Genomic DNA, 72,089 nt, shown 5'->3' with positions numbered 1-72,089 from the left:
TAATTTGTAGGTAAGCATAATGAAATAAAAAACAGTGTTATCATTTCCAGAACTATATCTTATTTACTATTAAAACATGTATTTGTAATACGTTAATTTTGAGTCTGTTAGTTCTGAATTAAACTATACATTAAAACATCCTGAGTTATGTGATCTTTAACATAATTTTAGTTATGTGATTTTTAACATAGTTTTATTCACATACCATACTTTATTTCACTTACATTACTATTACCCGCTTCCTAGTTGTTTGTTCTGATATATTCGTATACTTTGGAATCATATAATAAGGTGAAAAATGTCATTATTTTGATGAGATTCAAAATTAAAAAAAATATATATGGTTTATTCAACGACGCTAGCAACTGCAGAGGTTATACCAGCGTCGCCGGTGTGCCGGAATTTTGTCCTGCATGAGTTCTTTTACATGCCAGTAAATCTACTGGCACTACTGGCATGAGCCTGTCGCATTTAAACACACTTAAATGCCATCGACTTCAGCCGAGATCGAACTCGCAACCTCAAGCATAGAAGGCCAGCGCTATACCAAGTACACTACCCAGGCCGTTTAGTCACTTGATGACACAGTGAATCTTACGAGCAAAGATTCTGATGGGGGCAGAAAAAAAAGTTTTTTTTTTTTTTTCTTTCACCAAGTTAATAATGACAAAAAGTGCTTATACAAATTTTGGCCACTCGACCGCAATTACTAGGGCCGTAAAAAATAAGTTCGCCAGGGGCCGTTAACAGAAAGAAAACACAATTTCATTGAGGAAATTTATTGCAATAGACACAGCAATTGTTGAGCTATTTTTCAACATATTCCCCACCAGAACTGTGACATTTGCCATTTCATGGGATCGACAGAGATATGCAGACGGCTGTTAAACGCTGGTTCCGAACCCAGGCGGCTGACTTCTAGGACACAAGGATACAAAAACTGATCCCATGGTATGACGTCTCAATTCTAGAGAGGGATATGTTGACAAATAGCTCAACAATTATTGCTATATCTGTTTCAATAAATCTTTCCATGCAATTGTACTGTTTTTGTGTATACGTCCCCATGACATTATTGAGTGTAATTAGTTACCACTGCCACCGGATATTTACCCATTTGCAGTGTGGATAAATACATACATACAGGGGAATATCACTTTCTGGACGGCCTCATAATTACGGTCGACTGACCAAAATTTGTATAAGCACTTCTTTTGACATTATTAACATGGTGGAAGAAAATAAACTAACTTTTTTTATCTGCTCCCGTCAGAATGTTTGCTTGTTAGACGTAGCGTAATCGACATGTGTAAGAAAATGCCTAGCTGGAAGTTAGGACAGAAGATCGACTAGGTTTCAGTGTTGAGTTACAATGGACTCCTCTAAAACAACCTCTGCATTTACATTCATTTAAGGATCTTATATACTGTTTGTTATTGCTGCATGTAAAAACTTTTTGTTTTGGTTTGGTTAGTCTGCTGTTTGTGAAGTTCAACTCAGCTGTTAACGTAACATCTCTAAACATTAAACTTCCGCAATAACTTCACTTAAGTCAAATAAAGGTACAAGAACATGTCTTAAAATAAATACGGTCTCCCTAACGATTCATAGCAGTTGATTCGAACGGATATACGAGCAAGTATATGGCTGTAAATAATGCTATGGCTCGGTTAGTTTATAGAGTCCAGTAAACAAATTTATGAAACCGACGAATTCATATGTAGGCTATGTGTTTCTCCCAAAGTCTTGAAGTAATACTGTAGATATGTTATTTTCTAAACAGTTTCAATGTGCTGGAAAGCCACAAACATAGTTTGGGATTTAGCATGTAACAAAGATTTATTTTCCGTTGTTAAAATAATGTCTTGCACTGTCATAGAAGAATGGACACTTTCTAGAGACTACACATCACGACAAAACTGTCGTTTTTATGTCAAGTGAAGCTATAAGCATTCCAAAATGGCAGATTGAGGTAAATTTTACTGGGATATGATAGATTTCGTTGATCGAACAGAGTTGGTCATGGTACCAATGATGCTGTTCCAATCTTAGTTAATCTATATATAAGGAGTTCCGAGGCAAAGATAAAAATCATTAACATGGTTTTATGACATGACTAGAAATCTTTTAACAGTGTTTTATTGAACATGCATGCATGCATACATACATACATACATACATACATATATACATACATACAGCCCACACCTGTGGAGTAACGGTTAGAGAGCCTGATCACGAAACCAGGTGATCCGAGTTCGAATCCCGGTCGGAGCAAGTTACTAGAGATGGGATAAACTGATCTTTTTAAGAAACAGTTTCGACTGTAACTGTTTCATGAACGAAGCTGTTCCAAAATAACAGTTTCAAAGAAACAGTTTCATAAGAATATGTTTACAACATCAGTGTCAACTGTTCCAAGAGTTCCAACTGTTCCAACTTCTCATCTGCTTCGGGAACATGTTTCAAAGCCCTTGAATCGTCTTTAAATCAGCTGTTCAGTGTATTATGACGACGAAAGTTAATTTCATAGGTTACTGTTAAGGGTACAGTAAATAACTATAATTCAAAATAAATCGATTTTAGTAAAAATAACGCATATAAGCCTAGGAGAATTTAATAATGATGACATTAGCCGATGATTTTTTTCGCGGTATATTAATAATTAACACTATGTCAGGGCACCATGAACATATTCTCCATCAATGGACAGCTAATAATTAGGAGACTTATTAGGGAATTTGATTTATACAATTAAATTTCGCGATCCTACATAGGCTACTATTGCACAAAGGCAGTGTGGAACATGGATAATATTATATCTACTTTCGATTGAAGGTCAATGATAGCGCTACATATGCCCTTTGTAGACAACAAAGAAGAGGAAAACTGTTTAGAAATTGAATTGTTTATCTCTTGGAACCATGTGGAAAGTTGAAGTGATCACTGGAGCAGGATAACACTCTTTGGAACAGTTGGAACAGGTTATATCACGAAACTGTTTCGTATCGAAACGGTTACGAAATAGTTTCTATTGTGAAACAGTTTCAAATAAACTGTTCCAGCTTTTTTTACCCTCTCTACAAGTTACCTGGTTGAGGTTTTTTCCCGGGGTTTTCCCTGAACCCAATGTGAGCAAATACTGGCTAACTATCGAAGCTAGACCCCGGACTCATTTCACCAGAATTATCAACTTCATCTCATTCAGACGCTAAATAACCTGAGATGTTGTTACAGCGTCGTAAAATAACCTACTAAAATAAAAAAAATACCTACACACATACATAGAATTTTACATTATACACTACGTACGTATATATTATGTGTCATAAAACATATAGTGTGAGTACGTATGATTCGATCAAAAATGAATATACATAGTTTTAAGGGGTTATTCTTCGAGACATTTCAACAAAAAATTAAATGCAAATTTTGCTAATTATTGTTTCATTTCCGAGACAAAAGTAGTTTTGAATGAAACATTTCATAGCTTGTTTTTGGAAATCTAATGATTGAATTCCCATTATGCTTAGTTAATTTAAGAGAGCAGTCTACTATGGTAAATTATTGTAAGGATTTTGGTTTTGTTCTTTAAATATGCAGAAATTTGATCCGAAAACAAGTTTAACATTTTAAAATTCTTTCTTAGAACGAAAAGTTACATTTCTTCGGAACAAATTTCTACATATTTGGACGAAAGTAAAATTCTTTGAATAATTTATTATCATAATACACTGCTCTCTTAAAGTGACTGAGCATATTGGGAATTCAGTCAGTGGCCTTCCCAAAACACGCCATGAAATTTTTCATATAAAAAGATTATCTAGAAAAAGAAACAAAAAAGAACAAAATTGTATAAACTCTTTTATTTGAAATACAGAGTGATTCAGGACCTCTGAACAAACTCTGGGGATCGATAGATCTCCCAATGAGGATCATTTTTCGTAAAACAACCCATGTTCTCTGATGTCTCGTTTAGGAGCTAAGCGACATCGAAAACAAAAGACAGGTTTTAGTGGCGGTAACAATTTTTATTATGAAATGAATTATTTTTCAAGCATGTTTGCTGACAAGTTACAGCTGTTTGAAGTGTCTACCCTGAACCTGATTACATTCATTACATCGTTGTAGCAGTGATTATCGCTCTGGGGCGAATTTGATCAAAAGCAGCTAATATTCGCATAATCGGTTCCTCTCTGGTGTCAATTCGAGTGGTGTATTACTTTACATGTCCCAAAAGAAAAAAAGGTTATAGCGTGAAGTCGGGACATCGGATTCTAGGGCAAATGCCTATTTTGTTTCTTTAGGAGAAAAGTAAAAATAATTATTAATATTTGTGTTTCATGGAAATTGAAAGGTATTCAAAGAGTTTTATAGTACCCTAAAATGCCCTAAAACGGTTATTAGAGCCTAATTTGTTAATATTCGCCTAAAAATGCCTAACTCACTGTAAAGTTTCGCATTTTGCTCTTACTTTTTATAATTTATACATGCATTCACTGCGAAATTTAAGGCATTTAAAAAGTGGAAAGTTTGCTTCACACCGGCCATGAAACCATTGATAAAGGAAACAAAATGTTTTGAATCTCACGACTCTCGCAATAGATTTCACCGAATTTAACATGTTTGGAGGCATAAATGCCGACAAAGAACCAACCTTAGTTTTGAAGCAGGCAACAATCACAACATGTGCTGCTACCGATTCAGAGATATACTATACTATAAAAATGACTGTTTTCGGTCTGAAACCGATTAGCTGTGCTGCCCTTCAGAGTGTCATAAAATCACAATTTTTGGAGAAAGAGTGTTTTTGAAATATTTATGAAAAGTCGTAAAACTGCGAATTAGTAGGGTAAACCGTTACAAAATATTTAAAAGAATGGCCCTCCTAGTGTTAACACTACCAGGAAATGCAACAATAAGTGGAACTTTGTATTTTTGTCCAATTGAATCTCAATAACAACGGTTCATTTGAATGCTCGTTAACAGTTGCTCTTTCCCTCACCTTATTTGTGTTGAGAAGTTTTGAGCGGTAGGACGTTTTCCTGTGAAGTTTAACGCGATAATGCCGAAAAATATAAGTGCAAAATCTACATTGATCCGGCAATGGCTAACAGAATATTCAGAATTCACATATGATGGAAAAATAATATTCTGCAAGATTTGTAGTAAACAGGTATGTAACAATAGTTGAAATATATAAATTCTATTAATTTTAATGAGTAGGCCTATGATATTTATACATTGACTGAGCTATCCTGAGGTATAATTCTTTTTAAGACCACTACACTTTAACCTTTTAAATTCCGATAGTTAAAGTATTTGCAGGTCATTAAAATTTTGATTGTTCGAACCCACTAACTTTGTGACAGAAATACGGCAATACAACAATTAGGAATTTATTTTAATTCAGTTTACTTTACATTTTTAGATTTCGCAAGAAACGAAGTGCCACCTAAAGCAGCATGTACAAGGAGCGGCTCATAAGGCTAAAACTCAGCAGAAAAATCAACTGCAACAACCTTTACTAACACAGCCTACTTCATCCAATCTCAGCAGCAATTTCTATGCTGATTTAACCAGAGCGTTTGTTGCTGCTAACATTCCCTGGAATGCAATTGAAAATCCGGTTTTAAGACAGTTTTTACAAAAATACTGAAAACATAATATCCCATCTGAGTCGACCCTAAGAAAAAATTACTTAGACAGAATATACAATGAAACTTTAGCTTCCATTCGGGAGGATATAGGTGATTCTTACATATGGATCTCTGTAGATGAAACCTCAGATCCTATGAATAGGTATATAGCAAATATGGTAGTAGGAAAACTGATTCCTGTTGGACCTTCGATTCCACACCTCGTATGTGTTAAGGAACTTTCGAAAGTGAATAGCCAAGCCATTGCTTATTTTGTAAATAAAGGCCTACAGTCTTTATACTCAGGTAATATAGACGATTCTAAAGTTCTGTTGTTTTGTACTGATGCTGCCTCATACATGGTTGCTGCAGCTCCACTTCTTAAAACATTTTATCCTAACCTCACGCATGTAACCTGTCTAGCACATGGCCTTCACAGGGTTTCTGAAACAATCCGGAATGAATTTCCTCTTGTCAATTCGTTTATTTCTAACACAAAAAAAAAGTTTTTGTAAAGCCCCATCTAGGATTTCAATATTCAGAGAGAACTTTCCGGATATCCCACTCCCACCTCAGCCGGTTGTTACACGATGGGGAACCTGGATTCAGTCAGTGGTGTATTATTCTAAGTATTTTAAAGAAGTGGTCACAGTTATTGATAAATTACCTGAAACTGATAGTGCAGCGTGTGTGAAAGCAGTGAAAGATTGTCTGAATGACTCACGAGTGAAAAACGATATTGCCTACCTAACATCAAACTTTTCTTTCATACCTGCAAACATTGAACAATTAGAACGTGAAAAACAATCTCTTTGTAGCCAAATAGCAATAGTAAAGGAAGCTCAAGTGAACATACATTCTGCTTTGGGCGAAACTGGGAAAAAAGTTAAAAATAAGTGGGACAACGTATTAAATAAGAATGTAGGATTTTCATTGTTGGAAAAAGTATCAAGAGTGATATCGGGGGAAAGTGTAAATGTTCCAGTAAGTATTGATGTTTCTATTGTACCTGATTTAAAATTTGCGCCTCTCACATCAGTTTCGGTTGAAAGAAGTTTTTCTGCTTTCAAAATGATTCTCAGTGACAAAAGGCAAAGGTTAACTGTGGAGAATTTAGAAAAAATTCTGGTGGTGTACTGTGCAGATAATTATAATAAAGTCTGAGCATGGAACTGAATTTCAATAACTTAAAATGAGTAATCTTGATATCAATAATCATTATTTCATTATTTTCAATACATTAAATTTGTGCAGCTCTGTTTATAAATGTAATATAGTATTCTTTTTTAATGTTTAAACATACTTTTTGTGCGTATTTTAGTGTATAACTAAAAATTTCAGTGAAAGAAATAAGTATGATACCTTGATGTGCTTAAAATGCCTATTTTCATTAAAATAGAGCCTAATTTTACAAATTTTGAGCTTATTTTAGGCGCCTAAAACTACAATTTTTAGTGCCTAAAATTCCGATGTCTAGTGATTACGCTGGCCTCGCAACAAGTCCCGCTCCTATCCATTGCTCCCCGTAGAAGATGTTCAGATGTGCTCGTACAACTAAGTTGAAGTGCTTTGGGACGTTATGTTGAATCACATGTCCCCTAACATCGTGAAGGGTACATCCTCCAGGAGCAGCGGAAGCGTGTTCCGGAGAGCGCTCCATTCAAACGGAGCAGTAAAAGGACAGGACACTTGTAAACTGTCCGCAAGGATACTTGAAGAAATAAATAAATAATTAATTTCATAATTAACTGTAAATGTCAGTGAAACCTATCTCTTTTTCGATAACTTGTATGAGCACCGGAGAACATGAGTTGTTTTACAAAAAAATGATCCTCATTGTTAGATCTATCGAACCCCAGAGTTTGTTGCAGAGATTCTGAATCACCCTGTATATCAAATAATAACCCCCTGAAATTAATGACATTACTTACGATCACTCTGTGTACTGTACTACACACACTTAAATATTTACTTTTTTCCTTGTATCGTAATGTTTATTGATGTTTTAAATAGCCTAAATCATTTCTTATACAAAGGAATGTGTGTTGTTACTTTTACTGAAGAATGCTGTGAGGTATTCCTACTAACCAGAGTGGGACGTCTTTCCTACAAGTGGAGAAGGCAGATGACAAAAATGCATTATCTTTCAAAAAGTTAAAATTATCTATCTTATGTTATTTATTTTCAAAATAATATTTTTGGGAACAGAATTACAGCTATTGCACAATAACTTTCATCACTTACGTTCTACATGGTTGGTTTCTTTTTTCTTGTGTATAGAAATCTGAGATTCTCGTCATAGTTTTATCGTAGAGCAAAAAGAAAAATGAAGCAATTATTCTTGTGGAAGTTATTACTAAGGCCGGGGGGTTTAGTCAAAATTCCGTCAAGTTAAGCCTGGTTCAGACGGTGCGTGTTTCTGTGATGGATTCCAAGGTGGCTAGCAGGCTGGGTTCCGTGGTGGCTACGGTGCTGGGTTCCGTGGTGGCTGCGGTGATGGTTTTCGTTCACACGGTGCGAGCTGCCTTGCATGCTGGATCTAAAGAGTTTGAAGTATTACAAACTCTTTGGCTGGATCCCAGTTTGGAAGTTGGCGATGCTGGCGCGGTATGATTTGTAAACATCAAATATGGAAGCTGTACGAAGAAGACGTTCAGCAGCCTTTGCTGTTTTGCTAGCTTTGAACGCTGAGAAGACGGATCAAATTAAAAAGAGTAGAATGTGGAGCCGAAAATGGTTACTGCGTAGAAATACGGGCCAAGATGTCTTATCAATGCTGTTTGCATAGCATATAAACATGTTTCTTCTCTGTACGCCTCAATTAAAGTTCTGACTTGATCTTTGGTCCAACCGTAGGAATTCATAATCAAAATTTTCGACTTGCTCTCTTAAGGGGAGAGGATGGTATTTTTCAAAACTTTTTTCCTATTTGTTGTAAATTATTAATTGTTTGTATGTAGAGAGCTCATAGCTGTGGCAACTCAACCAAATAAAAATATTTTGAAAAAAAAAATTATTTGGGGGCCCAGATTTGAAAAAAATATACCCAATGCAGGATTGTACTAAAACCGATATATCTAAACCGTTTTTAAAGATAGATTCAAACAGTTTTTGCAATGTATTTGCAAAAGTATGTTCTACAAACTGTCTGTAACAGAATTTTGATATTAGTCCCTACGTTGGTAAAATAAACAATTAAAATTTAATAACAATTTTCTGATTTGCTTTCTTGCAAACAAACGCACGTATTTTTAAAATGAAATCAATTAACAAAATTCTGTTACAGAGAAAAGTTTCCTAATAGTCTAAAGAATGTGTGCTCTAAATATCATGCATGTAACCTTAATAGTTCAGAAATTATATTCATTTTGTCTGGCAATGTAGCAAAAAAAATGAAGCGGGCGTGTAATTTAAAAATCCATAGCGCAGGAAGTTTAAAAATGACGTCTCAACATCCGATAAGGGCACACATACCCACAAAATGTTATGCAATATATTCCACACATATCAAAGGGTATTTTAAAGAAAAAAAAAACATTTTTTTTAAATTTAATTTACCGGAAACAACAATAAAAGTGGGCGAGTGATTTAAAAATCCATAATGCAGAAAGTTTAAAAATGGCGATCCACACATATCACAGAGTATTTTAATGAATTTTTTCTTTTTTGAAAATTTAGTAATTTTTCATCAAAAATACCATCCTCTCCCCTTAAAATAGTAGCTTCTGCAACCTTCCCGAGGTTGTTCAACACTGTTGTTTTCTCGCTCCCAAGGTCCCATAACGGTCTAGATAACACTCATGATAAATAAGAAACTAACCATAAGTGGAAACAACTAAAATTCTATATTAACAATAGTAAATGTTGCAACAAAGCAATTAAACAAGAAGTTTAAAACAACTAAAGGTCTATATTTGATTATTCTGTCCTTAGAAACTAAGAAATACATTGAAAAAAAAAAAAGATTTAGTTGGAGAACAACTATTTTGGTAACACTGAACCAGCACAGAAGCACGCAGGAAAAATAGCAAGGAACCTACCCTCGAAATCCAGCAAGCTAGCTATCCACGGAGCCACCAGAGCGCATTATTAACGGTGAGTGACCACGCAGGCGACCCATCCGCGCAGCCACCTTGGAATCCATCATAGAAACACGCACCGTCTGAACCGGGCTTTAGTGGTACACAAGGCATAGAATGCCGTCTTGCGCTGCCTGTTGTAGGTCGCGCGGCATTGAGTGCGGTAAGCAGGTAGGCAGGATACACACACAAAGAAAGCATGTAACGCTGGTAACCTGCTCGCTGGCTGCCAGCGCCGATTGCCTAAGCCTGTCGGCGCTGAGTGGTGGACACAGAGAACGCGTGTTAAAGCGGTAAAACCTGCCAGTTGCTTTCACGATGACTAGCTCGTCTGATGAAGATTTTCTTCTATATGTTGATAGTTTTATATAGATGTATTAAAAGAGACAAGAAAAATAATTCATATTCATCAATAAATTGTTGTAAAAAGATGTGGTGAGTAACATCACTTCTTTAATGAGCTGAATGTAGACGAAGATACATTTCTTCAGTATACCAGAATCGCTTTGGAAACATTTTATTACATTTTAACCAAAAACTGGTGTAATTGACATCTATGGTAATAGATTTTTAAGAAGTGTAGATGTTCGTCTCCTCACGTTCTTGACCACGTTTTCTACTTCTTTTCTTTTATAAATATTGAAGCTTCTGCCTTCCAATATGTAGCACAGAATCATTGAATACATCTGTTGGCCTACGTCTTTTTTTCTGTATTAGATACACAAGAGGATTCCAGAGACTCTGACGCAGTAGGCCGTGGGTCATTATTAGACATCGGATTTTTAGGCACTAAAAATTGCAGTTTTAGGCGCCTAAAATAAGCTCAAAATTTGTAAAATTAGGCTCTATTTTAATGAAAATAGGCATTTTAAGCACATCAAGGTATCATACTTATTTCTTTCACTGAATTTTTTAGTTATACACTAAAATACGCACAAAAAGTATGTTTAAACATTAACAAATAATACTATATTATATTTATAAACAGAGCTGCACAAATTTAATGTATTGAAAATAATGAAATAATGATTATTGATATCAAGATTACTCATTTTAAGTTATTGAAATTCAGTTCCATGCTCAGACTTTATTATAATTATCTGCACAGTACACCACCAGAATTTTTTCTAAATTCTCCACAGTTAACATTTGCCTTTTGTCACTGAGAATCATTTTGAAAGCAGAAAAACTTCTTTCAACCGAAACTGATGTGAGAGGCGCAAATTTTAAATCAGGTACAATAGAAACATCAATACTTACTGGAACATTTACACTTTCCCCCGATATCACTCTTGATACTTTTTCCAACAATGAAAATCCTACATTCTTATTTAATACGTTGTCCCACTTATTTTTAACTTTTTTCCCAGTTTCGCCCAAAGCAGAATGTATGTTCACTTGAGCTTCCTTTACTATTGCTATTTGGCTACAAAGAGATTGTTTTTCACGTTCTAATTGTTCAATGTTTGCAGGTATGAAAGAAAAGTTTGATGTTAGGTAGGCAATATCGTTTTTCACTCGTGAGTCATTCAGACAATCTTTCACTGCTTTCACACACGCTGCACTATCAGTTTCAGGTAATTTATCAATAACTGTGACCACTTCTTTAAAATACTTAGAATAATACACCACTGACTGAATCCAGGTTCCCCATCGTGTAACAACCGGCTGAGGTGGGAGTGGGATATCCGGAAAGTTCTCTCTGAATATTGAAATCCTAGATGGGGCTTTACAAAAACTTTTTTTTTGTGTTAGAAATAAACGAATTGACAAGAGGAAATTCATTCCGGATTGTTTCAGAAACCCTGTGAAGGCCATGTGCTAGACAGGTTACATGCGTGAGGTTAGGATAAAATGTTTTAAGAAGTGGAGCTGCAGCAACCATGTATGAGGCAGCATCAGTACAAAACAACAGAACTTTAGAATCGTCTATATTACCTGAGTATAAAGACTGTAGGCCTTTATTTACAAAATAAGCAATGGCTTGGCTATTCACTTTCGAAAGTTCCTTAACACATACGAGGTGTGGAATCGAAGGTCCAACAGGAATCAGTTTTCCTACTACCATATTTGCTATATACCTATTCATAGGATCTGAGGTTTCATCTACAGAGATCCATATGTAAGAATCACCTATATCCTCCCGAATGGAAGCTAAAGTTTCATTGTATATTCTGTCTAAGTAATTTTTTCTTAGGGTCGACTCAGATGGGATATTATGTTTTCAGTATTTTTGTAAAAACTGTCTTAAAACCGGATTTTCAATTGCATTCCAGGGAATGTTAGCAGCAACAAACGCTCTGGTTAAATCAGCATAGAAATTGCTGCTGAGATTGGATGAAGTAGGCTGTGTTAGTAAAGGTTGTTGCAGTTGATTTTTCTGCTGAGTTTTAGCCTTATGAGCCGCTCCTTGTACATGCTGCTTTAGGTGGCACTTCTTTTCTTGCGAAATCTAAAAATCAGTGGCGAAGCTACATTCATGCAACTGGGTATTCTAAAATTCATACCTTATATTTGTTTGTAGATAAACTCCAGTCGGCGTGTTTTTCGCTCTGCAAAGATGTCGATGATGCGTTCTTTGAAGATGTCGTCCCTGGAAAGACTGTTTAACAAACCCTTCTCAATAGCCAGAGTACTCAAATTGGTCAGTCTAGAATCTGACATGGAGTTCCTTAAAAAGTCTTAACTCTCTTCAATGCACTCATACTTCGTTCACTCGACGCAGTAGATACAGGGAAGGTGAGAATCAGTCTTATGAGCCGCTATGTTTCTTGATAGATTTTTTCTAAGCCATTGTTCAAAAAATATTTCAGCAACAAACCTGCAGGCAAATGCTTTGTTTGGTCAGAATAAACGTTTGTGAGTTCATTTTGAAGCTGTTCACTGTCAAAGTATGGATACTTTTTTACCAATGCACTCAACTTAAGTAACGGAAACACTGATCTATAAGCAGGGAACTGTTTTTCATCGAGTAATTCAACAAAATTAAAGTTTTTAAGATCTTCAAATCTCGATTCCATCTGTGTCACTATGGTATCAATTATTTCAAAAGCTAGGACTTGTAGTGTCATAAATGATCCTGATCCTGCCTCATTGTTCAGCACCTTAGCATCTTTGATGCACTCCTCAACAGTTTCCTGATTTCTAAGGGATTTTACATTCGTTATAGCATATTTTACTTCATGATTGCAAATGCTGATATTTGATGTATACTTTATTTGCAACACACTGTATAAGTGGTCAATGTAAACAAATATTTTCTGATAAAAACACAACAAGAAAATGAAGGTTGGATCTTCTAATCTTCTTAACAAACCAACAGCGCCATTATAGGAATCTCCATCCCAGTCTTCATCATTGTCAATAATATGAGACATCGCTCTTCTTAGTTCCTGAAAGTGAGCAGTTATAGTTGCTGTAGCTCTAGAGTGATAATTCCAGCGCGTAGTGCTTGCTTGAGGGAGTTTGAAACCTGCCTCTCTTAAAAGCATAGATCTTTTTGAAGATTTACTGAAAAATGTGTGAAAGGCTGTCAAATCATAAACAAAGAGACGAACTTTCTTAATCGTTTTGGCACCATACAAAAGTACCAGATTAAGTCTGTGGGCGTAACAATGAATGAACATTAAATTAGGGCACTGCTGCATTAACCCCACCACGAGAGCCTGACATCACTGAAGCACCGTCATAAGTTTGACAGATGAGCTTATTTTCAACTTTGCTGTCTTTCATCACATTCAAGATAACAGTTGATAAACCTTCGACGGTTTTGTCTTTTGATACATCAAAGAATCCTAAAAACCGTTCTTGTACTGAATCGTTCACACAATAACGAAATATAACACTCATCTATGATTTACAAGACACATCTAGTGTTTCATCTGCTTGAACTGACACGAATTCCGCCAAGTCTAATTCCTTCTGAATTGTTTCCTTGACTACTAATGTTGCACATTCAATTAATTCATTTTGGATTTCACTTGAAGTCCCTTTAAAGCCCGATATGGATTCCAACTTTTCTCTAACAAATTGCTCTTCTTGCGCAAGCATGTCCAATATTTCTAGGTAATTGCCTTTATTTTCTGACTGATCGCTCTCATCGTGTCCACGAAATGAGAGCTCTTGCTTTCCTAAGAAGCAGATGACTTGAATCAGTCTGCCAAGATATCGTCTATTGCGACTCACCATTTCGTTGTGCTTGAGACTCGAGAGCCGAGCCGCTTCTGATAGAGCATGCTCTATTCTGAGTTGTCCCAGAAGATGATATCGTTCTCAATTAAGAATATGTTTCTTAGAAATTTGATGTTTTCGTGCTCTACGATAGAAGATTTTTCATACATGCAATCCCAGTTTCACTCCATTCTTTATTATCGCTTTCACCACCAAACAGAAGACAAACGTAACAATGCATCATGCCGGTCGTTACACTTGCTGTTAACCATTCATATTGCTCATACCACTGAGACTGAAACTTACGTGACTGATGTTTATCACGCTGTACAATGTTTAGATGAGGTTTTGGTCTTCTCTCTTTCACTGCACATTTCTCTTCATAGGGCAACGAAGAAAATGGTCTTGATTTCAGATACACTATTAGATCACTACACTGATCCATGTTTTTAAACTCACAAACAAACATGAACTGAAATACCGCTCTCACTTCACTTCATCGCGTGGTTATTTAAAGACGCTGCTGCTAACCAATACAGTCATGCTCCTGCGTCGAAAAGTGTCATTAGAAAAAGTTCGTTTTCACGAAGTGTTCTTTACCAACCGTTAAATGTATTTTCAATTTTCACGTTCGTTTCAGTAGCTAATCTAATTCGAATTCTATACTATAAGTGTATTCGTAGTACCGAAATACCGCACCCACAGTTGACTGAATAAAAACGAAAAGTGAATAATGGATGATACACGATAATAATGAACACAACTGCACTTTACGGAAACAGACCGACGAAAAATGAATACTGTCCTCTAGTATAAGTATTGCAGATCTTTTTGTCACTTGTGAGGAAAGAGGACGTTAGCAAGCGAACCTTTATGGTGATGGTCCTGTGCAGGATTGGGTCAAGCAAAGGGACTCGGGTAGACAAGGGAGGAACATTGACACCAAGGAAAGTATACTCACTTGCTTAGAAGAAATCGACCTGTAGGCGAGACGCCTCCATTACTTTAAAACTAAAATACAGTAGGTCTACTAAAAGAGGATGAACAAGAGAGATCGTTCTTAATGTATAAAATTGTATAGTAAAAAATAAGTAGCAGATGCAAACAAGATGTCTAACAAATGTGAAGGCCACACCTGTGGAGTAACGTTAGCGCGTCTGGCCGCGAAACCTGGTGGCCCGGGTTCGATTCCCGGGGCAAATTACTTGGTTGAGGTTTTTTCCGGGGTTTTCCCTCAACCCAATATGAGCAAATGCTGGGTAACTTTCGGTGCTCGACTCTGGACTCATTTCACCGGCATTATCACCATCTCATTCAGACGCTAAATAACCTAAGATGTTGATAAAGCATTGTAAAATAATTTACTTAAAAAATAAGAAAAACAAATGTGAAGAGAATTTTGCCTGAACAAAAATAACATGAAGCTGAAGGATTATCAGGGAAGAAACGTCAATGCAAAAGACCGCTATTGATATTGACAACTTTGACAAATGGAGATCATAATAATAACAAAATACAATGAAAGCAGTAGTGATAGTGTTGTAGAAAAAATTTCTAACAATAACAATAAACTCACAGTCTGTAACGTTTTATTAGATTTGGTTTTCTTAACTTATTGGCATTATATGACTATTTACACGAGTTCTGAGTGTACTTCTACTGTCACGGCGTTTGGCAGGATGGTGTCTGTAGGGGGTTGCAGCTGGTTGGGAGACATACAAATTGGACAGTGACTCGCTTCTTTGTTTAACATTTAAAATTTCAGGGGCCAAAAAGATCTGCGATACTTTTTTTATACCATAATTTCTCACACACTGACAGACTGCAGCTTTGCCAACCATGGCCGAATTCGGCTAAACGTAGCTTTTAGCAGAATGATCGTAGTCGAATGGCAAAGTGTAGCCGAATGAGATTCGATCGAATGACCATTTGTGAATACTCGATTTTATTTGTAAACACGTTCTTCTATCAAATTTTATTTTCTCACATTCTAATAACCATAAGAAGTTTCTCGCTTCCTCAAAAAAATTACGAAAACATAATAGAAAATTTAAGTTAGGACTGAATTCCGGACACTGCGACCATTATTTATGGCAACATGGCAAGGAAAACTTTATTATTTTCAGTTTCCTTTTCCTGTTATGTGAATTGCGCCCATTGTTTAATGGTCAATTCCTGGATTCGTGAATTCGCCGACACCTGACAGTGTCTTTGTTGGGAGTCGACTATGCAACAAAAATGAACTGGCCCTAAATTAATTAATGACATTTCCAACACATCCGCCTTCGAACATTGTAACTATAGCATAGGTCATAGATTCTGGTTATTACTCTGTGAATGTGTGTTGCTTCATTTTGGTATTTGTAGCTGAATTTCGGACCTTTGTAGCAGACTCACTAGTATTAAGGTTGGTAACGCTGAATGACACGTCCGGAGCATGTCCAGAGTCTAGGCTCTTTCCAGACTTCACAGCACACGGTTTAGCATTAGTGACGTATGCAAGCACTCCGCTTGGCGCATGCGCATATGCTTTCTCTATCAGCTGCAGCGAGCCTGATTTGAAGCAGTCTCCTCATTCATTGAGTGTATAACTCATTGGTGAGTAGCCATAATGTAGTTGTGCGCTGGTCCCGCGCCGAGGAGCTGGCGTCAATCCTTCCGTAACTAGAGAGCGTAATACCGAAAACTAGAGATTTCATTTACTTATACCAATGGAAACAGGAAAATGAAAATGCGCTTATTTCTTGAAAATCCCATGGGTATTCTAAGGCTCACAGATTACCCTTCAGCTTCGCCCCTGCTAAAAATGTAAAGTAAACTGAATTAAAATAAATTCCTAATTGTTGTATTGCCGTATTTCTGTCACAAAGTTAGTGGGTTCGAACAATCAAAATTTTAATGACCTGCAAATACTTTAACTATCGGAATTTAAAAGGTTAAAGTGTAGTGGTCTTAAAAATAATTATACCTCAGGATAGCTCAGTCAATGTATAAATATTATAGGCCTACTCATTAAAATTAATAGAATTTATATATTTCAACTATTGTTACATACCTGTTTACTACAAATCTTGCAGAATATTATTTTTCCATCATATGTGAATTCTGAATATTCTGTTAGCCATTGCCGGATCAATGTAGATTTTGCACTTATATTTTTCGGCATTATCGCGTTAAACTTCACAGGAAAACGTCCTACCGCTCAAAACTTCTCAACACAAATAAGGTGAGGGAAAGAGCAACTGTTAACGAGCATTCAAATGAACCGTTGTTATTGAGATTCAATTGGACAAAAATACAAAGTTCCACTTATTGTTGCATTTCCTGGTAGTGTTAACACTAGGAGGGCCATTCTTTTAAATATTTTGTAACGGTTTACCCTACTAATTCGCAGTTTTACGACTTTTCATAAATATTTCAAAAACACTCTTTCTCCAAAAATTGTGATTTTATGACACTCTGAAGGGCAGCACAGCTAATCGGTTTCAGACCGAAAACAGTCATTTTTATAGTATAGTATATCTCTGAATCGGTAGCAGCACATGTTGTGATTGTTGCCTGCTTCAAAACTAAGGTTGGTTCTTTGTCGGCATTTATGCCTCCAAACATGTTAAATTCGGTGAAATCTATTGCGAGAGTCGTGAGATTCAAAACATTTTGTTTCCTTTATCAATGGTTTCATGGCCGGTGTGAAGCAAACTTTCCACTTTTTAAATGCCTTAAATTTCGCAGTGAATGCATGTATAAATTATAAAAAGTAAGAGCAAAATGCGAAACTTTACAGTGAGTTAGGCATTTTTAGGCGAATATTAACAAATTAGGCTCTAATAACCGTTTTAGGGCATTTTAGGGCACTATAAAACTCTTTGAATACCTTTCAATTTCCATGAAACACAAATATTAATAATTATTTTTACTTTTCTCCTAAAGAAACAAAATAGGCATTTGCCCTAGAATCCGATGTCTGGTCATTATTAAACCTCGGATTTTAGGTTAAATGCCTATTTTTATATGTAGAGATAAATTAAAAGTAGTTAAATATCTTCATATTTTATGTAAAATATGAAAGTTTGAAAGTTGTTTAATGGTTCTTAAAAATGCCTGTATTCCCCATTGAGATCTATTTTTAAGGTCTTAGAGCGTAAAATTGCCTATTTCTCTTTGTTACTTATATATTTTTAAATTTTCGTGTAGCATGAAAGAGAAAGTTTTGAATGTCATGGGGTGCGTATGGTTCAAATATCCTGTAACAGTTTGCCTATTTCTCTTTGTTACTTATATATTTTTAAATTTTCGTGTAGTATATGAAAGAGAAAATCTTGAATGTCATGGGGTGCGTATGGTTCAAATATCCTGTAACAGTTTGGTTATAGGAAAGAAGAAATTCGTGGAAGGTGTCTGGTTTTGTTGAGGAATTGAGCAGACTGTAGAAATGTCATGAATCGGTAGGATGCAGTTCTCCCTAAAGAAATCAGCATGGTAAATATTGCTAGATTTAAATATGTATAAATTGCTTCAGTATCATTGGGAAGAATTGTTTTCAATTTTAAAATAGTTCTGTCTAAGAAAAGGCAAAGTTTGATGATAGAAAATTAGAGAAAAACGTAGTTATGTATTGAAATGCCAATTATGAATAATATGTTAACTGTAAATTCATTGGTAAATTAATTAATTTAATTGTAATATAAGCACTTATGTATTAGCAGCCTTAGAACACTGAGGCCGATGCATTCTTTAAAAATTATGTAGGCCTACCGATATTCAGGATATAAGACTTAACAGAAATCAAGTTTCTAACCGTAATATTTTTCTTACTGTTTTGTTACTGTATACCGTAATATTCAATACTCACTAACTAATTGCATTTTTATAGTTACTGTAGTTCGTGTGGCTAGAAATTACATTTTAGCTGCATAAAATAGTAATTTTAGCTACTTGAAATTGTATTTTTAGTGCCTAAATCCATGTTTTTAGTGCCTAATTTGATAAATTCAGGACCAATTTTAGGTGCCTAAAGTCAGTTTTCAATGCCTAAAAATCCAAGGTCTAGTCTGTGGGAAAAATTAGGGCTTAATGTCACTAATATCCTCTCTATCCGCTGAGGGTGAGGATGGTGTTGCACTACGATGGTCGTCGAATTCAGTCGCTGCCGAGAAATGTGTCTCGTCTGGATTACCAGGAGCTACAGACACTTTGCTCAAATTCCTGGGCTTCACTACATGTTGAGGAACTTCATAGCTTCAAAAATGTGATCATTTTACTGTGTGATCGCTGCAAGTACCAGGATCCCCACATCGAGAAGGTGGAATTTTCCCACGTTTGACGGCAAATTGTTTATTGTTTAGTTAAGTGTCCGAAGACAGGTATAAACCTCATTAAGTGACACCAATAAGGTATCACTCATGAGGCAACTAAGCTAGAAGATAAAGGGATAGGGTGGACAGTTCGTTTTCCCATCCTTTGTATACATCGCTGACTAGAAAGATAGTACACTAATGGACTGCAAACTAATCTCTTATAGTAGCCTATACTTCCACATCATCCTCAGCTTTGTTTCTAAAAGAGTACTATAAGTGAGAATTAATTAGCTCTAATGTAGCATTTCGTAAGCAATCAAATCAACAACTGAAGTGTTGGAAGATAAAACTTATCAAATTAATCGATAAGATTTTTCAGAAAACTTTTTAAAAACGTAATCCCATTTACCTATAGAGAAAAGTGTTTGTAAAATATTTTTAAGAAATTCCCCATTTAAAGGTTTCTAACAGTCTGCTTAGTCTAATTTCCCCATTAGAATCATATAAACCTTTTAAAAATACATTTTTGTGACGTGATGTTTAATCTGGAAACCCCTCAATTATTGTAAAACATTTTCTATTCTTATCTTTAGGCCTAGATATTTTACTTACCGTCCTGCTTCATTTCTGCACTTATCCCTTTCCAACAACTTTATTCTTCACTAATCGACGATGTATGTAAAGGAGGGAACTGGCCACCCTACCCCATTATCTCCTGGCCTAGTTGCCTCATAAATGATGCTTTTTGTATCATTTGTGAGGTTCAGACTGTCTTCGGACAGTTGACTAAACAATTACTACATTCCTTTTGCTATGGTACTTGTCTTTTTTATCCCATACCGCAGGATTATTATAAATAGCAGCAATTGATGCATCACTATTCATTTTACTTTCTGCTGTGTACCGATAATACAGAATACAGGCGTCAACAACCAGCGAGCAGGAATTAAAGATTCATTCCGGTAAACTTGTAGGCGCTTGTTGCACGCGTTGACAAGTACGAACCTGTATCCTTTCTGTTCGGACCTCATTAGTTAACATGCAGAACTTCTTGGCGCGAGTAAGCGCGTGTCGGCGCCGGCAACCTGAAACCGAGAAACCAGCGTTCTTTGAGTGCGTACCGTACGATGTAAGTGAAATCAAATCATGCATAAGCGGGGACGTCCGAAAACAGTTACAACAGATACAATTGTAGCAGATTATGGCAGTGAGTATTTTTCCTCTGATGGTCGGAATATTGTTTGTAAGTTATGTGGAACAAAAATAAGAGGGGGCTACCATAATGTTATATAGAACAACATATCACAACTAAGATGCATAAAAAACATATTGCATTACATAAACACAGAGAGAGAGAGGAAAATATGTCTTGAACGTTTAACTTCAGTTCAAACAGACACAATACCTTTTATCCAGAAAAATGTAGGATTTTCAACTCTGTACCATTCGAGATGAACAAGAATGTTCTACAGGAGACCAAAATGTTAACCCACATAAAGGAAACAGTAATACCTCAACTTGGTTTAAATTTGCCCCCGTCACGTCATGCGACGTAGAGAGAGAAATCTTTCCCAACACAAATCATCTTTGGAGGAGAATAGAAGATCTTTTTCAATTAGAAACTTCAAAATGTATATTGTAATTCATTGTAACAAAGCATATGCACATGATGTATAACATAGTCACAATCAACTACCTTTTCATTTACTTGCACATTGCTAATATTAATTAATTAATTATTTATTTAACCAGGTAGAGATAAGGCCATCAGGCCTTCTCTTCCCCTCTACCTGGGGATTACAACTACAATATTAAGAATACAATTACAAATATAATTACAATTAATATTAAATTTACAAATACAATAAAAAACAAAGTACTATAAGATTAACTGATTAATAAATGCTAGACAGTTTATTGTAAAAGTTAAGAAGAGAGAAGCATTTCTTTCATTGATTAAATAAAAATTAAACCTACTCTACGTAGTAAGAAAATGCTTAATAAGCTTGCTTTTGAACGCTACTAAATTCCGACAGTCCATGATGTCACTGGGTAGGGTATTCCACAAGCGCGAGAGCGAGATTGTGTATGATGATGAACACGATGATGTCTTATGTGTTGGTATGGCTAGTATGCGGCTATTTTGCGCGCGTGTGAAGAGATTATGATATGATGACAGGTAACTGAAACGGGAGGCAAGATAGGTAGGTGTAGAAGTGTGAAGGACTTGGAAAAGGAGAACAAGAGAATGAAAATTTCTACGTTCGTTAAGCCGTAGCCAGTTTAGAGTTTGGAAGGATGGGGTAATGTGGTCAGCGCGACGGACATCGCAGACGAAGCGAACACAAGAATTATGAACACGTTGTAATTTTTGCGACTGGTTGACATTGAGGTCAGTCAGTAGAAAATCACAATAATCGAAGTGGGGCATTACTAGTGTTTCCACTAGTATTTTCTTGAATGATAGCGGAAGGAATTTTCGAATGCTGTTTAAGGAATGTAGTATGGAAAGCACTTTTGTGCGAGATCGTGCGTATTCGCTTGGTTTCCGCACAGAACCAATAGACCCTACGCGGTAAGTGTGAAATACCACATTCAGTATTCCCAACGTAACACACATAACAATTTCCCTCTTCTTACCGCTTAAGCGCAACATTCATTTTACTGCTTAAGGCTTTTAACATATTACTTTTAGAGACGTTTAACATAGTAATAATTATAAATTAGAAACTTACCACTGCAATTTCACCTAAATTGCAATGTTAATTATTGTTTTTAAATATTTGCAAAAATTAAGTAAAGTCTACTACTCCACGAAACTTATTGCATTCCTGATACAAGTAACATTAGGGAAGCCGGGGAAAAATCAACAAGATTCCAGATGCCGATGTTATTACGGCAATATGTTATATAAATAATATTGTTAAAATATTAAAATGAAAAATAAATCATTACATAACCTTACCGTTTGTTTTAAGTTCGCATTTATAGACTGCGGGAAAAAAAGACAGACGTATATCACGGCCTGCTGGAGTATAGTAAACACAGAAAACATTTTATAGCAACAATGTTGAAGAAATATATTTTGGTTTTCCGAAGTTGCCGTCATTAAACAAAAACCAACATGGAGATTTCATTGCAACTAATTAGAAATTCGTCTTTCAGGTATGTAATAAACGATCTTCGCACAAAATAATGTACGATACACGAGCGGGTATGTTTGTTTTCATGTTCTCGGAAATTAAAAAAGCTCAACTAAGTTTCGCTTTTTCAATCTTTTCCTCGACCATGAAAACGTCAACATACCGCTCTTGTAACGCATATTACTATTTTGGAAGTATGGGTTACTTGGTTATTCTAGTTTAAATGCTTATCAAAGTAAACTCCAAGGTTTTTAACACAGGAAGCAAAATGGATTATTGTGTCGTTTAACTTGACTGGAAGAGCAGGAGTAATATTGCATAATAGACGTTCATGTCCCACTAGGATTGCTTGTGATTTTCTTTCATTGAGTGTCAAACCAAACTTTCTGGCCCATGCAGATATAGATTCAAGGTCCTCGTTATGATTGTGTATTGCGTCATTGTGTGAATCAGGGATTGCATGGATATAGATTTGTAAATGTCTGCGTAGAGGTGATGCTTACAGTGCTGTAGAGTCGAGGGGTATGCATATGTTGTGTATAGTTACGTTCATATTACTGGAAAAGATATTTGGTTTGTATAATTTACGATTAAATGTGCAATTTATTCTACAACGCTGTGTCCGTCATTTCACTACGTTAGCTAGGCTGCCCTTGACCTTGGTTGTACGTATTACGTGAGCGACTGAAAGCGAGTCTACTAGTCAACCCCCTCCTTCATGTTTACGAGATACAGATGGGTATAACCCCGTCACCATTAACCTGTTGTAATATTATTGTAGCTAAACCCCCGGGCCTTAGTTATTACAATTAGTTATTTTCCTATAGCATAAACGTTTTACAATTTGTATACTACTGTGCACTAAATACTTGCCAATAAAATTAAGCTTGCAGCATTATAAAGCAACATGCGAATTACAAATTCGAATAGAAATGTTCAACCTTCCCCCCCCCCACACACACACACACATACACACACATATAAATACTAATTGATTTCCGCGTTATACAATTTAGTTACTAAATCCTTAATATACATATATCACACTATGAATATAAATCTGGAAAGCTTAGAGCTGTACATGGCCTACAATATGTATATTGCAGTTGTAATCCTCTGGCCCCAACTGATAAATGGGGTCATAAGCGTTATTCCATGTAATTTAATGCTATGAAACAGAGTTTGTTCATAATTTCTACTTATTAAGCATTATAGTAATACAAATCAGTGGAAATTAAAAACGTGTGAAATAAGTGATTTGTTTTAGTAACCACGCAGTCAAAATTCAAGATCAATAGAAGCGAAATGAAGCAGTTTTCCCCGTGATATTTGTATCTGAAATTGACATCGATCCTCCAAAGGAGACTGAAAGAAAGAAAGAGAGAAAGAAAGAAAGAAAGAAAGGAAGAAAGAAAGAAAGAAACAAAGAAAGAAAGAAAGAAAGAAAGAAAGGGCGAAAATATAGTTATTACTAAAATTATAAACTCAAAATAAAGCAAAAATAGAGTTAAAATTAACAACAAAGAAAAAAACACATACATAATAATATTAATAATAAAGGAGTAAAAAAATTGACAATGTAAGTTTGATTCCAAAGAGTTTAGCATAACTATGTCTAATAAAAATTACATTTTATTCCATGTAATACATTTTTAGACTGCTTTAAGTTACTAGATGTCGGAGGAGGCCAATAGGCCTAATCCATTATGTAGATGATGATGATGTAATATATTGTCACAATTGGCATTTAATGAATTTTTTCTTTCCCACTACGTTCTTCACGTTCTAGCCTAGTTTTTTACTTTTTATTTTTTTGGTGGGGATTGCCTATTAATGTCAGCTGTTTCCGGTCTTTTTCATTTTCTGTAGGTTTACTGTCTCTTTTACACTGTAATTAAAGTTTTATAGTTATTACTAGGGACGACACTTTGTCCCAGTTCGCCACGAGGTTCACTGGTACTGGTGTATAGAGTACCTGTGTTTACTAGTTGATACGAGCAGTCCAGCGACAACACGCGACTGTTTGCTGGTACAGATCGGCGGAACAAAAATGCAACGTTTCTACAGGTTACCACTGCCATATAATATGTATGCGCGTAGCATGTGCCTTGATTAGTTACATGTTTACAATATTTCTTACACACATTTACAACACCGTATGCAACAACGACGAGTTAGTCAAATTACATACAAGTATTGCAATCGAGGTACGTACATTATTCTGATATAAACTGTAGTCCGTTATATTATATAACAATGTGCATTTTTAAGTGTGAAAAAAATTAAATTGCTTCTGTTTTCACTAAAAATATGCTTGTACTGCGAGGAGGTTCGCTCAACATCGCACAATGTTATAGGTGCATATTTAAAGTAAACAGTATTGTCTACGTTATTGACACCAAGCTGTATGCTTGTTGATTTACACACTTCTGAACAGTCAGGATTATTTTTGAGGACATGCTGCAGTCTTACTTTAATTCTGTCTGTAGCCGGTCCATCGGGAACCTTTTTAATCGTCTCTGAAATATTTCGCATCGAATGGCACAACTGTCCTCACTGTCGAAGCTTCGCAACACTTCAGCTACTTTTTCATAATATTGTGCGTAATAGATGCCACCCTATGGAGTGCATGGGCTGCGTAAGTGAGGGGAATTTTGTTGGGGTATATGGTTTTTAATTCATTTCCTGCTTTGATCATATATGCAGTACCGTCTGTCATAAATAGTATCACATTGTGCCGTTTAATGTCCTCAGGCCATAAAAGGGTCATAGATGTCTCAAAAAGATTAACAGTAGTTGCACTGTTTACTTTTTCTAGTATTTCCGATGACAACAAAAATTTCACTGGAGGACATCACTCCTACAACAAAATGAACTACATATCGTCCCACAGCATCCGATGTCTCATCTATTGCAAAGATTTTGTTTCTACCTACCTATTTGTTTCGTATGCAGACGATAAATACTCGCCTTCTACACTGAAATACTCACTTTCAAACGCAGTTGCAATTGCATTCAGTTTAGAGCTCTTGTCTGACTGCATTGTATTATGTTTACATTTCTGCACACAGAGTCACGATCACAACCACCTTGCCATTAAATGACAACAGATAAGGAACTGTAGGTAAGCCACTATAATGCGGAACAAGCAGGCAGCGGCAGAGAACAGCATAGGTTCGAATCCTAAACAAATCAAACGTACTTTCGTTTTCCGGCGCAGCACACACAGGTTGCCCTTTCTTGTCACAATGCAGTACCTTCGAACCCATGGCCTCCGTGACGTGAATATAGACAAGCAACAACCAACTTAAAATCCATCCATGCTGGGACAAAGTGTTGTCCCTGGTTATTACTAAGCTAAGGGCACTTAGGCATTAAAAATCCGCTTTAGGCAGTCTAACTTGTATTAACTATCTATTAATATGATAAAAATTCGTTCTGACACCGGGAATCGAAACCGGGACCTCTCAGCTCTGCGTGCTGAAGAGCACTCAGCGCGTAGAGATGAGAGGTCCCGGGTTCGATTCCCGGTGCCGGAATGAAATTTTCTCAAATTAATAGATATTTAGAGAATGGCTACTTATAGGCATTGGTTATTATAGTCAATAATATTAATGAGGATGGCGAGGCCTCATATAAATGAATATTTGTATTAACTACTTAACTATTTAAAATTTAAATTATTTTCTGGTCCATGAGTCCTGAATAGCGTGAAATAGGAGTTTCACTGCATTGGAAGTACTAGTTTGTTACTTATTTACCAATGGCTTTTAACGAAACATTTCTATGCATTCATTTTATGAAATATCTCATTTATTCACTTAAAAGTTGAAATCTTGAATATGTTATTTTTCCTGTAATTCATGAAATAATATTAATAAAATAAAGTAGCAGTATTTCTTACAAAATAAATGCATAAAAACATGCAACTACCTCATACATACTTAAAGTAAAAATTTCATCCAGATTCATTAATATTAATGTTTGTCATTAAAATGTTGGTATTGAATCAATAAAAATAAACTTACGGAAAAGCAGATTTAAAAGTAAAATGAATACATATGTAACACATAACTTATTAAAATTCTCCTCCGCTACGTTCATCTCGTAACTTCAGAGAACCAACTATTGAAAAAAAAAAGTTACTAGATTTGTAAAAGAAAATATTTTAAGAATAAATAATTTTGACATATCTTTAAAAATGCATGCCTCCTTATAGACTTAATTTAAAAACATTTTTAAACATATTTCTAATCGGAATTGAACTAAATCTATTTAGGACTAGCCGTACCCGTTCGCTCCGCTGCACTCGTTAGAAATAAATATAAAGTAATTACATAATTAAAATAGGACATTTGATCCAGGGAACATTCGTGTTTCATAGAAGGATAAATCGTTTAATATGTTACTTAATTTAAATTACATCCAAATAATTAAAATGCTATCATTTTGGTCCAGAGACCACTCATTGGTGCAATGACAATTCCTTTAACATGTTTCTAATTTTTATTACATGCAACCATAGTTTAATGAACATTGACATTATTTAGATTTAACCCAGATTTTCCCACCGTCCTTTTTCAAGGACAGTTGCAGTGCTTTAGGATATTATGTCATTGTTGGTGTTAGGGACATTTTATAAGTTGTGCGATAATGTTGGTAGTATGTTAGCTTTAGAAAATATACGTTCCTTGTTTCAGTTTATTTCAACATCATTTAACCGATTTTTGAGAGTAACTAATGTGCTACTGTATTTTTATCACAAAAAATTTTTGGGCTTATCTGGGTTAATGTGTATACTTTATTTTACTTGTTATAGGTTTACATTGAATTATGGTAATAACTAAATTTTAACCCTTGTTTTCTACGTATTCAGTAAATGGCGTTTGGCCCACTATGGTTCTGAACCCTTCAAATAACTTAAATTATACAGGGACATCATTTTATTTTTACTTCAATTTTTATTGTACCTGAGTTTTTTAATGTACTTCACTCCCACCCCTTCTACTAGTAAACTTCCAACACAACCAAGGCCGCGTAAGCAGTACTGAGTATAGTACGTTCCAGAAATATGTTCGCGTTTTCTAGTGACGAAACAGCTTTCAATATTGAATCATATTTTCGCACAGGTGCTGTCGTCCGTTTGCCTACGTCGCATCCCGATTTTCCCCACCTGCTTCTGCTCACGCCGCTGAAAAGGCTAGTGGATTGGCTGTCTTAGTCTTTTCTGAAAACATTAATTTCTGTTAGGAATTGGACGTCTACGTAATATTATGCAACTGTTTAAAATAACTTAAATAAAAGGGCCTCGTTAAATAATTAATTGTCACGTGATTTCCCCCTTTTCTACGATCCTTCGACATAACTACTTGGACGGACAGTAGATAGCATGTCTGAGTAATTTAATTTTTTCGGATCAGACAGAAGTGAAGATTGAATTTACAGTACGTAAGGTACGTTTTTACAGAGTAGGTACAGAATTATTTCAACATGAGTTATTAGTACGAAGGACGAAACTGGTAATTGGAATTAGGTACAATAGTCTATAGTGCGATAATATGCACAAAAGGACTGAACCCTGTATCGAAATGAACGGTCACTATTTTCAAAAATGTGTTTAAATATCCATATTATGATTATTTTACAATTTCGTTTCATTCTCTATATTGTACGCTAATGTGCTGTAGACAGTATAATATACAGTACACTGCATAATGAATACGTTCGCATGGTTAACTCAGTTCGTGAGTAAAAACACTTATTGTTAAAACTGTGCTGTATTTTGATTACACAAAAACTTAATGAAAATTTATCAAACTCGAAATTGCGATATTTCCTAGTTTACGTAAATGGATGAACTACTTTTCTTCCCTCCTATACCTAGTAAAGTGATTTGTTTTTATTTTACGCAGTATCATCGAAATCCAGTAGTGGGAAGGGGTAGCAAATGGTATAGCCAGGTTAATATTAAAAATGTTAGTAAAAATAAAATGATGTCCCTGTATTATATTATATTATATTATATATTATATTATATTATATTACATTACATTATATCAGAAGTTACTGTAATAACATTATAGCATTATATCCATCTAAAGAAGCTACACTTCCCAATGGTGAAATAATAATTAATTATACAAATCGGTTAATTTAGCTTCCGATATTACGTCATACAAACACAGAAACATTCTCTGTAGGCTATCTTTCATAGCTTTCGATTGTTGCTGTCCAAGGCCCCTTATAGACGAAGTCATTTGTTTTTTATTTCATTGTACTGCCTTAGATGGCAGTTATTTTAATTTTAAAACTCATTTATCTCATTAAATATCAGTCCTATCAAAATTTTTCGAGGAATAAAACTTATCGCAAATGCGTTTTAAAGAAATGTTTGTTATGTAACATTTTTCACAAAAATCAATAATAAGCAAGATATTTCGATTTATTTAATTCAGACCCCCTTATAACCCCCATTTTAAATAATGTATTTTGAATGCCATATAGCCTAAAATCTAAGCTTCAACAAACTTAATTTATATTCCAATTTTCATCGAAATCGGTTCAGCCATTATCGCGTGAAAAGGTAACAAACATACAGACAGACAGACAGACATACATACATACAAACAAAAATTCCAAAAAAGCGATTTTCGGTTTCAGGGTGATTAATTATATATGTTAGGACCAATTATTTTTGGAAAATCGAAAATTACCAGAAAAATTTCGGCTACAGATTTATTATTAGTATAGATATGAAAATAAAGGCCTACATTCTAAAGACGTAAAATAGCAAATACAAATATTAGGAAAATTTTCTTGATTTTCAGTGAAGTTTCGTTTAAAGCAATATTATAATACGGATACTTTTATATTCTAAAGATGCAGATCTGGAAGAACGATATAATCCATGGCGAAGAAAATGAAATAAACATAAAAATAAACACAAATTTAAAAAGTCAGTTAAAAATAAAACACAGTAATGAATAAAATCCTATTCTGGGTAAGATGGAAATGAAAAGGCAGAAATATTGATAAAAATGTACCAATATTAAAGAAAATCTCTGTTACAGCATTTTTCAATTAATAAATGGATGATACTGGAGAATGTCAGTGCTATTATTGCTTTGAAATACTGCGACGAGAGAATGGAGACTCTCAACAGAATGTCATTATCCACAATCATAAATTAATATTCCTCTACCACGTAAAGGAGCTCTTCCAACTTCCAACTAGCTACGGTACACGACGGAAATGAAATCATGCCGGAGGATTCAGAGAGTTGCTTTGCTGTCATCACCAAATCGTCTGTTATGTCCAGAGGTATAGAAAACGGCCGTGAGAAACGTCAGTGTGCGTGAAGCTTTGAAGAAGCAATCAAATATCTTGATTAATTATTGGAAAAGGAGAAAGATGAAATTTTAGTGTGAAGTCAAACAAATTGTTATACTGGCAGACAGGATTCAGTCAACAATATTATATTGGGAAAAAATTCGCCACGATGATCCAGTTATATCGCGCTCGGCTTAGAAGTCAAGGGAGCAGAGTTCAAATCCGGTTTTAATCCATTACTCTCTCGTTTGATTACCGACTAAGAACCATACCCATCTTCCTTCCGTTATAGCCACTTCTAATTCTTAACGCTCTCGTTATAACAGATTAGAGAGTTTTCGCACTCTCCTGGTAGGATAAACCGTTAATGCTATGTTGACGTAAGTAGTGACGTATGTTACCGTTCGTAAAACTTGGGAAAGAATTATTATACGATACTTCCCGCTCCTTTATCATTTATCATGTCGTAGTTTCTATGAAGTCAATCAATCGCGTTTTAACTTTTTTTGGGATAGCTCAATGTCTAAGGAAAGTATAGAAAAAATTCGAAGTTGAAATCGTTTTTAACAAGTAAGAAAAAATACTAACTTCAATGCCATATGTTCAGAATAGACAATTACATCTTCAAAAGTTGATAAGCGGTAATTTTTATTGTTTTCGACGTTAGATGGGGGACCAAACGATATAAATGTTTAGAGAGGAAGGAAATTATTTTTAAAAGTTGTCGCTACTCAAAATATTTACTGGTTACTGAGTTACGACGTGTTGAACAAAGGAGCATTTTCGTTTGGCGGAGTACTCACGAATCAATCTTCTTATGTGTTGGAATTTCAACAAAAATACTTTCCTGATCCTTCTTGTACTTCGGCCTGAATAATTTATCCATCTTGAATTGTTCTCAGTAGATGAGTATCATCCACAGTGGTAAATCTCAAACGAAATGCCATCTTTTAACACCGGATTAGGCATAGGGTAAACTTCATTCACGTCCACGTTATCCGGCTAGAGATAGCGGGTTCCGTATTGAAATAACGAGAGGTGAATGGTTCTGATTGACTATTTCATCAGTGACGTCAACATGGCATTAAACGTCTAGCATACCAGGAGGGTGCGAAAACTCTCTATTAAAAAAATTCAGTTATCCTTCTTCCGCTATAGCTGCTTTCAATCTTTCATTATCTCATTAAATAGCAGACTAAAAACCATTAATCCATTTTTCTTCTGTTATAGCTACTTTTAATCCATCGCTCTCCGTTTAATACTTACTTACTGGCTTTTAAGGAACCCGGAGGTTCATTGCCGCCCTCACATAAGCCCGCCATTGGTCCCTATCCTGAGCAAGATTAATCCAGTCTCTCTCATCATATCCCACCTCCCTCAAATCCATTTTAATATGATATTCCCATCTACGTCTCGGCCTCCCTAAAGGTCTTTTTCCCTCCGGCCTCCCAACTAACACTGTATATACATTTCTGAATTCGCCCATACGTGCTACATGCCCTGCCCATCTCAAACGTCTGGATTTAATGTTCCTAATTATGTCCGGTGAAGAATACAATGAGTGCAGTTCTATGTTGTGTACCTTTCTCCATTCTCCTGTAACTTCATCCCTCTTAGCCCTAAATATTTTCCTAAGAACCTTATTTTCAAACACCCTTAACCTGTGTTCCTCTCTCAAAGTGAGAGTCCAAGTTTCACAACCATAAAGTACAACCGGTAACATAACTGTTTTATAAATTCTAACTTCCAGATTTTTTGACAGCAGACTGGATGATAAAAGCTTCTCAACTGAATAATAACAAGCATTTCCCATATGTATTCTGTGCTTAATTTTCTCTCCTTTTAATAACCGACAAAAATTATTCACACATCTTTTTACATCATAGATAACACATTTAATCTCTAGTTAAATAACTAATTAAAACTATTCATCCCACCCTCCTTTTGTAATAGTTACTTTTAATCGTCAATTCTTTCATTATATAACTAAAAACTATCCACCCAGTCTTCCGTTATAGCTACTTCCAATCCTTCATTCTCTTGTCAAATAACGAACTAAAACCCGTTGACCAATACTTCTTCTGTTACAGCTACTTTTAATTATTCAATCTCCCGTTAAAAAAAAGACCATTTGAATTGTCCCAAAGAGAAAAATCCTAAGTCCAGTTTTTTAAAGTTGTGGGAAGTTGAGGAAAAGATATTCTGCTGTAGGGTTTATTAAGACACTTTTTTAGCTGTTTCCATTTAATTTGTTCTTTTATATGCCACAAGCACAACTCTGAGTAACAATTTGTGGTGTTTATAAATAATTAAAATTTTTGACTTGTACCCTTTCTGTTAGTTTTAAGAAGATATTCAGTCACTGACTACTTTAAATCACCTTTGGTTGTGGGCCAGTTAATAAGTTCGGTGTAGATTTCTTCACATTCCTGAGCTAGGTAGCGGAGAGCGTTCCCGATGTAATTTATTTTGGCCTTTTTATAAGAATTTCATTTGGGGGAAGCTACTTTGGTGGGGAGGATAGAGATTCTTTTCTCTGCTTGATTAACTTGGAAATTGTTTGTAGCAGCTCCATTAACAGTGGTATATCTCACGATGAGACCTGGCTTCCCAGAATCGTACACGCAATGCATCAAACTTCTAATACCAAAAGCAAATTTTTGTCTCTAGAAATCTCTTGATGCAGTTTTCTCTGAAATCAGATCCTCAGAAAAGTGATCACCAAGTTTTAAAGTCTAATATATTGAGATTGTACCTCTGTTACAACGAAATGTTTGATATTGTTGGAAGATTTGATCCCATCTTATTACTATGTTGTGTAGTTTCTACGTTCTCTTCATCAAGTATAAAACAATAAATACACAAAATACAATTTATGCAATGTGTCTATGCCACAACAATGAACACGTGTTCATAAGTTACCAAAACATTATAAGTATTCAAGATTTCTAACCTGTAAACTCTAATAGAAAGTTTCAAGTCTTTGACTTGGAACCTCTCTTCAGAAAACAAGTTTAATATTTCCTATTTATTCAACTACCATTGGACGTGGCATATTCCTTTTCATATAGAAAATATTCTGAAAACATTTTCTCACTGAAATATCAATTTTCAAATTTTTTGGACCTGTGCCCGCCCCTTTTTTTTGGAGGACGATTCATTTAGCCTTTCTTCTTCCGTCATTCCCACTTTAACCTCTTCCCTTACTATATATTTTACCAGTTTTGTGAAAAAAACGTGTCATTTTTTATTTTCGTAAAGAGATCATTTAATATTGCAGAACCACTGTATCACTAATTTTCTTACATACTCTAAAAAATCACTATGAAATTATTATCCCGATTTATCTCGTGCACCTTGATTCCAGCTCTAGTAGTGTCCCACTTTGATTTTCTCCTGAACTATTTACCAACTTATGCTTTTTTATGGATTAATTTATGAGGTACAATACCAGTGCTGTTATGAAGGCGTTAAATGTTGCTTGTCGTGTGATAGACTCGAAAGCAGCGTATTACGCACAGTGGCATTGCATTCCGGACAGTAGTATCTGCTCTCCTATATGAGAGCGTTTTGGGAAGAATGGTGTAGCAATCATTGAATACTTGTACCAGTACATCAGCTGTTCTTCAGGTTTGTGAATAATGTTCTGCAGTATCACTATGCCCAAAAGTATTTCAGAGTCTGTAGTAGGCCACCATGAATTATTTTCATCATTCTGTGAACACTTATTAGCATGCCGAATCGTCTCCTCGAATATAATATTGATGATGTCATTATTAAAGAATAATTTAAAAAAATTGAGAATTATCGTTATCAGAAACAATGTTAAAATTTCAGGGAATGGAGACCCCGGAGGTGCAGAAGAAATGGTGCCAGATGTCTTCTATTCAAAGCACTGTCGAAAAGACGCGACATCAACTGATCTGAATTTGTTTATTGGTCTATAACTTCGTCTTCTGATACCGATGTTTCATTTCCTAATTTTCTACAGGAATATATTCCTGATCAAAAGTTTCGGAATCACTACCTTGATCCATCTTTACACAAAACAGCACAAAAACACTAAACAGAAACAGAAACCGCAAAACTAACTAGCATCTACTCACTACTGTGTGTGAATGCTATATGAGCATAGAATTCCACTCGCAAGAAAGAAGTACAAAAAACATCACCAGATATAGCAATATCACTAACTTCTGCAGCCATCTAGTGAGGAAAAGGTTAATGAAAGAATGGAAACGTTATATTCAGGATATAATCCTTAGCAGCGAAAATGGGACTCAAACGAGTTAACTCGGGTTAATAAATTTTGACACAAGTTAACAACCCGAGTTAACTCGGGTTAATCAGGAAAGTGGTTAAAGTATTATCCTCTCCTTACATCCATTCTTTTGTTCATCTCTTTATTTGTTTGTACAGTGCTGTCATTTTGCAAGGAAACTACGCATCATTCCGCCGCCGGCCGACTTCCTGCTCTCCCGACCGCAGCGTGGGAAGCCAGTTCTACAAAACATCCCAACAGTTAGTGGCTACTGAAAATAAATTGTATCGGAACGTGTGTGTGTGACTGTTGCTTGTGTAGGCCTATTAAGTAATCGATTGAAAAATGAAGTATACGGTTGAACACCTTAATATAGATTCCTCGTAAATGTACATGAATCGGGGATTGCAGAAACAGCACATGTCATGAAAACTAAATTTTTCAGTAGGCACAAAAAACGATATTACTGGTGATAGACCACATCATTGGTTATAGTACTGGCTTCTTCAGACAGAACCCTAATAGATGTGTCGTTTTATACCAAATTTATTGGAATGTAATGAATTGTTAATTAAATAAATCAATATATATTAACTTGACATGTGCTGTTTCTGCAAGGAATCAAAATTGTAGTATAATAATTTCAGTTCAACTGAAGTTTATTTGTCAAATTAGAGACATAATATATGCATTGGCCTACTGTGTACTTAATACATAAGTTCAACATATAAATAAACTAATTTTTCCACAATAGCCCGCTGAAGAATATTGCTGTAAAATTCTTGATATTCATGTGGTATGTAACGCATTAGTTTGCGTATATCATTAAGCTTCTCTCTTTGAATTGGCACGATTTTGTCTGGCTACTCCAATGAAGAAGGTATTCTCCTTATTCTCCTTTGTACTTACAAGCAAACATTCTCGGGGGGGGGGGGGCAAATAAAAAATTAATGTTTTTTCTTCCATCATTTTAATAATGTCAAAAGAAGTGCTTACACAAATTTTGGTCATTCGAGTGCAATTTACAAGGCCTTAAAGTAAGTTTCCCTGGGGCCGTTTACAGGTAGAGAACAAAATTTCATGGAAAGTTTTATTGGAACAGATATAGTAAATGTTGAGTTATTTTTCAAAGTATTCACCACCAAAATTGAGACATTTGTCATTCAGTGGGATCAATTTTTGTATCCTTGTGTCGTAGATGTCTGTCTGGAATCGGAACCAATGTGTCGGCACATGTCTTTGGCATGAGTTGTTTCTGCGCGCTTCCAGGATTTCACAGGTCTCCAAATGTGAGACGGCTATACTGAATGATAGCCCTATATCAACAGCCCATGAAACTCGAATAAACTCATTTCGCCACAGATAGTGACATGTGCTGTTTCTGCAATCCCCGATTCACATGTAAATGCAATAAATTAAAACTTTTTAAAATTCATATTCCATCTGTACTCCTTACTTACTTACTTACTGGCTCTTAAGGAACCCGGAGATTCATTGCCGCCCTCAGATAAGCCCGCCCGTGGTACTTATCCTGAGCAAGATTAATCCAGTCTCTATCATCATATCCCACCTCCCTCAAATCCATTTCAATATTATCCTCCCATCTACGTCTCGGCCTCCCCAAAGGTCTTTTTCCCTCCGGTCTCCCAACTAACACTCTATAGGCATTTCTGGATTCGCCCATACATGCTACGTGCCCTGCCCATCTCAAACGTCTGGATTTAATGTTCCTAATTATGTCAGGTGAAGAATACAATGCGTGCAGTTCTGTGTTGTGTAAATTTCTCCGTTCTCCTGCAACTTCATCCCTCTTAGCCCCAAATATTTTCCTAAGAACCTTATTCTCAAACACCCTTAACCTATGTTCCTCTCTCAAATTGAGAGTCCAAGTTTCACAACCATGTAGAACAACCGGTAATATAATTGTTTTTAAATTCTAACTTTAAGATTCTTAGACAACGGACTGGATGATAAAAGCTTCTCAACCGAATAATAACAGGCATTTCCCATATTAAATTTATTCTGTGTTTAATTTCCTCCCGAGTATCATTTATATGTGTTACTGCTGCTCCCAGATATTTGAAATTTTCCACCTCTTCAAAGGATAAATTTTCAATTATCATATTTCCATTTCGTACAATATTCTGGTCACGAGACATAATCATATACTTTGTCTTTTCGGCATTTACTTCCAAACTATCTCTTTATTTGCTTCAAATCAAATTCCCGTGTTTTCCTTAATCGTTCGTGGATTTTCTCCTAACATATTCACGTCGTCCGCATAGACAAGCAGCTGATGTAGCCCGTTTAATTCCAAACCCTGTCTGTTATCCTGGACTGTCCTAATGGCATACTCTAGAGCAAAGTTAAAAAGTAAGGTGATAGTGCATCTCTTTGCTTTAGCCCACAGTGAACTGGAAACGCATCTGACAGAAACTGACCTATACAGACTCTTCTGTACGTTTCAGAGACACATTTTAATTAATCGAACTAGTTCCTTGGGAATACCAAATTCAATAAGAATATCATATAAAACTTCTCTCTTAACCGAGTCATATACCTTTTTTGAAATCTATGAATAACTGATGCACTGTACTCTTATACTCCCATTTTTTCTCCAATATCTGTCGAATACAAAATATCTGATCAATAGTTGATCTATTACGCCGAAAAACACACTGATGATCCCCAATAATTTCATCTACATAAGGAGTTGATTTTCTCAAAATAATACTCCTTAAACTTAGTTGTATTCAGTTACCTGTATTTATCGCTGGTCGTCATTGGAATTCATTAAAAATATATTACGCAACATTCTCTATGAGCGTAGGTAGCATTTAAAGAAAAGTAGAAAAAGGCGTAATAGATGCAAACGCGAATAAGTGACAGAAGTAGGGCACCTTGTCATGTCCAAGATGCTGCCAATTTATGTGATGGAAGGTCCAAACAATTACAGCAACACTTGTGAAGCTCTCTTTTGTTGTCCGTAAGTGAGGCGTAGAGAGTACTCTTTTTAGTCTGTGATGCAGGGGTGGAGGCGACTCGACCAGGACAAGAAGACAAAAGAGAATATGGAAGATGGATAAAAACGAAGAACTGTCAGATGACGCCGAGAACCAGAGGGTCGCTCAGACACGGGCTCCTCCCCCCATGTGGATATCATCATCGATCCTGGAGAATGCCGTGCCTCTGGGGATACAGCTACAAGCCAAGATTATTTTATTATTCCGTTTATTCATTTCTTATCAATTCTCCTCCCCATTACTGCAGGTCCAGCTAGTTATAAGGACACATAGCACAGCAATGGTTGTCGTCCTCGTATCAGGTGAAATAAAATGACCCCGAGTCACTGAATATTGTATTCATCATAACATACTTCTTATTAGTTGTGTTTGGTATAGACAAAGATATGAAAGCTAAAATTCTGTTTATTCTGTGTTGTCTTCGGCAATGTCCTCTAATATGATATCAACATACAGGGTGATTTAGACCACCCGTAACAGTAATTTATTTCGGAATCTAGTGCATTAAAATTTTCGAGACAAAAAAATTGTAACTAAAGCATGTGAACTTTCACTTGAGCTTCATTTCATCAATCAGCCTTAACAGGAAGTAGTGTGAGTGGCGTATCACTTTAAAATTTCAAATGGGAGTCGGGGTTAAATAGGGTACCATTTGATAGAGATTTTCAAAACAAACAACTTTTATAGGAAACGCTTTTATCAATTCCTACACTTTCAATGAGAAAATGTACCAAAAGGTAATGTTATTAATACTGAGAAACGTTACGAGAAGAAAATGTAAACTAGACAAGTACATTTAATGTTGACATATTACACATGCACAATTACCTGGCTGAATGTAGACCGGCACCACCGTCGAGGGGTGAATAGAAGTAAACTACCCCTTCCCCTTTGCTCGCTCAGCAGTGTTTTCTTTAGTCATCGCAGTACAATATCTACTGCCAGGTCTACATGTACACTGCACTTATCCAGGTAATAAACTCAGGTGGCCTTGCCCAACAATGTACAATAAGAAGGAAGTGTTTTGTTTTCTCTTTACCTGCGTATGTAGATTTTTCTAGGTTTGCAATTACTCTTGTAACTAATAAAATAAGTACCTAAAAGTTCAGAATGATTACAAATACCTCCTACGTGCTACAAGCTTATGCGGTCCTGTGGCATGGCCAGCAAGATCTCCTGACTTGAATCCTTTGGATTTCTACCTTTGGGGAAGGTTAAAAAACATCGTGTATCAAGACTGTTCCACAACAAGAGATGACATGAAACAGCGAATCCGAGAGCCCTTCCAGTCACTTGACCACGGTGAAGTGTTAGGAGTCGCTGACAGTGTTAGAAGAAGAGTACGGGTGTATGCTGCTTAGAACGGCAGACAGTTTGAACATTTGTAAAAATTAATGGCATTGTCCAGTCTTTCAGTAACATCTGTCAACATTAATTGTCTTGTTTACATTTTCGTATTGTAACATTTCTCAATATTGATGACACTGTTTTTTCGCACGTTTTCTCATTGAAAGAGTAGGAATTCATAAAAACGTTTCCTATGAAAGTTGTTTGTTTTGAAGACTCTATCAAATGGTACCCTATTTGACACCGACTCCCATTTGAAATTTCAAAGTAATACGCCACTGACCCTACTTCCTGTTAGGACTGATTGATGAAATCAAGCTCAAGTGAAAGTTTTGTCTCGAAAGTTTTAATGCACTAGATTCCGAAATAAATGACTGTAACGAGTTGTCTGAATGACGCTGTATAGAATTGTGCAATGAAGAAAGAATCAAGTGATGCAGTAAGGAGAAATTAGAGGCAAGCCAGCATCTCTTTATAATGAATAGATATACAGAAACAAAAATTCCAGATAAAGTAGCTAAAATAATAAATAAAAGAAAGGAGTTATTAATTTAATAGTAGAGTCACGGAATTAACAAACAAATTCAAACTTGGCAGATACGCATTTTCAAAACTAACTGATAATAGCATCTTGGACTTAGTTTAGAAATTACTTAATAATATTTTTTATTTCTAAATTTATTAGTTTTGAAGGTATGTCAAAAGAATACTGTGAAATTAAATTAAGAAATGAAGGCTTGCCAACTAGAGAGGGCTTAGACGAACTGTATAAATATTTCTGTTGTGAAGGAGGAATGGAAGGAAATAGCATAATGAATGATTTATATATACTGGCTGCACATTGTGGAGTTAAACGAGAATTACAACTTAAGCAAGTAGGCCTAAATATTAAGGTTTGCAATAAACTAGAGTAGTTGAATCTTGCACTACAACTGGACGTAAGTGCAGGATAAGACAACATAAATTAAATATTACAATTATAGAAATTACGTTATAGAATTGTATATTTGTGTGAAATTATTAATTGTGTATAGATTCCTTTAATTATTCAGTGTATGTACTATATTTGTGAACGATTAATAAAGTGTAAATTAAATTAAATATGCTATCAATATGGCCAGAGTTACAAGCAGTAACATGAGCTGCTGCCAGGAAGTCAAAAGGAGGATAGCAATGGGAAAGGAAGCTTTTAATAGGAAAAGAAGCATTTTTGCGTACTTCTGGGAAAAAAGTAAGGAAGACCTTAGTGAAGTGCTTTGTGTGGAGTGTGACATTGTATAGGGCAGAAACATTGACATTACGACGAAGTGAAGAGAAGCGAATAGCAGCATTTGAAATGTGGATATGGAGAAGAATGGAGCGTGTGAAATGGATAGACAGAAAAGAAATGAAGCTGTGTTGAAAATAGTGGATGACGACAGAATGAAACTAATCAAGAAGAGGAAAAAGGAATTGGTAGGGTCAGTGGCTGAGAAGAAACTGCCTGCTGAAGGATGCACTCAATGGAATGGTGAACGGGAGAAGAGTTAGTGGCAGAAGAAGGTATCATATGGTAGACGACATTAAGATATGCGGAAACTAAGAGGAAGGCAGAAAATAGGAAAGACTGGAGAATGCTGGGTTTGCAATGAAAGACCTGCCATTTGGCAGAACACTGTATGTATGTATGTATGTATGTATGTATGTATGTATGTATGCATGCATGCTGTATGACCAGAGCTCTCAGTCACTTGCAAATTTACAGACTTGGCATTATTGTTCTTGCTTCCACAAGAAACTAGGACATCCATGAAACATTTTCTGCTTTCTTCGGTTTGCTAGTATGCAACCTCTCTCCACAACTATCCCACTTCAGCAGCTTCATCATTCACGAGCTTTTTCTTCTACCTTTTGGACGACCTCTCTTGCTGGCTCCTTGTGGATTCAAGTCCAATGCTATCTTCTCTCTATATTCTTCTCTTTTTTCCAGTGCGTGACCAATCCATTTCCATTACCTCTTTTAATCTTAACCAAAATTGGCATTTGATTAGTAATCCAAATATGTTCATTTGAAATGTATTTTGATCATCTGATGTTTATGATGTGTTGTAAATAACGGTTTATAAAAGTTTTCAAAACTGCGAATGCACGCTGTTGATTCAAATTCTCACACGAGTCAGAAGAAAACGAGCTAAAAGTTCGATATTTGAAGTGGATAATAATAATAATAATAATAATAATAATAATAATAATAATAATTAGTAGTAGTAGTAATAATAATAGTAATAAAATAATATAAATAGTAATTAGATGTCTTAAGAAGTGACACATTACTGGAGACAGAAATCCACTTCTCAAAGAAATATTCTGCACAGTATTTTTGCTCTGCTGTAGAAGAATAGTGCCTTTACCTCTTGAATACTTCGAGATCTCTTTCTTCAGGTATATTTGCATTATTGAAAATGCCCAAAAAATCATAAAATTAATATGCGTGGAGGGCTTTCACTGCCACTTCAGCCTTATTTGGTCTTTCATTTTCCTGTAGAAGGAAAGAAGAAACCATTTTTCTGGGATAGAATGTGAACTTCTCTTTCTGAGTTTGTTGTTCAAATCTCTTCTTGGGAAAGAATATGAATATTTCAGTTTTGAAGCAGAATTCTTGAGAAACGGTGCTCTTCTTACAGATATCTATCCATTTCCCAAACACATGTACGATATTTTTCGCCTGTTTCAACAGGATAATAAATAGGGCTATATTGACTCATTGATCATTTCGAAATTCCTTACCTTAAAACTCCTTTGCGTTATTGGAAGTGCCCAAAATCGCTACATAGATTTCGATGAACATTCTCACTCTCAGTTCAGCTTAATCTCGCTTTTAATTTTTCTAGAGCAGAAATTACTTTTATACTTTTATGAAAAAAAAAATCTGAACGTTTCTTTCTAAATACGTTCTTCAAATATCCCCTTGGAGTGGTATCTTAATATCTTCATTATGAAGTTTATTCTTGGGAATCAGTAGGGGAGAGTCGGGTAGTATCGGACATCGGGTAATATCGGACAGTGAGTTTCTTTCCTCTACCACACGATGATAGTACCTGATTGACATGGTTACGCTTCTGTGATGTCGCATAGAGAAACGTAACCATGTCATTCAGGTACTACCATATGGTGATAGATGAAAGAAACGCACTGTCCGATATTACCCGATGTCCGATACTACCCGACTCTCCCCTACACTTTTCTCGCCTGCTTCAACAGATTAATGAAACACGTGATTTTCACCTTATGATCACTTCGAAACGTCTTGCCTCGCAACTCTTTCATTATTGGATGGATTTGGATAGGCCCTTTTACTGTCAATTAATCCTATTGTAGCTCTACATTTTTCTATAGCAGAAACCATTTTTATATAAAATAATTTGAATTATCCTTTTAAAGTACGTTCTCCAAATTTCTTCTTCAATGTATTGGAATATTTCCATTGACATTTATTTATTGCAGCATTCAGAATAATTCCTGTAGAGTGAAAGAAAATAATAATTTCAGCAGAACAAGAACTGATGCGAATATTTCGTGATTTTCCAGAACGAAATTTATCACAATTTCGTTTGTCTATCGTTTTGTCCGTCCGTTCGTCCGTCCATCCGCCCATCCATCCATCCATCCATCCATCCATCCATCCATCCATCCATCTCACTAAAGCACCACAAGATGCAAATATTAGCCAAAATATCTTATCACATTTATGATAATCGTTCTTCATGCCCAACAGCAACATCATCGTTCGGTCAGGGAACCCTCATGTCCTCTGTACTGCAGTGTTTCCCAAAGTGGGGGTCGTGTAAAGAGCTTAGAAGGGTTGCTGGTGATTTACAAAATAAATAAAAAAAAACACCTTATTAACATACATTAATTTTGTATTTATAAACACAAAAATAATCAACGTTTAACATAAAAATAAGAAACCATTTTCAGTAGTAATTAAAAAATAATCAAAAAGTAGCTTCTCGAATATGGACTAAGTATTCCATACTACACACACGGTGATAGCAATTTCAATTTCTCGCTTTTGTTTTGATGGCAATCATAGACGAGAAACTTATTTAACATAAATACGAGGTTGCAAATGTTATCAAGTTCCTTTTGAAAACTCGTAGTTTCCGTTTGATGCAAAACTGATCTATCCTGTGCGAAGAAAGGCCCTATGTTTTAGTGAGTTTTTTTTTTAATTAAGCCATTTGAACGTAACTGCCTAAAAACGGATTCAGTATCCAACTCTGACTGTTGTAATTATTTTGAATTTTTTCGCAAAATATTAAAAAGCAATTGAATGGAAGAGAAGAACTCACGACCTTAACTCTGCCAGAAAAATAAAGCATTATTATTATTATTGTTATTATTATTATTATTATTATTTCTCATTTATTTATTTTTAATTTGTACTTTGGATGGTATTCAGTGATTTTGAGTAAACTTATAGTTGTTTGAAATTTCACAGGGACTTTTATTTTGCGAATGGATTCAAGAACCATTACGATAGTGGGGGAAGGGGTCGCAAGAAAACGTTTTGCCCAAAAGTGGTTCACGCCTTCAGAAAGTTTGGGAACCACTGCTCTACGGAGTAGGTACAAAACCGGTCACAGAAATAAATAAGAGGTTGTTAATTTCGGATTTAAATTCTGCAAGAAATTTGAGTGGATTTAAAGATGGTGAGATGGTCGGAAAGTTAAATAATACATCTAGATATTACGGCAATTTTTACAATAGCCATTATCTTATATTTTATCAGTTAGTTAACAACACTCTTCGACTGATAAGTTATCTAGTATGGATGAAATAGGTGACAGCCAGATGGAGTTTTTACTATGGTGTTTCCAAAACTACTTCCGACCTGACAAATGGCGCCTTTAGTATGTTACCATGGCAACCATTCAAATCAACCAATCATAAGAGACGCGTAACCATGGTATCGAGACGGTGTTGCCGTGTCTATGTTCACAAGTTGCCCGGAATGACTTTGAGTTGGCTAGTTAGCGCGTGAGTTCTGTGAATTAAAATATTGTTTGGTTTTATTATTGTTTTAGTGTATCGATACTTATTGTGTTTAAATTATATTACACGTATTACCTTCGGTGTCATTGGTGAAGTGTGTGACTAGTGTGTGTTTTCTAGTTTCTGCGAGAGTTTATAAACAGGTGACTTGTGCAATGTCGGAAGGAAGGAAGGAAAGACAGGCGGAGAAAAAAGAATATTGTACAAAGTGCCCAGTTAAAGAGTCAAGCGCAAGAGATGTGTAACGTAAGAGAGTGTTTTGAGAGAAACAATGTTAATGGCGAGCCTCTTTTACATTTGGCGCAAGTTGTAAAGAGAACTGCTGCTTGTGTTAAAATTAATAAGAGCACTGCTATCGGTATTGGAAAAGAAATATGAAGATGACGCAGGGCCCTCAAGATTTGAAACTCCGCGGAAAAGGGAAAAGTGGAGAAAAGTATAGCAAATATAAATGCTTTCCAGCAAGATGCTTTTTAGCTATATTATACATGGACGAATACTGCCACTCATGAAAGTAAAGGTATCGTATTAAATTTAAACTTATTTTAAGTTTACAGTACATTCAACGCTTTTCTAACAATATTACACTACATTAAAGACCACTACCACCACTACTAATACTAAAATATAATGTACACTAATTTTAATGCATAGTATTCAACAATGTATATGTTTATGTCAGCTGTTCGGTATTGCACTCTATCGGCAGCGCGCTCGCTTGCACGTAAGATGGACAACATAACAACATTGCTCTCCCTTCTCTGTAAGCTGTCAAGTCGGAAGTAGTTTTGGTCACACCATAAATAATTCCGAGGTTTCGTCATGAAAATGACATTAGTATTACAGAAGGAATGAAGCTCGGAAAAAGTCCAGGCAATTATTTGGCAAAGCGGAATTCGAAACCACGCCTAACTCAGTCTCGGATCACAGATCCCTTTGCTAACTTCTAGGTTACAGTTATTTTCGTTACTATATTAAATTTTAAATTAGAACTTAGAAACAATTTAAATTGATGCTGTTTATTCTTCAGTATCCTTTGTAAAGATATTTATATAGCGTCGCTTTTATATTTAAACGTAAATTACAGATACACCTTTCGCTGCACTGAGTATGGACATCCGTTCCGGAATCCGGTGGAACAAAAGACAACAGAATTTCAAATGCTTACTGTAATAATACTATGAGTCACAGCCGAATACAAATACTATGAGCAGTTAGGCAATGGACCAATGTAACTTGTGTGATAACGCTCCTTCCAGTGGCGGCTCCTGCGTATTTCTTAAGAGGAGGAAAGAAGGTAACAGGACGAAATGATACTTTCTTGAATGAAACAAGCTACAAATTAGCCAACATGCACACATGTAAGACCAGGTAGTGTTGGGGTGGCCTTCCCTTCTGTATAGCAATAATCTGTTCTTGTAAACTGAGTTTCCTAAATTTTCCAAAATATATAATGTTTTCACTTCCATTCATTGTTGAATAATTGCACAAATTAACAATTACAAGGAAATTCACCTCGCAGCATTTCTCGAACACACTACAGCATCACACGTGTTGGAAGAGACTGTAGCTACTAACACGTAATCGGAACCGCGGAAATGGGAATGGGAAATAATCTGAGGAAAGCGAGAACACTGCACTCACCCACGTGATCTGTGTTGCCACATGTACATTTTACAAGTTCAGTATCACATGCTTTTGAATAATATCAGTTCTTGTAAAGTCATACTACCATGATTATTGTTCAAAGTTGTCGGTGGCCAATTAATTTTTTATGTTAAAAATGATGTAGTTTGGAGTACCTACTTTCAATTTAAAATATATTTGCACAAAACTGACAATTTGGCTGTTGCCCTGTCTAGTACACAATGAATGGGAGTGAATTTCAGGGGCCAAAAAGATCTGCGATACTAACGTAGAACTACTTCTTCTTTGTTTTATATAAACCCGACTTTAACTTTCAAATATCCTTGAAAGTTTCAAACCATGGATAGTAGCTTATATAAAGTGCAATGAATAATATTTTTGATTTATAATTTAAAAAAAGTTTATATGGTGTCTTTCATAGCGTTGCGTTAAAACTGTTTTTATTGTGCCTCCTACTAGATGTATTATAGTCTGGTTGAATGCAAGATCGTTAGATGGCAGCGGTAGCGAGCTTGCTGCATGATTAGTCGGTTTCTATTTCCCACCCATGCGCTGATTCAGAGGAGGATCTCCTCCCTCTCCGTTCATTTACTCGCTTTAAAACTCTGCTTCTTTCTCTGGCCGCTAGTGCGCTGTTGTCTATGTGTACTAACTGCAGTAAAGGAGGAATGGATTTACTTTCCTCCAAACAAACAATTCGCATCTTCCTCACAGTTTTGTAGCAGCACATGAGCGTGCATCGTTTAAAACTCGATCAACCGAGGTTTTCTTATATCTGTGAACTTAAAAATTATCGAATCTCCCTTGAATTTCAGGGCACATATTTCATTTGGTTATTTATTTTCAAAAGAAGAAAATGTGAGGAGGACGTTCCTCCCTTCCCTCCCCCGACGAACCGCCACTGGCTCCTTCCCTTCCTACGGACATGAGGACGTCGACGTTAAGTTTAAAATTAGCTGTGCCGCGCAGACTCTCAGTGCAGAAAAGCATAATCTATTATCCATGTGATAAAAAATACATGTTCATCTTCCCTCTTGTTTAAAAAGGTCCCTTGTGCAGACGTTTGTACGAATATTTCCCAGTTTTGACTATACTGACATTTTATTTACTGACCTTTCCAGCGACAACAAAACGAAACTTCAACGTGCTCATAATTTGTGTGTACGTTCTGTAAGCAATGTTCGAAAATATGATCATATTATCCCATCCTTAGAAGCAATAGGTTGGCTTAAACTAGATAAGAAAATAAATTTACATTCATTTATACTTCTCTTCGAAATCTTGAACTCTTCTATTCCTTCGTACCTGTCGTCTCCCTTCACTTACCTTTCTTCCCACCACAATCTGAACACACGCTCTTGCCATGAATCAATACTAACAATACTATCCCATCGCACCCCCTCTTGCTCATTCTATTTCACAATAACCCTGCCAAGATTCTGGAATTCGCTACCTGTTAGCATCAGGAACTGTCGAATTAAATTGAATTCAAACGCAAATTTACTAGGCACTTGGTCAGTAATTGAGACTCGTTCAGACATGGTTTCTTGTAAACAGTTCTCTTAATCTATCTCAAAGTATTTCAATATCCGATAATTTCATCACTATACAATTTTGTTATTCTACAGGCGTGTGCAAATTATTAGACTCAAACGATAATACTCGTATACATTATTCAAGTAACATTTATTGTACAAAACTCATTTATTACACACTGTTTGCAACAATTAATATTTAGTATGAAACCCTTTGTTCTTTATCATCAATTTTATAAGCTTTGGCATGCTGTTCATGAGATTTTCACATTGTTTCTTGATGTCTTCATCCCTTTGCCATGTTTGGATAAGTGGTTCTATGAGGTCCACCTTGGTGGTAATCGTCTTTTTTTTTTGTTTTCTCTTTACCATATACCAAAGATGTTCAATTGAATTTGGGTCTGGGCTGTTACCTGGCCAGGGAAGGACGTCTACATTATTTTCAGCCAGAAAATTAGTTACTGATCTGGCTTTGTGGCAGAGTGCTGTATCCTGCATGAAGACACATTCACCATCAGGGAACCAGTCCCTCATTTGTGGAAAAATTCAGGTTTTTAGAACTTTTTTTGTACTGATCCAGTCGCATAGAAGCCTACAGAATTATTTTGTGGCTAGTAATTCATGATAATTATGAAAATGTAAAAAATGTGCTGCTGAGTCTAATAATTTGCACACGTCTGTAGGTTTAATTCGTAATTCAGTAAATACATTATATATATAATATATTTTTTGTTCTTGACTTCTAAGATAAATTGTCAGGTAAACTTTTCGTACTTTGATTTTTATTGTTATTGTAATTGTAAATTTAATATTAACTGTAATTTTATTCTTCATATTGTAGTTGTAATCAGCTGGTAGAGGAGCAGGGAAGGCCTGACGACCTTATTTCTACGAGGATAAATAAATAAATACTAAACATATCTCGGCATCCAGAACAGTTGCACATTTACGACCACTCGTTTGATTTCATAATCGCAAGTTCTGCAATATTAAAGCGAGAATAGACACAAACAATACACTTTGAGTGAGTCATAATGAACAATCAGCTGTGAGCTGGGACTCAATTCGGAAAGTCGCTTCATATGAAGAGAAAATATATTGCATGCCCTTCGTTAATTGTCTGTGTCTCTTGTCATAGTTCCATACACTCCATTTGTAAATTGAAACAAAAGTAAAACATTCAAATGAACACAACTATAGTTTAATTCCCGAAACTTGATGAATTATTCCACGTGCCCGTGTATTAGTGATACAGCGTAGAATTGTTTTATATTTTGATATAATGTTTTCCTATTATAACTTTCTATACGTTTTAAGAAACATATAAATGCAACGTAACAAAATATTAAAATTAGTTACTTAGATAAGTTAGAATATAAAACATCTGAATATTATTTATTTTCTTTTTAGCTCGTACAATACTTTACCGCCTATACAAATCATCTAGTTGTTTTCTGACCACTAAATTATCTCTCTGTTTAACATTCTAGCTACTTGGACTTCACGTTTATATAGCCAGACACACAGCTTCGTCAGAGATAGAGTTTGCATTTGATGAAATGAACAGTACCTATTACGTCTAGGTATGTTCTGAAAGGAGAAAGTTATTATGCCCGAGATAAATAGCTTTACATAGTATTTATCATACAGTATTTCTCGAAGTTTCGAATACAGAGAACTAATATTGTAGATATTCTCCCGAAGTTCGGTTTGCAATTGTAAGGAAGTACTGGTAGATGCTCAACCATTGCTCTTATATTCTTATCAATTTCTAGTTCTCTATTAGTCTAACAATTTCTCTTCGAATTTATGGAAGCGCTACCCACGAATAATAAAGATCCATTGAAACTACGTCAGTGGAAGAAGTGATCGGACCATAAATCCATAATGCATTGACAATTTAAACTTCAGCTAAAGTGTACTCTTCTACTATGAATGAATGAATTAATGAAATAAATAAATAAATAAATAAATAAATAAATAAATAAATAAATAAATAAATAAATAAATAAATAAATAAATAAATAAATAAATAAATAAATAAATAAATAAGTAAATAAATAAATAAATAAACGAATAAACAAATAATTACACATATAAATAAATAAATAAACGAATAAATAAATAATTACACATATAAATAAATAAATAAATAAATGACACAAGAGACACATAGCTAAACAAGTATGTATATAGGTACTAGTAGGCAGATAGGTAGTCAGACTATGCCCGAGATAAATAGCTTTACACAGCATTTATCATATTTCTCGAAGTTTCGAATACAGAGAACAAATATTGTAGATATTCTTCCGAAGTTCGGTTTGCAATTGTAAGAAAGTTCTGGTAGATGTTCAACCATTGCTCTAATATTCTTATCAATTTCTAGTTTTCTACTAGTCTAACAATTTCTCTTCAAATTTATGGAAGCGCTACCCACGAATAATAAAGATCCAATTAAACTACGTCAGTGGAAAGAGTGATCGGACCATAAATCCATAATGCATTGACAATTTAAACTTCAGCTAAAGTGTACTCATCTGCTATGAATGAATGTATGAATAAATGAAATAAATAAATAAATAAATAGATAAATAAATAAATAAATAAACAGTTAAATAAATAGATAAATAAATAAATAGATAAATAAATAATTACATAAATAAACAAATAAATAATTACATAAACAAATAAATAAATGACACGTAGCTAAACAAATACGTATATAGGTACTAGTAGGTAGAGAAATAGATAGCTAGATAGCTAGTCAGACAGACAGAGAGGCAGGCAGAGAGACGGACGGACGGACAGACGGACGGACAGACGGACGGACGGACGGACAGACAGACAGACAGACAGACAGACAGACAGATGGTAAAATGTAAATGTATAAGTTCATTGTACAGATTTAGTTAAAAGTCCCGTACCACCTAAATTACTTTTGAAGCATGTGGTTCAATGACATGAAAGTTGGTGTATTGGGATAGCCGTATATTAAGAACTCAATAGTGGTATAACCACAGTCTAGTACATACATTCACGAAGCTTGAGTTGTTGAGAGTACTAGGAACAATAGACTGTGCCGGTATTATTTCGCATTGTCTGTGATGAGGCGATAGTAGCGATCCTAGTGGTTAGTAACTATCTATGGATGCATATTCCCTACGCATTGAGCTTCGTGACTGTATATACTAGACTGTGGTATTACCGAGTTTTCTCCACTTCCGGTTTAACCGATAGTAACTCCAACTCTCTTATTTTAAATGGAATACTCAATATATTTTTATATTTTCGAATAATGCTCATTAAGAGCTTTTCAAAAAGTACCTATACTAGATATGTATGTACAAATTTATTATTGCTATTCAAGAAAAGAGAAAAGTATAGGTCTAACGAATAATACGAGCAAACGCTTCTTCTGTTTACTGTGATTTGACTGTCCTTTGTTAATATCCATGGAATACGAGTAAAACGCTTCTTCTACGTACTGTGATTTGACAGTCCTTTGTTTATATCCATGGAATACGAGTAAAACGCTTCTTCTGTTTACTGTGATTTGACTGTCCTTTGTTTATATCCATGTAATACGAGTAAAACGCTTCTTCTATGTACTGTGATTTGAATGTCCTTTGTTTATATCCATGGAATACGAGTAAAACGCTTCTTCTGTTTACTGTGATTTGACTGTCCTTTGTTTATATCCATGTAATACGAGTAAAACGCTTCTTCTATGTACTGTGATTTGAATGTCCTTTGTTTATATCCATGGAATACGAGTAAAACGCTGCTTCTATTTACTGTGATTTGACTGTCCTCTGTTTATATCCACGATATACGAGTAAAACGCTTCTTCTGTTTACTGTGATTTGACTGTCCTCTGTTTATATCCATGGAATACGAGTAAAACGCTTCTTCTATGTACTGTGATTTGACTGTCCTTTGTTTATATCCATGGAATACGAGTAAAACGCTTCTTCTGTTTATTGTGATTTGACTGTCCTTTGTTTATATCCATGTAATACTAGTAAAACGCTTCTTCTATGTACTGTGATTTGACTGTCCTTTGTTTATATCCATGGAATACGAGTAAAACGCTTCTTCTATGTACTGTGATTTGGCTTTCCTCTGTTTATATCCATGGAATACGAGAAATGCGCTACTTCTGTTTGCTGTGATTTGACTGTCCTTTGTTTATATCCATGGAATACGAGTAAAACGCTTCTTCTGTTTATTGTGATTTGAATGTCCTTTGTTTATATCCATGTAATACCAGTAAAACGCTTCTTCTATATACTGTGATTTGAATGTCCTTTGTTTATATCCATGGAATACGAGTAAAACGCTTCTTCTATGTACTGTGATTTGACTGTCCTTTGTTTATATCCATGGAACACGAGTAAAACGCTTCTTCTGTTTACTGTGATTTGACTGTCCTTTGTTTATATCCATGGACTACGAGTAAAACGCTTCGTCTATGTACTATGATTTGACTGACCTTTGTTTATATCCATGGAATACGAGTAAAACGCTTCTTCTATGTAGTGTGATTTGACTGTCCTTTGTTTATATCTATGGAATACGAGTAAAACGCTTCTTCTTTTTACTGTGATTTGACTGTACTTTCTTTAAATCCATGGGATACGAGTTAAACTCTTCTTCTTTTTACTGTGATTTGACTGTCCTTTGTTCATATCTATGGAATACGAGTAAAACGCTTCTTTTGTTTACTGCGATTTCGCTGTCCTTTGTTTATATCCATGGAATACGAGTAAAACGCTTCTTCTGTTTATTGTGATTTGACTGTCCTTTGTTTATATCGACGGAATCATGTTTATTGATACAGAAACATCTTATTTAAGGGATTGAATCTGACATCTAGTGCGGTAAATAATTTAATCTGATGTTTAGCGAAAGGGAAAGAATTTTATTCTAATTTTAATTAAGGTTGGCTATGGAGACAGGCAACGATATCATCGAGAGGAGGAGAATTTATTTAATGATTTGCTTCCGGATCGCAATCCAATTCCACATACAACAGTGAGAAGGATAGCAAGGAAATTGACTGAAGTTGGAACCGTAAAGAACTTACCAAGATCAGGTCGCCAACCATAAATTAAAATTAGAATTCTTTCCCGTTCCCTCAACATCAGAGAGAATTATTTAACGCACTAGATGTTAGATTCAATCCCTTAAATAAGATGTTTCTGTATAAATAAACATAGATTCCATGGATATAAAAAATAAAGGACAGTAAAATCACAGGAAACAGAAGAAGCATTTTATTCGTATTTTTGGTTATACCTACACTTTTCTGTTTCCTTGATTTAGCAAGAATAGATTTGTGCAGAAGTATCTAGTGTGGGTACTTTTTGAAAAACTCTTAATGAGCATTATTCGAAAATATAAAAATACGAGTATATTGGGTATTCCATTTAATAAGAGTATTGGGGTTACTTCCGGTTAAACCAGAAGTCGAGAAAAACTCGGTAATATCATTATTGAGTTCTAAATATACGGCTATCCCCACACTGTTTCATGTCACTGAACCAAATGCTTCAAAAGTTAGGTGGTGCGGGACTTTTAACTAACTCTATATAAATGCATATACAGTACACATTTGTAACAAAACAAAAGAAAATTTTACCGTTTTCCGATTAAAATTCAATAAAATAGAAACATATTACAAAAAATAACGCGAATGAAGAACATTATTTCACTCAAGTGACATCACAACATTTGTTATTCCAACAACATGTATTCCAAATGGGACGAGGTGAAAATTATCTATGCTTCGTTCATAATGTTCTTTGTTGTTGTTATTCGTCATCCGTCATTTTTCTCTGACATCTATTCTTACTGAAAAGATGCACAAGAAGGAGTCTTATGTCTATGTCAGTGTGCATAATATATCGTTTTCGTGTTCTGTTGTGATATATTTTGTACCTCGTAATGTATTCATCGCTGTCACGATTGATTTAGGTGCACCCTGCAACATCGGAGGTACCTATAGCCTAATTCCCCAAAACAGCAGTACTGCAAAATAACAAGAAACATTTTTATGGAAGTTTTATATATAGAGAACATCTCATACCGGCACTATGATTATGGTTCTTGTATTTTTGTTCTCTAAAATTCTTGTTACATATTTTTCAGACTCTGATAATATTTAAATACCATCCGCAAATACAATACAACGTAGTGGGTTGATGCTAAAATTCGTAGCGTTTTTTCGCTGTGGCAGAAGTTTTTATTAGAGATTAATAGAGAACAAAAATTAATCAGTAATGTATTCTTCTACATTATCCAAGACTCTCTGGTGTAGTATGTCGATTCAACTTCTGAAGAAATCTGCTGGTTTTGAGTTATAAAAGTCGTCAAGCCAAGTTTGAAAATCATCTTCAAAGAAGTTCTCTTGAAAATTATATGATAGAGATTGGAAAAGGTGAAAATCTGAGGGCGCAAGATCGGGAGAATATAGGGGATGTGGAATAACCTCCGAATCAAACTCCTGGATAGCTGCTTTCGTAATGTTAGCTGAGTTTGGTCGTGCATTATCGTGTTGCAGTAGCAAATTGATATAATCTTTCAGGTCATTTTTCTTCAATTACGGCAGCAAGGCGTCTGAGCTAATAGAAATAAATGTCAGCAGTTATGGTTACATTTCTGGAAAGCAATTAGTCGTATAGACTCCTACTTTATCCTTCAGACACATAACGTCATGTTCAGCGGACGGACACTAACTTTATACGATGTTGTGTGTTGAAAGGACAGAGCCATTTTCTTGCAATGCTTTCTCCGTATACGGTACAAATATTTCGATCCGCCTCCGCCGCCTTTGCTTCTCTATTAAACTCAAACAGAAGAATTATGTCGTATGTGTTCATCTTTAGTCCACAAATAGCACAAACTTTTGTCAAATCCGCAAAATACAAGGCGTATTTATAAGCATAACACTACAAATAACAAAATATTATAAATCTCAAACGATAAACAATCTGTAATAACACATTGTTGTGATGACGAATAAAAACGCTACGAACGTATACATCAATCTAATAATTAGGCCTATACATTATTTTCCTGTCATAATTTCTACATCCATTGCTTTTCTCCTTAAAACTTGTTATAACATCTTTAACGTCCCTGAAACAAAACAGATTAAACGAAACATTTCGTTATTAAATCTCTTCTTATTTTTTGTATCCTCTCTTTTGAATTTATATTAATTACTAAACTCTCTATTTTATGTAGCTTTAGGCTGAATTCTTTGCTTTTACAACCAATTCCGAGCATCTTTATACAGGACGTCTGAAACTTCTTGGACCAAAATAATAAAGATAATAGACGATTCTAAACTGAGTATTTTGAGATAGAAAACCATTGGTCGGAAATGCTTATTTCAGGCACCACGAGATCTTGGACGAGAAATGCGTTTGAGAAAAGATTTTTTGTTAGCTGATTTGACCTTCATAACAAGCAACTGTCTACTGAAACGACGTTGGTGGTGCTAGCTAGCAAAAAGATAACACAATCGTCGCAGATTATGTGAACAATATAAAGGGGTTAACTCGTCCATGAAATGTATGCTTCGAGGGGTACTGTGTGGCGGGCACTGCATAGCCCTATCATCTACTACGGGTGCAAGCAAGGGGCCAAATGATTTCACACCCAAATTTCAGCTCTGTCAAGGTTTGTCCAGCGCTGTGTTATTTTACCGAACTTGATACAGTTTCTAGAGGGACATCATTTTATTTTTACTAACATTTTTAATATTAACCTGGCTATACCTTTAGAGAATCGGAAACACAGTTTTCTACCCCCTTCCACGACTGTAGTTCGATGATAATGGCGTAAAACACAAACAAATCACTCTACTAGGTATAGGAGGGAAGAAAAGTAGTTCATCCATTTACGTAAACTAGGAAATATCGCGATTTTGAGTTCGACAATTTTCATTAGGTTTTTGTTTAATCAAATTACAGTACTGTATTAAGAATAAGTGTTTTTACTCACGAAATGAGTTACCTATGCGAACTTATTCATTATGCAGTGTATATTATACTGTCTACAGCATATTAGCGTACAATATACAGAAAGAAATTAAGTTGAAAAATAATCATAACATGAATATTTAAACACATTTTTGAAAAGGGTGGCCGTTCATTTCGATATAGGCTTCAGTTTTATTGTGCATATTATCGCACTATAGACTATTGCATCTAATTCCAATTACCAGTTTCGTCCTTCGTACTAGTAACTCATGCTGAACTAATTCTGTACCTAGTCTATAAAAGAGTACCTTACGTACTGTAAATTCAATCTTCACTTCTGCCCGATCCGAAAAGATAAAATTACTCAGACATGCTATCTACTGTCCGTCTAAGTGGTTATGTCGCAGGATCGTAGAAAGAGGGGAAATCACGTGACAGTAATTACTTAACGAGGCCCTTTTATTTAAGTTATTTTAAACAGTTGTATAATATTACAACAGAAATTAATGTTTTCGGAAAAGAGCCAAGACAGCCCAGTCACTAGCTTTACAGAGGGGCGAGGAAAAGTAAGTGGGGCAAATCAGGATGCGACGTATGCAAACGGACGACAGTACCTGTGCGAAAATATGATTCAATGTTGAAAACTCTTTCGTCACTGGAAAATGCGAACATATTTCTGAAACGTACTATACTCAGCAACTCAGTACTATATGCTACCTTGGTTCTTTGTGGAGGACAGTTGGAACTTCATTAGTAGAAGGGATGGGAGCGAAGTACAGCTGTCAGAAAAAAAAGTGGCCGCACTCGTGAACAGCGAATATTTTCAAAGTCCACTTCGGGTCGCGGCAATGTTACACGATGCATGTACTTGTACAAGCAGTTCCGGAACTATGAAAGTGTTCCATATCTGCGCCTCGTAGACCAACGGTAGAGTGCTTCTTTAATGATTCAAAGGTCGTGAGTTCGGGCCTTCTTCAAGTTTTCATTTTATTTTTTAATCGTTCTTTAGCGATGTAAATGATATTCAAATTATCATTTATATCCAGTTATCGTTCTTTATGGATTACACGTTATTTATATTTTGTTATCGTTCTTTAGAGATATGAATACAATTGAAGTCATCATTTGTATTCTGTTATCGTTTTATAATGATATGGATAATAATAATTATTATTGTATCTCCAATGGGGGTTAGCCTTATTTTACATATGTATGTTAGGGCTATAGTTTTATACACAAAAAAGATAAGCATAAAGAGAAATGGAAAAGAAAATTAAATTAGCTTACGCGATGTAAACAAAACAGAAACAATCCGTAAATTAGGCATTGCGATTGAAAAACAAATATCAGGTATCAATTTGAAACATACAAAAACATTAACAACACACATACGTAACACTTCTATAACACAAATATGCAGCTTTCTGTACCATACATCATAAATTAATACACAATAGTCACACAAACACAATCAAACTATAATTACGACATTGCGACATCAAGCATCCCATAACTGACTCACATACATAACAAATCAAGCATCCGTTACAACACATACACTTCAACATAGTAACCACACTTTTAAAAGTTACAAATTTGGCTCCAAGAAGAATAAATAGGACACTGTTACTAATTACTATTCTTCTACAATTTCTTAAATACATCTGTAATAAATCTGTGAAATTCCGATATGAATAATATTCACGATTTTTATATTGTTATCGTTCTTTAGCGATATAAATAATATTCAAGTTATCATTTATATTCTGTTTTCCTTCATTAGCATTATAAAACAATATTCAAGTTATTTATATTGTTATTGTTCTTTCGCAATATATTAATTAAAGAAACCGATATTTATCATTTATATTGTGTTATCGTTCTTTAGTGATACTGTATAAATAATATTCAAGTTATTTATATTGTAATCGTTCTTTAGCGATATAAATAACATAAATTTAATATTAGGTTAGGAAAAATACAGTTGCATAATACTGGTATTAGTTTTTCTTTTTGTATTATTACATTATACTATCTTGAACTACAAAAAAATGAAAAGGAGTAACGAGGAATTGAACCTGAGACGTTGACATCTAAATTCCGACGTTCGTCCGCTGAGCTACGAGAGCAAAAGTGTGGAAACATTTTCGGAAAAATTGGCCCAATCACACTCTAAGATCTTCTGATGATTCGTAGAAGCTAGTCCAGGATGCGGGGGGCAAAGGCTAATTGAGATTTCCCGGTCTCTGACCGGGTCAAACAACCTGATAGAATTAATATTTAACCCTTACCGTGACTTTCGGTGAAGTCCGGAGGCCCAATTAGTCAAATCCACTCTCCTCATCTCCACGCTTGGGCCCCCTGGAATTTAATAAGATGCGAAAGAGATAGTGGTGTGCGGAAAGCAACGGGATGTTACCGCATTTAGGCCTATCCTTCCCAAGAAAACTGCAAACATGAACAAAGGAAGCTTTTAATAGAAGAAGAAGGATATTCTGCGGACCTCTGGAAAAAGAACTAAGGAAGAGACTAGTGAAGTGCTTTGTGTGGAGTGTGGCATTGTATGGGGAAAGAACATGGACATTACGACGAAATGAAGAGAAACGAATTGAAGCATTTGAAATGTGGATGTGGAGAAGAACGGTGCGTGTAAAGTGGACAGACAGAAAAGAAATAAAATTGTGTTTGAAAAAGTGAGTGAAGAAAGGATGATGCCGAAACTGATTAGAAAGAGAAAAAGGAATTGGTTGGGTCTTTGGTTGATAAGAATAATAGACGACATTAGGGTATGTGGATCATATGCGGAGACTAAGAGGAAGGCAGAAAATAGGAAAGATTGGAGATTGCTGGGTTTGCAATGAAAGATCTGCCCATGGACAGAATATTTATGTGTGTATGTTCAGAATGCCCGGAATATCGTGTCTAAGAACAGTCGCTATTTGCAAAGACTGGTCAATTCCATGCCCACCCGACTGCAAGATGATCGAGATAAGAGGAAGATAGACTAAATATTGAATTGTGGCTTTTTGTTTTGTTTTTTGAACGCTTAATTGTTTGAATGTTTTAAGGCCGACGCCAGTAAATTTGTTTTGTTTATGCCACGAAAGATATTTTATTGAGAATAAAATCTTTTTCTTTCCATTTGCAGCCACAATATCATAATGATAATGATAAAGTCATGGCATAACATATTAATGAACCTGTTGTTAATTACTAAAACAATCATAAAAGAGAAAGGAGCCATTATGTCTAGTTTGTCTCTCTCAAAAACATAACAAAAAATAACATAAAAAGCACGAGGGTGTAGTCGAAAGCAGGACCTCATGAATAAGAGGCCTGAACGCTACCATTATGCTATCGATAACACACAGTATACTTCAATTATAACTGTAGGTATCAGGCAACGTGGTCCAACAACATGTAACATCGCCTGTCTCCGAATTGTAGCGAAGATACCCGAAGGGAACTGTGTTTCAGGAGAGCGGCCACTTTTTCTTTTGACAGCTGTACATACAAAAACTCAGGTGCAATAAAAATTGAAGTAAAAATAAAATGATGTCCTTGTACAATTAAGAGATTAGGCCTATTTCACCCGTTATGATGTTTTCAACAGCCGTAATAGCCATGTCTGGAGTGACGAAAATCCATTTAAACAGTCATGTCAGATCACAAGCAACGATTCCCGAACAAAGTGTCGGACTGGAATAGTGACGGATCATCTAATAGGACCTGCCACTCAGTTTAACCATGAATTGAAGTGTGTGATCCCAAACTCGCTTAGTCTATTTGGCCATTTTTATGATTTATACATTACATGATTATGTATGAGACCTATATCATTATAATTTAAGCTTGTCTTCTTCCGAAACAACGCCAACCCTTGTCGAAAAGTTTGTTATTGTGAATGCCACTTGAAAACTCGCTCAGTCCGTAGACCAGTGGATAAAATAACTAGCCCAGTCTTTCCATAAAAATGAACTTAATACGTTTTGAGTTCACACTCTTCAATTAATATGATATTTAAAACATGAAACTTTTTTTAGAGGTTTGTTATAAATGTAGATTTCACTAAGAACATGATTTAATTTTTCCCTTCGAAAGTGGTAACTTTAGTCTTAGAGACTGAAATTTCCATTCCATATTCGTCAGAAAGTTCCAATGAATGTAGAATGCACTTAAGAACAATAGTTATTAGTTAACAGCCATTTTACATCTGGTGTGTAATATATCAATTCATATAAATTCTTGGTTGTAGAATCCGAAACGGCCTTCGGGATTGCTCTATCACGTAAGAGGTTTGAGATATTTTAGATTTTATATGCATATCTTAAAATATTTTTACATTGTTAATGTTCTTATTTTTTCAGGGACAGTGAATAACAAATCAGAATTATGATTGTCAAACTCTGTGTTTGGATTATTATATGGTGGAAGAAGTTTTCAAAAGAGTCGCTGTTTGGTAGAGGTTATGCGAAAAGTGTACTGGCTTTGCCTGGTAGAGCGACATCAGCGCTGTAGTCTAGTGCGTGCTGAAATGTGATTTTGTTGGTTTATAATAATTATTTATGTTGTCAAGAAAACTTTTGTGGGGTTCTAAGTGTTACGTTTAAATTTTAAATTGTATCCTGTTAGATCTACTCTTTGTGTTAATGCTGTGTATTTAGAAAAAGTGACGTGATAGAAAGAAACAGATTTTTCTCTGAATTCAGCGTCTAAAAATTTCATAAATCCACTCACTTACACAACAGATAAACAAACAAAAATAATAATCTGTCGACTATATTGACTTGAAGCTTTCCCCACAAGAGCAATGAACCGATACTACTGAGATCACATAGTAATCATAGATGTGCCATGTGAAGTGAATTTGCGTTACATAATATGAGAATGTCTATTATCAGTAGGCCCGTGACGTCGGTATATTTGTATTAGTTTGAAGGTGAACACACGACGCCGGAAGAATGTAGTCATATTTCAAGTACAGACAGCGGAAGCGAATTTGACACATGCCTAAGCAAGCACGTTCCGTATTTCGTATACGATTATTGCGTATTATAAAATCAAGACAATACAATCATTGTATATAAGGTTTAAAATCGTAAGATCTAAAATGTTGAGGTTGACAATAGTTGTTGGAAGTCACACTTAAATTTCCACAAATATGGTTGCAGTTTTAGAATGCCGAAAAGGTATATGGCGTATGATGATATAAACAAAAAGGTGTGTGCGAAAATGAACACAGTAATACAAAAAAACGATGGTTTCAATACATTATACAAAATTGCAAGAGTTTTGTCAGACAAGTGCGATTGTTATCAACTTCATATAGAAATGGACGATGTGAAATATTTTACATATGTTCCCTTGGTTTCAGCCGATGTAGAACGCAGTTTTCCCGCATACAAGGTTATAGGCCTAATATTCGACACTCGGCGGTTATTTTCATTTGAAACTTTGAAAATGAATGTTGTTGTTGTTGTTTATTGCAGTAGGAACCGAAACCAGGTGAACAACATGCAAGAAAAGTAAGGTACAGAATAGATGTGATAAATAAATTAATGTAACAGTTAAATATAGGGAATGCAAAATTGTACGCCATTTACCTTTTCGGCATTCTAAAACTGTAATGCAAAACTCTAAATATTAAAAGAAAAACATTTTTTCAGATTTATGTTTTACCACATTTGTGACAATTTAAGTATGATTTCTCAACCTCACCAACATTTTAGATCTTTCCGATATTAACCCTTATATACAATAATAGGCCTAATACTGTCTTGATTTTATAATACGCAATAATCGTATAAAAACGGGGAACGTGCTTGCTTAGGCGTGTGTCAAATTCGCTTCCGCTGCCTGTACTTGAAATGCCGACTTCATTCTGTCCGACGTCGTATGTTCACCTCAAACTAATACAAATATACCGATGTCACGGGCCTAATTATCAGACAGTATATGTCACTTGACGGTATTTGTCAGAGGAAAAACAATTGTTTATATGCATCTAAAGTCTGACTAGTGTAATATGTAGCTAGTCTGCAATGTATTCAATGGAGGGGAAAAGAACTGGCCACCTTACCCCATTAGCTTCTGGCCTAGTTGCCTCATAAGTGGTGCCTTCTTGGTATCACTTGCGAGGTTCAGACCTGTCTTCGGACTGTTGACTAAACAACAGCATGGGAATGGTAGATTAACCATTAAACTAGAGTATCCCGCGAGAAACTAAATCAAAAAACATTTCTGTCTACCCGAAATTTCAGTGTGAATAGTCGGGAATTAAAAGTTGATCACCGGTGTGAAAATTTTAAGATGTAACTGTTAGGTTAACGGTATACCTATGAGTCTTATTTTACTTTATTCAAATAAAACGAAATTAATAGTTGACAAGAGGATGATTAAGAAATTGTGGAATTAAAATGGCCAGGAGAAAACCTGTTCCATAACCTTATATGAATAAGAAATGTCACAACCTTAGCTACCATGCCCTTTGGAGACCAACAGTAAGCAGACTGGGGTAAAGTTGGACTTCGAATCTAGTAAGCTCCCCAGACTGTTCTGTTTAATCTCCCGTGAGATGAGTCATATACTTTGAAGTAAAGAAGTAAAAAGGTTACTGCTCTATAACCCCAAGCCCTTTGACAAGATGTGAGGTCGTAAAGGATATCTTAAGCGATGTAGAGCACTTTAAAACTCCACAAGATGAGACACTAGAAGCTTTTTGATTTCGGTACAGTAGCTTACTCCATTAACAGGTAGATAAAAACGAGGTGTATAAGCCATTTATTAGGAATTCATAGTCGGATAGGCAGATAATGTTAGTGAATGGCAACATTATTTTTATTTATGGAGGCTATTCAAAGACGATGGTAGAATTACAATGAAAAAATAAATCTATATAATGGATTGTCAAATAGATCGATCCTTTTGGGTATAACTAATTTAATAAAAACAAAGATTATTTCCTTGCTTAAATTTTAGTTTATGTTGAAGAGTACTGGTTTACAAAGATGTAAAAACTAATATACGAGCTACAAATCAAATAGTTTTCATATTTTTCCATATTTAACAGATATTATCAACTCCGTCCCTTTGGCTAGATCAGAGAGATCTTCGGTGACAGAAACTATTAACAAGAGTTTAGGAAAATATAACTTTAAATACTGGAGGAAAAATATTATAAACGTACAAAATTACTGAAGTAAAGGGCTAAGTAGAAGACAGATAGAAAAATCTGTGTCAATTATCTGTGTAAAAATACCATTTATCAAGTCACTGACGTGCCTGACACAAAGGCACATGTCTTTAATACTATTTTAACTCAGAAAACAAATAATTAAAATGAATACTTCTTTTATGTCACCTTCGTCACATTGTATGTGGAACGGAAGTGAAACGGGATGGAATTGTTTCAATAGCGAAAGTTCGTTTTCGTGTATTGGCAACACTGGCCAGACTAACTAATGCATGAGGCAAATAAAGCTATGAGTTAAGATTACATAGCAAAGATCACAGATTTTTTTGAATGGCAAAACAATTAACTGTAACAGACGGAGTTGAGAACAATAATTGTACCAATTCAAAATAAAATATTTAAAATAAAATTTCTCTTTGTCTATGAAGTATAATTTACGAAACAGGATGTGGAAATATTAGTACTCACATGGATACATCAAACAGCAGCATGCCGACTGATAGTGCTTTAGTTTGTGGCGGAGACACTCACACAAAGATAGTGAGACGGATTTGAGAATAAAAACTGAAAACAAATTTTAACTTCAGTATCCCACTATAAAAATTATGTTTTGCACTAACGTATTTTCTACTTCTCTAAACTGTTATTAATGAAATGAAACAGTACGTTTTGTAAGTTTTTATATTATCCTAAGTCATCCAACTTACACGTACATTAAAATGTAATTTGGACACGGGATGGAGATTGAGAATCAACATTTTGCTACCATTCATAACAAACAAGCGACCATTATTTTGAATAATAAATGCGTAGGATTCAAACGTAGTAAATGTAGTCGTTTTTGTCTTTGCCTTGGTCCTAATCGTGATTTTTGTTGCCTCTTTCTGGGTTCTTATTCTGATCGTAATCCTTGTCGACTTTGGCATTCCTTTATTGTGGTCTTTGTTGCTTTTGTCATGGTTCTTACCGTGGTCGTGATCCTTGTTGTGGTCTTTGTTCCCTCTGTCATGGTCCTTATCGTGGTCATGATGTTTGTCGCCGTCCATGACATCGCCGCTATCATGATCCCGCTTCTCGTGGTCCACATATTGTGTTCATTGTTGTCCTTATCGTGGTCCTTGTTGCATTTGTCGTGATTCTTATTGGCTTTGTCATGGTCCTAGATCTCATTTCTAAATAATAGTATTTCCCAATTTGACGAATTACCTTTGTGTTACATACTAGTAAATCCAATCTTCATCGCAAGGTTTTAATAAATAACAGAACGTAAAAGTGTTTTTCCTGCCGGAAGGACATTCTAAGAGGAAATGAATGGAATGGAATTTCGGGAGGGGCCCAACACTACGACCTTATTGCACTAACCCTCAAGCTTGGCGAATTCCCAAACCCACACCAGCAGATTAAACTTTGTCTCGCTACGTACCCAAATTTCGAACAGGTAAACTCATTTGTTCCTAGGACGCTCCCTCCATGTATAGCCAGCCGGCGTTGGAGAATGATGACAAAATGGAGATATGTTGACGGAATGATGCAGATACCTAATGTTGTGAGACCGTCACTTAGGTCGGATGACTTCTTAAACGGATGACTACTGCGTTCGTCTCCTGCTCACACTTATCAGGATTTCTGACACCACCATTATACTCAATAATGGAAAAGAAACGATTTTACTGGAAGAGCTGAGGCTCTCAGGATATTATAGGAAAACTACATCGTTACTGAACTTAGGTTGTAGACTGAATTAGTTATGAATGAAACTATACTTGATTTATTAAATATTTATACAATATATACACATTTATTTACAATGGTATATCTCTTATATCTGCTGACGCCATTAAACTTGGTCCTCGATTCCTGCCCGTCCGTGTCACCATCCGACTGTTTGCCGCCAATCCTCTTACCATCACTTTTTATGTTCTCTTATCGGTCTCCCGACCGGGGTACCACCCACGCTATCCGGCAGGTGAGATGGGCTGTAAACCCCTTTTGATTATTCGTGCTTGAAGATGTCGTTTTAATCAAACCTCGGTTACAAATAATTCGATTCATTGCAATACAGTGATAAGTCGCTTTAATGAGACTATGCGTAAGAAAAGAGTTTGAACAATGCGTGATTTAATTTAACCAATAAAATGCATGCTTTGTTCTACTGGACTAATGCGATTAGTCCAGCAGTGATTCGTGGCGTAAGAATACTTTCATCGTAAGCAGTGATTTACCGCTCGCGCGACAAAACTCTATAACGCTGGCTAAGCATCTATTTACTTCACAAGCTGGAATTGTATTACATTTCTGCTAAAGACCATGTATTCCGCTGACACTGTTCCTGGACTGTTCAAATTTGACACTCCACAGGAAATCATGCTACAGGGCGTTCTTAAGTCCTGGGGCATAACACTAATATGGAGAATGGGAGAACTCAGGGAAAACCACCAATTGCTACCTTGTACGCCTCAAGTCCAGTATCACTATGGATTTTCAATTAAAATTCCCTGTCCTGTTGGCATAACTGAGTTCTTGTATGAAAAATATGGCTTTGTCCCTCCAGCAGGACACAAAACTTTCGGCAGCATATTTAACCATAAACAATTATATGACAACGCATGTTGGACATCTGTAATTCAGATAATATAGTAATATAGTTTTATATGCGTTAAGTAATACTGAGTAAAAGAAAGTCTTCTGAAAATTTTAAGCATTACTTTTATAATAATGTTATTTAGTCTTTTACCTTTCCAATGAATGTAAGCCTACATTTACTTACACATTCAAATAACATCCTGGTAAATAACAAAAATCAAACAGAAAAAAAATTGAAATAAACAAATTTGTTACATATAAAAACAGATATATTTACCTCGTAAATTATCATACTCATCTTCTTCTAGCGAAATAACGTTTGCGGCATTGCACTGCATTCTTCAGCTTCAATTTAAATATTTTGTATATCGGACTGGTCCAATATCTGTGCCTACAATAGTACTACGCGAAGCACACTGAAGTGCTCTTCAGTAATGGTAGTAGCTAGAAGCCTTTCCACGATAGTTGAAGCATGACCTTGGATGCGCAGTGAACAAAAATGCGTCTACTCCGCAAGACTTCCACGTGCTATCGTCCATATAACTTACGCTAGATGACTAGGCCACGCTTCAACTACGGCGGATCGGCTTTAAATCGCTTTTCTTGAAAGCTACTTGGATTTGGAATGGTCATAACCAAAACAGCAATAATGTTGTGTAACGTAGTAATTGATTTTCAGAATAAAGACACGTGTCTAAAAAGATACTGGACTGTTCATTTCATACATCTCTCATTTTATGCAAGATACAAAATTAAAAGCAATCGTCACGATATATTTCTAGTTCATTGGCAATTTTTATTTCTTATTAGATAATGATCTATTACTTTTACTAAAATTATTATATTTCATAAGCATCTTTCCCGGATTAATTTACTCACAGATTATGAATACGAGCAAAATTAATACAGTATTTCAGGAGAAATGTCTACACTCAGGCAGCTGCCCGAAACCACTTTTTAGATATCAGTGACGCTTAAAACGTGCATGTAATTACAAGACATTGTTAAAACTGATTTTTTTTTCAAATATCAATATATGTAGATTCTGTTTATATTTCTTATAGCGGCAAAAGGTTCGCAGTCTTAAGGCCCGGTCAAACAGAACGCGGACTGTCCGCGCTGACGGAAGGATCGCAGTCCGCCACGGACTGAGGAAGTCAAACAGAAAGCGGACAGTGCAGGACGAACCAGTGTGGAAACAATTGTTGCCAAGTGCAGTACTCATCGTATTTTCTCGATTTGTTTCTAAATTTGTTTGAAATTGTACTTTTACTTCCGTTTTTTCTCCTGGATTAATTAACATGTCCAGCAGCTCCTCAGATGAAGAAGAATTGCTTCTTCTGTTCGCTTTGAGCCGTTCATCAAAGTGGAAAAGGAAAAGGAAGTGAGTGCATGAAATAAATGAAAAAAGAGAGGAACTAGGCGAATTTTTGTAATTATATAATAAATACAATAAACTTACTGGAATGATGGAGTTCCTCTGCAATTTCTTTCCAAGATTCACTTTTTTTCGCCACATTTTTATAGTCTGGATGCCGCATATCATATAAATGAGCATATTCCCGCACAAATTCAATTAATTGTTCCGTTTCATCGGTCATTTTCTACGAGATGTCCGCCGCGAACTCTGTAGGAAAACGCAACTCGCTATCAGTCCGCCGCGAACCAGACTAGACCGCGGCGTTGGGCCGCGTGCTGTTTGATTGGGATGATGCATTCTAACGTAATACAGAGTTCGCGCGGATAGTCCGCGTTCTGTTTGACCGGGCCTTAAGCTTTGTGAATAGCATATACGCTTCCCAACCAACCAGTCCGGGTTTGATTCCCAATGTAGGCAGTGGGAGAGTTTTATCTTTCGTCCACGGAACTGGATGTTTGTCCCTTGTCATCTACTGTCCTGTGTTGTCTCAGCGGTGGCTCTATACCGTGATGACCACACGACCAGAGAAGCCCGCAATGTGTGCCTGTATACAGTCTAAACAAAACTAGAAAGGTATTGACAGTTCAGCGGCTTAAGGCGTCACTATGGCAACCGCTGAAACCAGCCAATCAGAGATCATGCTGACAGGTAGACGTTTGCGACTGTTTAGCGCGAGTACGTGGTAGCCAGATGTCTTAAGAGACAATGGCGGGCCTCTTATTTCCGTACAACAGGTAATAAACAACTGTAGAGGCACTCGAAATAGGAAAGATCATCGGTGTTAAAATAGGAAATGAGAAATTCAAGTCAAATAAGGAAACGCATGGGTCTTCCCGACTTAAAAACCTCGGTAAAGAAAAGGAAAATGGGAAAGAGGGCAACAAATTTCGATTTCTTTCAGGATGATTAAATACGGCGGCATGTGTATTCTACTGGGTGTTCATTTCAAAGTATGTCATGACGTCACTGTTGTGAGTCAGGGATTTGAAGCGAGTTTCAGCTTTTATGTCAGAGAAGTTGCCTATTAATCAAGGCGTTCAATCTGAACTTGAGAACGTGTACGGTATAACTTGAACGTCGTAGCAACAGATGGCGGTCTGTAAAGACTGTGTGCTACCATAACCTCTTTCGAACTGTGTTTTGCGCGGGCAAGTCGTATGCAGGGTATTTGTTATCATCGGTTGCGTACGGCAACATTCCACAACACAAATCAAATGCTCCGTGTCCATGTTGACCATAGAAGTTAACGTCAACAAATACGTAAGTAATCGTCTTAACCCTCTGCACATATCCCGAAAGTAAGAAAAAACTCACCTCAGTACGTGTTTCCAAACAGTTCACATTCCTGCCACTACCGGCGTTACCGTATGTATCGGTAAGTACTCTTCAGAATGAACGCCGTACTTGCTAGGCAACTTCTCTGGCACATAAGTAATACGCCTCTGCGGAAGTGTAGGAAGATTGAATTTTCTAGGCTCATCGGCTAGCCACATGACGGCATACAGCGAGCCATGACACACTTTGAACTGAACACGCAGTATATTACGATGAAAGGAGAATCCTACATTTAAAAAATCTGCCAGATGCGTATCTCTTCCACGGCAGTGTTTCCTATCTGCACACTGTCGTAAACAATTTAGGTTTTAAATATATAAAAAAAAAATAATGGTTGTCTTTGCTGTTTCCCGCCAATCCTCATGGTTCTGTAAAACAAGCTTTCATTTTAAGTATACGTCGGAAAGTCAATATACTGCATGCACGAATTTTTAAAATCATTGTCCATATTTTCAAGAACATAACCTCATTTAACGATAATATCACGAAGGGATTCATTTACTATCCATCTTATAGGATCGTTAGAAATAGGCTCACTATCATATTCCTCCCTATTTACGTCATCGGAATGAACTGAAGTAGGCCTAATTGATTCCGCTTCTTTATAGACTACTATTGATACAACTATCTGAAATGTCTACTAGCTCGGATAAACCACATGACCCAGTACGTATTTTCTGCACTCTTTGCCACATTATGACGCTCTGATTTATGTGGGTCTATTACTTCTTCACGATACATTTGAGGAGATACTGATGTGAGGTATTCCATGGAGATAAAAACTGCATCTTTCCTTTATACCTTTAAATGTATTAGCATGAAATCTGGATTGCTATTATACTAGATTATGTCGCTTGCACACTACGTACTACATTTTATATTCCCAGTCACTCATACTTTTATTATTATTATTATTATTATTATTATTATTATTATTATTATTATTATTATTAGTCTAGTCAAAGAGTACCGTATGATAAATAGGCCTACTTACGAGTTCACCGAGTTCACGTCAGCTGCTCATTTCCGACACGGCAGGCAGGAGGTGCAAACGGTCGCATCGCACAACTTCACAACGTCGATCCCTTCCCGTGTGTGAGAGAACTGTCGATACCTTTCTAGTTTTATATAGACCAGGGCTGGGCACATTACGTGGTTCTGAGAAATGAGCGCTGTGTGCTTTAAAGAGCGGTTCTTCCGAGCGTTGTGACGTATGCATACTGTACGTCATTCAGTGTCGGTGCAGTGGTGACTCTGCAGTATAATGGCGAACTTTGAAGACGGAGCTTCCGCTCATACACTAAAGGTTGACGCTCACTGGCACGAACCGACCGGAACGGAAATCTACAGCAGTCCGTCTTCCGCGGAAGCTCTGACGCTCACTGCTCGGAATATTCCGGTACAGTCGACAGGCAGTCTGGTTTAAACATGGAGTGGGATAGTAGTTCCGAAGATTATTTTATTTTACTGAGTCTTTAGCTGATGAGGAAGGAAAAAAGAAAAGAAAATATGGGTCCATAACTAGAGCCCGGATTTTATGTAATGTGAAAATGAGAACTATGTAGACTACATAAATATGAAGCTAAAAATGACGAAGTATGTAGATAAATGTGTAATAAATAAAAAAAAACTTGGTAATTTAAAATCTAAGCTTTATTAGATGTATTTGTGCACACTAATAAAAAATTACAGGTGCACATGTGATTGAACCTCATTGTTTGGAGGCGCAATTAATAATTAAATATTTTTACATATTTTCTGCGGTTATTGATCGTCTCGTTAACGGCAACTCATACGTAGGAATCATCAAGTCCATCTCTAATCGTTTCCATTGTGTCAGTGTAGCAGGAGTTCAAATATTTTTTCCGGAGTGTTGATTCATGCGAAATATTGAAGTTGCAGTATTTGCGTAGGAATGCTTGGAACTTTGGAACTCCAAGTTTATACCACTGTATATGTTTGCAGCAACCATTGTCATGCACAAATTTTTTATTAAATCCACTTGTAGAAGACGAATGTTTCAGCACCACTTGTGTAAGAAGAACTTTTTCTTTTCGACGGAGCACGTTTTTTATTTCTCACATGAAGTTCAATTTTTAAATGTTATTCTAATTGTGACTTCATGGAGAACCCAATGCGTTTGTCACACACTTTGGACTGCACGATTTTACCATTTTAGTAAAGGAATCGTCCATTGAAATCCAGTCTTTTAACTTGGATGCGAATGGCAGTAGGCTTGCTACTTGTATTACCTGATGTCAAAATAAGTTTCTTAAAAAAAAACAGAAAAAACTATTGTTTTCTTTTAGAGCAACTGATTGGGGTTGTTTGTGCGAAACGGTCATACTCACAGGGTAATTTTCATTCTTTCCTTCACTACGTTAGCAGTACAATGACCCACCATTCGCATTTGTATTTGTACCTACTTTACCGTTACTTCTCAAGAGATATAGCGTACAAACTATTAGCATTGCAAAGAGATGTCCATTTTTTGACAGAATACGTTGTTATTTTCAATTATCAAATTATATTTATGCACTAGAGACGAAGGGATAAGCTTTATAAACAATTTAAAAAAATAACTTAAGCATTACGTAGAGAGAAAATTAGCGAAAAAATGTATATATTCTTTCAAGATATGCAATATCCTTCAAAATATTTAAAAATATATAATATATGCCAAAATATTTATTATGCACCAAAATATGTAAAAACATTTAAAACTTCGGAATAATGATCCCTTTCGTTAATCTTCGATGCTACTTACCCATTAGAGTTCTACGAAATATTTATTTGGCCATTAGTCTATCATTCAATATGGTATAATTGTTTGGGGTGGGAGTACAAACATTAATCTTAGTTCGTTAAATTTACTAAAAAAACGAATAATTAAAATTTGTTTGAAGAAACGTTTCGATTATCCAACTAAATTAATTTATTCTGAATTTAATGTATTTAATATTGAACAAATTTATAAGTATACGCTGCTAAAATTTTATCATAAAAATCGTAATAAGTTTGTATTACAGACACACAATTATGACACAAGACGAAATATTAATTCAACATTAATAGAACCTAAATGTCTCACATCTGCTGGTCTAAAGCATAGCATTAATTTTGGCCCTCGGTTGTACAATGCTTTAACTAAATTACACCCAGAACTTTTAACATGTAACCCACTAACATATAACAAGAAAATTAGGAACGTGTTAATATCTTCAATTTGATTAAATAAATTTATAGCCTATGTGTATGAATTAATCAACCTATATTATATTTGTATTCTATAATTTTGAAATATATAAATCCTACTTTTCACGTGCGAATGCGATATTATTCTTCTCTAGTGTTAATATTATATTATATAATTCCATTGCCGCTGTAATTTAAATTGCAGTTCCTATCTTATTTTACTTATTTATTATTATTATTTTTTTTCTATATTTCTCTTATATTAATATTGTATTATATAATTTCTGTAACTGTAATTTTAATTTTAGTTCCTATTTTATTTTATATTCTCTTATAGGCCTATTAATATTATAACTGAACTGCGACCGAACACGAGCGCTGCTCATTCGGTCTCAAATTTTGTTAATACTACTGTATCTCCTTTTTTATATTGATTATATTATTTTATTTCTATTTGTCTTGTTTGTTTGTAATTATATTCTTTATTCTGTATATTTAAATTTAAATTTAATACGATTCGTGGACTTTTAGCTTTCCTTATAGCTACATATGTAGGAACGGAATATGTAATTACATACAATCCGGGCTCTAGTCATAACAATATAAAAAAGTCAATTTCATATTGTGGTATGCCGATAAGCTATTAATATTTGACTATATTTATTTATTTGCTGTGCCACCTTTGCTTATCTTAAAAAGTTAATAATTTACATTAACGCAAATAAATAAATATAGTCAAATATAAAAAAGTGTTTTGATTAATTTCACCATCTTTTCCCACATTTGTGTAAAGATCGAGTAATGGTTTTTTTAGTACTTTCGTATGAGCGAAGAAAAATGTTTAAAACTTCATCTGTTATTAGCATCTGAAATAATGAAGGGAAACATCACATTTCGAAGGCCAATCAGCACAGAAGCGCGATTAGTGCTGTTAAAATTAACTTTTCATCACCCATTTTAAGAATAATCTGTCTGGACAACGCACCAGCACATGTTGAGTGGGAAAGTACTGAGAACAGCCAACACACTTTTCTCCGAAGACCAGCGAAGACATACGAATGCTGACGATCGTCATCGGAAATTCCGCTAGGGTCGTGTCGCGAGAACCCTGTCCGTCAGGACCGGCAGCCGGTTGCTTCCGTTCGGACAAGTGAGCGTTTGCCGTTTAAAATACATGCATACGTCTCTCGCAGAATATTTCCGGTTCGTTGCGTTCCGGTCGGTTCGTGCCAGTGAGCGTCAACCTTAAAGCGGCCCGCTACTCCCACTGCTTTTATTATATCATGGGAGGAGGAGTTCTTTTTGGTAGAGAGCAGTGGATTAGCAAAGTGTTTAATTTGTCATAAAACACTCCAATTGATTAAGAAGAGTATCGATTTGATATTTATATTACCTTATAAGTTATTATACATTTAGTAATATATAATTTTAAATTATACAAGTGTGAAGTTATATCATAGTAGGTCTATAGTATATTACAGTTTATGATATATCATATCATATTATATAAAAAGTTACATATTATATTATATTGTTGTAATCTTTTATTACATATGTTTATATTATTAATAGCCTACCATTATGTAATTATTAAATCACTGTGCGTATGGGTTACGTGAATAAGTCTAATGGTTTGTGTGCGTGCATAGAGCGAAGTTTACTCCATTAAATTAATAAGAGTGTCATAAAGTCTGTACTGTACAATGGATTGATGTAATATCCTGATAAACTATTATGTACTGACAGACTGAATGACTAGAACAACCGTGGCTCTTGTTATATTTACGCAGGGAAGGTAGCTGTAATGTGAGTCCGCCACTGCGTGACCGTTCTGCTCCGGCTTGCCTTGCGGAGCGAGAGCAGCTCTGGCCG

This window comes from Periplaneta americana, unplaced genomic scaffold (genome assembly GCF_040183065.1).
Source record: "Periplaneta americana isolate PAMFEO1 unplaced genomic scaffold, P.americana_PAMFEO1_priV1 scaffold_20, whole genome shotgun sequence".
NCBI lineage: Eukaryota > Metazoa > Arthropoda > Insecta > Blattodea > Blattidae > Periplaneta > Periplaneta americana.
The sequence above is the reverse complement of the archived record's forward strand: the minus strand, read 5'-3'. Positions refer to the sequence as shown.